At 49.0% G+C, this 72089-nt stretch overlaps 3 protein-coding genes across 3 annotated transcripts in view; all 3 read left to right on the forward strand.

Moving 5' to 3' along the window:
* Window positions 1-2057: 2057 nt before the first annotated feature.
* Window positions 2058-22631, forward strand: LOC142930409 (dual specificity tyrosine-phosphorylation-regulated kinase 2-like). Its single transcript, XM_076072765.1, has 13 exons — window positions 2058-2715; window positions 6246-6299; window positions 7302-7355; window positions 8123-8271; window positions 8947-9083; window positions 10766-10906; window positions 11293-11428; window positions 12810-12891; window positions 15815-15987; window positions 18011-18071; window positions 18635-18752; window positions 19360-19752; window positions 21478-22631. The coding sequence occupies exons 2-13, from the start codon at window positions 6248-6250 to the stop codon at window positions 22136-22138; spliced, it is 2157 nt and encodes a 718-aa protein (XP_075928880.1). The 5' UTR covers window positions 2058-2715; window positions 6246-6247; the 3' UTR covers window positions 22139-22631.
* A 1575-nt stretch (window positions 22632-24206) lies between these two features.
* LOC142930352 (uncharacterized) lies at window positions 24207-44926 on the forward strand (the record flags this gene model as incomplete). The annotated part of the gene is made up of 14 exons (XM_076072475.1): window positions 24207-24397; window positions 26084-26233; window positions 26547-26651; window positions 26957-27126; window positions 27763-27921; window positions 33218-33311; window positions 34059-34139; window positions 37081-37222; window positions 38848-39730; window positions 39999-40012; window positions 40212-40283; window positions 40864-40929; window positions 43275-43357; window positions 44857-44926. Coding segments are annotated over 14 exons (2280 nt in total), but the record flags the coding sequence as incomplete, so codon positions are not given.
* A 25186-nt stretch (window positions 44927-70112) lies between these two features.
* The window catches only part of LOC142930410 (uncharacterized), a 22602-nt gene continuing 20625 nt past the window's right edge, over window positions 70113-72089 (forward strand). Inside the window, exon 1 of the mRNA XM_076072766.1 lies at window positions 70113-70462. The gene's annotated coding sequence lies outside the window, so the exon portion shown is untranslated. The remainder of the gene's footprint in view (window positions 70463-72089) is intronic.

A 72089-nucleotide genomic window follows, 5' to 3' on the forward strand; every position in this document is an offset into this window, starting at 1 on the left:
CTCACCTAGGAGATGTTAACTACCTCACCTAGGAGATGTTAACTACCTCACCCAGGAGATGTTAACCACCTCACCTAGGAGATGTTAACCACCTCACCTAGGAGATGTTAACTACCTCACCTAGGAGATGTTAACTATCTCACCCAGGAGATGTTAACCACCTCACCCAGGAGATGTTAACTATCTCACCTAGGAGATGTTAACTACCTCACCTAGGAGATGTTAACTACCTCACCTAGGAGATGTTAACTATCTCACCCAGGAGATGTTAACCACCTCACCCAGGAGATGTTAACTACCTCACCCAGGAGATGTTAACTACCTCACCTAGGAGATGTTAACTACCTCACCTCGGAGATGTTAACCACCTCACCCAGGAGATGTTAACTACCTCACCCAGGAGATGTTAACTACCTCACCTAGGAGGTGTTAACCACCTCACCTAGGAGATGTTAACCATCTCACCTAGGAGATGTTAACCATCTCACCTAAGAGATTTTAACTACCTCACCTAGGAGATGTTAACTACCTCACCTGGTTTCGATTTAAAGCTTTCGTGACTGCAAGGATTCATCTTCTTTGGTTCTTTCGGTAAAGTCACGTAGAATGAGAATAAAATAATAAATTGATCAAATAAATAACACAATAATATTCTCACGACGTTTCGGCCACAACACAAGCGGCCTTCATCAGGTGAAGGGACGAGACGGTCTGGAGGACAGCACTGGAGTGAAAAAGCCACGCTCAGATCACTTAAAGGTCGTGAGAATATTATTGTGTTATTTTATTTTATCAATTAGGAGGTCGTGGGTTCTATCCCGACTGACGCCTGCTGCTGCTGCTGTATATTTGGAGTTTGCGTCTCTCCCCGTAGTCGCGTGGATTTTTTCCCAGGTCCTCCGATTTACCCTCCACATTTAGAATAAACGTCACCACGCGTTTAGAGTGTTTGGCTGCTGCTATAAATGTCCACGTGATAAGCTACCTCACCTTCGTTGAGCTATAATTTGTGATAGACAAGTCGCTTCAAAAAATTGTTCTCAAGCTCAGTGGGGCCTTATCCGGTAAAATAAAAAGTACTTTAGTATTATAGTTTAAAAAACACTCCTGGAGTGCCACTCTCTACTTCAGTCCTCGTACCAATAGGTCATCTGTTTCACCATTGGGGTCAATAATTTTTAAAATCGTGAATTTGTTTTCCTCAAAAAGCGTGAACTTTGCAAGTCAAAGTTATTGCTTAGAGCGGTGGTTCTTAAACCGGGGGGCTACGGGGACCCCTGCGGGGTACCGTGAGGTGATTTATAAACTTGAGATGATTAATAAACTTGATAATTTATAAACGTGAGGTGATTTATAAACGTTAGGTGATTTATAAACTTGATAATTTATAAACGTGAGGTGATTTATAAACGTGAGGTGATTTATAAACGTGCGAAATTATATCAGATGTGAAAGTCAATGGTGAACAATCGTGTGGTATGAATCTGCCGATATAAAATAACTAGGAATAACATTTACATCCATCTGGTAATCCAGAGTAATGTTGGTTCCCAATGGTAAACACATTTACCTCACGCGTGCACAGCGCGTCCGTTGATTATTTTTAAACTTCTCGTCGCTTTACAGTGGCTAGCCAGTTAGGATATCACCGCACAGACGTGCACAATCGGTTAAAAGTATTGATGTTCATTAATTCGTAACATGTGGGAGGCGGGATTGGAGGCTGTTGGTTAATAGAATTTGCGAGTTATCTGCGAGCTATAATTGTGGTTTGCCTACGTTTTCAACCACTGTACATACGACTTTTCAAGAATAAAATATAAACTTACGCCTATAAAAGATATAATATACTCGTTTACAGAGGCGCTGTACTCACCAGTCGGTTGTTGTGATTTTTTTAACTTTATTGTAGAGAAGCAGTGGCGTCGGTCTACATTACAGTCGACATCGAGTACAAAGATCCCCCGTGTAGCCTTTACAGGCTGTAGGGGCAAGTGGCGTTAGCGAGTAACAGCAGCGCCTATGAAGGTCGCTACAGGAGAGGTGGGTGGCCAGCACCACGCCCGGCCGCCTTTGTCTCCCCAGTGGCGATGTTTACTACACACCGCTACACCAGCTACTCATTTGAGGCCGAGTTAATCTAGCGGAGGCCCAGCACCCGGTTCAGATAATCGTCACTGGTGGTGTTGGTGGCCGTGAGCGGGAATCGAACTCGCGGGTGGCCGGGTTCGTAGCGTGTGCACTGTACAGACTGCCGATAGCGCCACCACTCGGCAGCAGCGTCTCCACGCAACATCACACAAAAACTTTCCTGATCTCACACACACACACCTTTGAATGTCATGACACGTGTGTGTGTGTGCGTAATGAGTCGTAACACGTGTGTGTGTGCCATGAGTGTGTAAACATCGCCACTAGGGAGACAAAGGCGGCCGGACGTGTTGCTGGCCACCCACCCCCTCCTGTAGCGACCTTCATAGGCGCTGCTACTCGCTAAGGCCACTTGACCCAACCGTGTGTCACGGAGATCTTTGCCTCTGTGTACCACGACATCGACGGCGTGTGTGGTGCACGTGGTGCTCAAGCGGCTGAAAGCTATGCGGCGAACATTTCACATCAGAACCCGCGGCCCACGTGGTCCCCCTCTGACGTCACCGAGCGCACAGGCTTCCCGCGTTGCATTCTGGGATTGAATTCGTCGAGAGCAGTCGCACGGTAGGTGGAGCTCCTGCTCCTTAGGTGATGTCTCTTTAATTTGTGTGATATCTCGTCACGAAAGTGGGATTATTTGTCTTTCACATTTCTTAAATAATCCGGGAACATTTTACAAATGTTCAATAAAAGGCGTACACCTTTTGGCGTCATGTGGTCGAGCACCAATTGGGTCGAGGCTCAAAAGAAAGCCGTCCCTTGGTGTGGACCAATCAGTTTCAAGGGCAATGCATCATATATTATCAAAGTATGTTTTTGTTTGCATTTTGACTTCAGGTATTGTGGTTAATGCAGACATGAATCCTTGTTAAAAGGTTTCAGTTTTGTTGCCAGAAAAAAAGGGGAAAAACCCTATTATTACATTTTGGTACTGGCAAAGGTCTAATGATGAAGTGTCCTACTTCTTGGTTATTTCGGTAAAGTCACGTAGAAGGGAAATAATATAATTAAATAATAAAAATAAAACAAAATAAAATTATCACAATATTTTATTTTATAATTTTTATTGTTATTATTTTATTATTTACCTTCTACGTGACTTTACCGAAAGAACCAAGAAGATTAATCCCTGCAGTCGCGAAAGCTTTAAATCGAAAGTTTCCTACTTGTAGGCATGCAGTCACCAAAAAGCTGACATTCATAATAAAGGTTTTTGGGTTAGATCGCGTAAGTAAGTCATGACAAACCACAGGGTCTACTTAGCCATGAATGTGATTTCAAAGTGGACAGTCTGAATAGGATCATTGGTGGGGGTTTTCACATCTACGTTATGGTGTACATGCGTAGATGCGTGCGTTTGGCCGTGTGACGCTGAGTGATGTCCTTATGCTCTAACGGACGCAAACCCAAATCCCAGTTGTAGATTTACTCAGCTCACCATTCCTTTGGTGTTGACAAAATTAGGACCGTTTTTTTTGTTTCCCGTAAATGCAATGTCTATTTAACACGTAGGCTTTCGCGACCAATATTATTCATAATAAAGGTTTTTGGGTTAGATCGCGTTTATTTATAAATGTGTCGTAACCCTCCACCACCCGACACGGCCAATCAGCAAAAAAAGTGTCACGTTGACAAAAGACAAATAATTCACTACTTCAGCCCACCGGTGTCACGTTGACAAAAGACAAATAATTCACTACTTCAGCCCACCGGTGGGCTGAAGTAGTGAATTATTTCACTACTTCAGCCCACCGGTGTCACGTTGACAAAAGACAAATAATTCACTACTTCAGCCCACCGGTGGGCTGAAGTAGTGAATTATTTGTCTTTTGTCAACGTGACACTTTTTTGCTGATTGGCCGTGTCGGGTGGTGGAGGGTTACGACACATTTATAAATAAACGCGATCTAACCCAAAAACCTTTATTATGCAATGTCTATGTATGTTGAACCTCTTTGGCACCGTACGTAGCCAAACGTGCGAATGGGAGGTGCGGGGTGAGGGACAAAAAACTAAACACAACAAGGGGCCATCCATTTAGTAGGCACGCAAAAGTCCGTCAAAACTTGACCCCTCCCCCCCCACCCTGTACGCACGCATACTTTTTACACCCCCCCCGCCCCACCTGCGTACATACGCTTGAAGCACCCCTCCCCCCCCCCCGAATCCTATAGAACGGCTGATATTGAATCCACGCAGAAACGATCAAGGACTATCTAACTATTTTGAAGGCCAATATAGACAAATTATTATCGAGACTTCACCCCCCCCCCCCCCCCCCCGTTTCCTATGCGTACGTACATTGTCAGTCGACCCCCCATACACAAGCATACGCATTTGGGTTAACCGCCCCCTCCTCCCTCCATGCGTACGTACTAAATGGATGGCCCCCAACAAGCAGTTCTAAATAAATTTGCTTTCAATCTAGATGAGTTCAAAGTGCATCATTGAGGTCATCCTGTGCGGAGACAACCTGCCAAGGGACTTCGGGCATTTCCACTAATTTTATTTGGTATTTATTTGGTGCTTATTTCATCAACCCTGAGAGATGATGGGCTGAGGTGATGTTAATACCTAATACATGCTCGCCTGACAGTCCAATGCTACAAACTCACATCACAAAACAGTGACACAAGCTCAATTGACAGCATGGACAACGGCTCATGTGAAAGTATAAGCACAGATATCAGTTCCCCTAACATCAAAAACACTGACGTTTTATTTCACAAGCCCTCTGCACAGTACAGACATGGGTACAATCTCTATTGAGGTCCAGGATAATCGATGCCACATAAACACCTTAAGTGATCACATATCCCTTAGCTAAAACTGATTTATATTAAATGATCCGTTTAACACGTGGGCTTTCGCGACCAATATCATCCATAAGAGGTTTTTTTGGGTTAGATCGCGTAGATATATAAATTTGTCGTTATTTTACGTCGTACTCAGATTGTAAATGTTGTGGCTTGGCTCTCCAACACACCGGTGTGCTGTGCTAGTGACGAATTGGCCACGTTCTGTTTACGTGACAACCCTTACTAATTGGCTGTGTCGGGTGGTGGTGGGTTTTAACGACACATTTATATATTTACGCGATCTAACCCAAAAAAACCTCGATCATGGATTAAATTATCCACTTGTCGTTTTGTTGCATTTGTTTACCCAGGAGGGCCCCACCGTGTGTCTCATGGCTGTTTTTCAAGAGAATGCTGCCAAATTTTCGTCATGGGGCAATCATGTCATAGGGCGATGATGTCATAGGGGCGATGATGTCGTAGGGGTGATGATGTCGTAGGGGTGATGATGACAAAGGGGTAATAATGTCGTAGGGGTGATGATGTCGTAGGGGCGATGATGTCGTAGGGGCGATGATGACAAAGGGGTGATGATGTCGTAGGGGCGATGATGTCGTAGGGGTAATGATGTCGTAGGGGTGATGATGTCATAGGGGCGACGTTTGCCTTTTGGCGTTGTTCTCTGCTCTATATCACTGGTGAGACAAGGCCACAAAGGAAGCTCTCTCTGGTGAGGGCCAGTCAGTTTCTAGCACAATGCTTACGTTATTATCAAAGCGTGTTTCTTTGCATGTTTTACCACAAGTATGTGTGGTTAATGCAGGTTCGATGCCTTGCAATAGGGGTCTATTTGGTGAGTGAACATTTTAACACCTTGTGTTATTCCCAAAAATGGTAAAACCTTTTTTCTTATTTATTTATCAGTCGGGGGCAATGATTGCTTTCTACTTTCCAATTGAGTAATTTACTCAATTTGGATCAAGACGCCGGCACATAATCGGCTACTCTTGCACTTATTTGTGTCACGGGACCTTGAACGTTTGCCGCGAAGCAAACGGCACGTGCGTCCACGTCGCGTTCGCATCATAGATACACACTGCAGCATTATCCAGGGCGGCCGCTGGAGTCTAACCGCGAACCTCTTCTTGCAACGATCGGCGAACGTGCGGCCACGCCGTCAGGTTGCCTTGGCAGCAATCCACTGGCCCACGACGCATGAATGTGTGCGTCGCGTTGTACGTGATGAAGGCGTTACTGATATATCTGTGCGTTTGTGTGTCCGCGCGTGACTAGCAGCAATGGATGAACCTGTCGTCATCGCAGAGGCAGGGATGCACTTCACGCCTGCCGGTACTACTCCATTCACTACAGTATAATCGTAGCGCCCGATCCACTGCTACGTCTCTGCATCTAGCGCACACACGCACAACTCGAGTTCACTGCATTATCAACAGCCACGATCAAAGACAGTGGTCACCGCATCGCGCACTTTCAGATATGCTTTTGCGGCCGTCTGGAACGCTCTTCCTTCCGATATTAGGAAGCCACTGGAGCTATGCACTTTTAAATCATCTAGATTGACAAACTAATTTCTTTAAAACTTATTTTTGTGTTAGTTTTGTGTCTTTCCCCGCACCTCTGATTAGAACATCTCCATAATGGCATGATCCCGCCATACAACAGTCCTAGAACCTGCACACGTTCTTATTTCATTTCTCCGTTTGCGTAATTACATCAAAAACACTGACGTTTTATTTCACAAGCCCTCTGCACAGTACAGACATGGGTACAATCTCTATTGAGGTCCAGGATAATCGATGCCACAAACACCTTAAGTGATCACATATCCCTTAGCTAAAACTGATTTATATTAAATGATCCGTTTAACACGTGGGCTTTCGCAACCAATATCATCCATAAGAGGTTTTTTTGGGTTAGATCGCGTAAATATATAAATTTGTCGTTATTTTACGTCGTACTCAGATTGTAAATGTTGTGGCTTGGCTCTCCAACACACCGGCGTGCTGTACTCGTGACGAATTTGCACGTTCTGTTTACGTGACAGCCCTACTAGTTGGCTGTGTCGGGTGGTGGCGGGTTTTAAGGACACATTTATATATTTACGCGATCTAACCCAAAAAAAACCTCTATCATGGATTAAATTATCCACTTGTCTGTGTCGTTTTGTTGCATTTGTTTACCCAGGAGGGCCCCACCGTGTGTCTCATGGCTATTTTTCAAGAGAATGCTGCTAAATTTTCGTCATGGGGCAATCATGTGTGCGTCGCGTTGTACTTGATGAAGGCGTTACTGATATATCTGTGCGTTTGTGTGTCCGCGCGTGACTAGCAGCAATGGATGAACCTGTCGTCATTGCAGAGGCAGGGATGCACTACACGCCTACCGGTACTACTCCATTCACTACAGTATAATCGAAGCGCCCGATCCACTGCTACGTCTCTGGAGCTATGCACTTTTAAATCATCTAGATTGACAAACTAATTTCTTTAAAACTGATTTTTGTGTTAGTTTTTTGTCCTTCCCCGCACCTCTGATTAGAACACCTCCATAATCGCATGATCCCGCCATACAACAGTCCTAGAACCTGCACACGTTCTCATTTCATTTCTCCGATTGCGTAATTTCTTCTTGGGCGTGTTCCTCCTTTGGCTTCCATTCCATGATTAAGTCTCATCCCTCAACGATGCTATACCCCTCAATAGAAGACACGTAAGAGGTTAGACTGAGCTCTTGTAAGTGATGCTCTCCTTGTTGATGCTTACTCTGCTTTCAATGCACATACACGTTCTTGGTACGTACGTGTATGTGTGCGTGTATGGACAGCGCTAGTGTAGCAGTTAGTTCACCGCGCTACAAACCCGGTTACCCGAGTTCGATTCCCGCTCACGCCCGCCAACACCAGTGACGATTATCTGAAACGGTCTTGGGCCTCCCCTAGGTAGACTCGGTCTCAAATGACTAACAGGTGTGATGTGTGAACGTCGCCACTGGGGAGCCAAAGGCGACCGGGCGTGGTGTTGGCCACCCACCTCCCTTGTGTGCCACAGCGCCGACGTTCATAGGTGCTACTCGCTCACAGCACTTGTTCCAACAGTCCATTAAAGGATATACGGGGGATCTTTGTCTTTGTTTTTGTGTGTGTGTGCATGCAGATATCCTCTGGAAATTCGGAAGTAGAATGACACCGTTTGAGCATGATGAACTCACACGCTACAAGCGCATCTATTATTTCAAGATCCGTCAGCCATCACAGAGTTCTTTCAACGATGTCCATGATTTCACAAGTCACCACTACAATTTGGTACGTACCCTCAACCAAGGTTCATGTGGTTTCCAACCAATTCACATCTCACTGTAAACATAACACCCCTGGTTTAACACATAGGATTTCTCTTCTTGGTTCTTTCGGTAAAGTCACGTAGAATGGAAATAAAATAATAAAAATAAAACATGATAAAATTCTCACGATGTTTCGGCCACAACACAAGTAGCCTTCTTCAGGTGAAGGAACAGAACTGTCGGGACGACAGCGCTTCAATGAACACTGCTAAGCTTGGCAGCGTCTTTTAAGCTGGGTGGGAGGAGCAAAGCGCCTTGACAAAGGAGTTTACATATCAACAGAAGAATTTAGCGTTGAAGTAGCTGTGTTAATGTGTTGGATTAGCAACACACTGCTAATCCAATAGCCTGCTGTATATTTGGAGTTTGCATGTTCTCCCCTTGGTCCCGTGGATTTTGCTCCTGGGTTTTCCCTCAACACTTAGAATCAACGTCACGCATTTAGAGTATTTGGCTGCTATAAATTTCCAAGTGATAAGTCACTTCGTTGAGCGATATCATTTGTGATAGCCAGGTCGCTTCTGAAAAAGAGCTATATAGCTCAGCGGGTCTTACCTGGCAAAATAAAAATAACAGTTTGGTTTGAAAATGTTGTTTTATCTGAGTGTAAATCGAATTCTTTTGTAATGTTTTCCAGGTCCAGGATGAGCATCTGGCATATAGGTACCAGTTCCTGAGTGTGCTCGGAGCGGGAGGATTTGGCCAGGTGATCCGATGCCTGGATCACAAACATAAGCGGGAAGTAGCTGTGAAAATGCTGCAGCACGAATCATAGTGAGTTTATATCTGGAATTGTGAAGAGAAGAGTTTGAAGAGATTGCGTGAATATAAATGTGCCGATTAGCGATTACTTCAGCACGCCGGTGCGATGAAGAGTAAACCCACAGCATTTACAGTTGAATATGACGTTTTCGCTGGTGATTACAACCAGCATCATCAGGCGATTTTCCAGAATTGTGAAGACGTCTTCCTCATTCCGGTCGTTAATTGAGCAAGATGACATCATCACCGTAAGCCTATCAGGCGCAAAGATCAGAGGGGGGTTTATTCTACTGTAATATAAGTCACAATGGAATATGTTAATCTGAAAATATGCAGGACATATTACCAGATGGGTTAATCATAATGAATCAATATATGATGTCTTGAATAGCCAATTGTGAATGTTGTGGGTTTACTCGCCATCACACCGATGTGCTTAAATAATAGATAATTGGCACGTTTTGTTCACGCGACAAACCTTACTGATTGGCTGTGTCGGCTGGTGGTGGGTTAACGATACATTCACATTTATGCGATCCTACCCAAAATCCTTTTATTATTAATAATATTAGTCACGAAATCCTGCGTGTTAAATCAACTCGCATCGGTGTATATTTATAGGAGACAATGCTGAAAAATCTAGATAGTGATCAGCAGTCGATGTTTCCTCTCTGAATAGTATTATAGATAAAACATCATCAGGAAAGAAAATGTTCGAAGTGGAATTCCTTTTATATGAGTGGTCCCTGTAATATTTAGAAATTTCCATCGCTAGCTCAGGTGCAGTTATGGGGAGGAGTGCTTACCCAAATTGCTGGGTTGCACTGTTAAGGCATTCCACCTTCCTGCGATGGGGATGTATATATGTTTAACTTCTTTCGTGCCGTACGTAGCCAACCGTGTTAATCGGAGGTGCGTGGGGGAATCATCAAATAATACATGATTTAAATGCATGCCTATAAAGGGCACCATACTTCAATAGGGATTACCGTTGGTACGGCTATTTTAATACACACAATGGACAGGAAGGACAAGATCAAAGGGCTCGCATAATGTACATGCATCATGTATGTTAACTCAGTAATCCCCCCCCCCCCCACGTGGTGCAAGAGCGCAGAAGCGTGGTCACCACATCTACGCCTCTATATAAGGAACTAAACAGGTGGCCTTCTCCACAAATCTGGCTGTCGCCTGATGAAGCTAGTTGTAATTACTGGCGAAACGTCGTACTCAGATTGTAAATGTTGTGGATTGGCTCTCCAACACACCGGTGTGCTGTACTAGTACACTACACTATACACTACACACTACACTACTATACACTACACTACTATACACTATACTATACACTACACCACTATACACTACACTATACACTACTATACACGTCACTATACACTACACACGACTAAACACTACTATACACTTCACTATACACTACACACTACTATACACTACATTATACACGAGTGCTGTACTAGTGACGAATTGGCCACGTTCTGTTTACGTGACAACCCTTACTAGTTGGCTGTGTCGGGTGGTGGCGGGTTTTAATGACACATTTATATATTTACGCGATCGAACCAGAAAAAACACCTCTATTATTAAAGAAATGTGTTGATGCGGCCACCTTGTTTCTCAACGTGCAGTACTAAGAGCGGGGTAAGACTCGTTCACCACTTTTCTCTCCGCAGCACCAAGCCATACCATTCCGAAAGGGAGGTGCAGATGCTTAAAGCGTTGCAGTCGAAAGAGAAAAACAACAACTACGTCATCAAACTCCTCAACACCTTCACCTTCAGGGGCCATTTCAGTCTGGTCCTTGAGCTTTTGACGTGAGTTGTTGTGGGTGTCGCTCCTCCGCCCTCCCTTGTTGCTGGAGGGTGACTGCCTCCAACTGCCCAGTAGCAGCGTCCATCACGAGCCTCCTCCCCGCAACATGCATACACATAACACAATGCATCTGCTTCATGATTATAAACAGCGATGGGAAACGGGAGCACTTGTCAGCCGTGCACAAGGACACTGTCCCCCACGGGGCCCTACGTCACCGACGTGGGGAATGTTTGTGAGTGACCGGCTACGGTAGAGTCGACATCCGACGGTAGAGTCGACATCCGGCTCTTGCGAGGAGCCTCGTCTCCAATACGCGCCGCATGCGCATTGGTCACGAAGAAGAAGAAGAAGGGAGCGTAACCATGCGTGCCGCTCTGTCTCGCAGGGGAGACCTCAGACAGCAACTCAAGTTGGCTCCCACGGCCTTTACACTGCCCGAGGCCAAGGTGTACGTGAGGTCCATTCTGAAGGCCCTGCAGAAACTCAAGAATAAAAAAATAATTCACGGAGACCTGAAGCCGGTGAGTGAATACAACGGCCTGCAGCGTCATTGACATCCCACCCAGAGTGCCCCACCCACCCACAGCGCCCCACCCACAGCGCTTCGTGCATCTCAGTGACAATGCTCTAAGCCAGTGGTTATACTGGTAGTAGGAGACGTAGTGGACTGGAAGCCCAACCGGGATTTATTCACAGGAGGCAGGGGATTAATTGTGTATGTCTGTGGATGTCTGTTCACGTGTATCCGGACACCCGGATAAAATGGGAGGGGTGGGGCTGGGTGGAGAGGGGAGGGTGGGGAGGGGCTGGGTGGGGAGGGGAGGGTGGGGAGGGGCTGGGGAGGGTGGGGAGGGTGGGGAGGGGCTGGGTGGGGCCTGGTGGGGGGTGGGAGGGGTGGGGCTGGGTGGGGCTGGTCACCTCGTGGTGCCCTTATAAAACTCAACGTTTAACCTACTCACGCCGGCTTGTGCCCGCCCTCACAGTCGGGCATATTTGCGGAATACACCACGTGGTGCCGCCTTTGACCCTGGCCATTGACCGAGCAACCCAACGTTCCCACCAGCTCCCTGAATTTTGTTTCAACCGAGTACCCCCCTTGCCTGACCCAACATGGTCCTGATAAATGAATGTATGAATAATGAACATCAATACTTTAACTAATTGTCCATTTTGCGAAGTATGCTAACTGGCCAGTAACTGCAAGCGAATACAAACAAAAATCAACGGGCGCGCTTTGCACGCGTGACGTCATTTGTTATATCCTTATAGGCTACCATATGGATTTAAATGTTATCGTTATTTTATATCGGTAGATTTATACAACACGGTTGTTCACCAATGACTCTCTCGTCTGATATAATTTCACCTCACGTTTATAAATCACCTCACGTTCATAAATCACTTTACTTTATAAATCACCTCACGGTACCCCCAGGAGGTCTGCGTAGCAATAACTTTGACTTGCAACGTTCACACTTTTTGAGGAAACAAATTCACGATTTAAAAAATAGTTGAACCCTATCGTAAAACAGATGACCCATTAGTATTAGAACTGAAGTAGAGAGTCGCAATCCAGGAGTGTTTTTGAAACTATAACCTAAACTACTTTTTATTTAAGGCCCCACTGAGCTGTGTAGCTTTTTTTAGAAGCAACCTGGCTATCAAAAATGATAGCTGAACGCAGTGGCTAATCATCATGTGGAAACATATATATCAGCCGAATACTCTCAGCGTCTGATGTTGATTCTAAATGTGGAGGGAGAAACCGGAAAAATCCATGCGACTACTGGGGAAACATGTACACTCCAAATATACAGCAGCAGCAGCAGGCATCAGGGTTGGGATCAAATCCACGGCCTCCTGCGTACCAGGCGAGGTATCTAACATCTTTGTCTTCTCCAGGAAAACATCCTCATCAAGGACCAAGACACCAGCGATGTCAGACTCGCAGATTTTGGTCTCAGCTTTCAAGAGTGTCCCAATGGTAAGTGAGCTCACATGAGTGGGTGTGTGTTGGGGAGACTGCCCCCCATCTCCCCGTTCTCCTGTGACCCACCGTTCTCCGACTCTCCCCCCCTCGCGGCTGCCCCTCGTGGCATGATTTAAATGGCTGCACTAACCACCTTGCGAATGCGCCGCTGTGCCCCTCTCGTACACGCCAACCACGAGCTGCCCAGTGGCGAGAGTACCCACGCGGGCAGAATACACGGGACACCACAACGCGCGGGCTCACACGTTAACGTGCACAGCGAGCGTGCACGCGCGGGCAAAATATACGCTCGTGCGAAAACGCAGGAAACCACAACGAACAGGCTCACAACACCAGGCACCCCCCTCCGTACTCACAGAGACAACACGACACGGTTTAATGTCTACTGGCGATTTATTCCTCGATTAATGAAGCCACCCAACCTGTGTCAGTGTGGACCAGCAGGGCAGATCTAACCTATCTCTCTATGGTCTAGGACCCAATTTGTCCCGTCTCTCCCTACTCACTCTCCTTAACGGATATTCCCTCTTAGACTTACCTCCCCTCTCCGTACTTACGATCTGCTCTCGAGGTGTAGGTAGTCGCAGAGAGACGAGGCTGCACGTGGCTTTTGCTGGGGGGCTGGACCTGGCTGCTCTGCCACCCGTCTCACGGACGTTCGAGTAGCAGGGGACGATCACTCCTCGGTCCCTCACTCCAAAAGACCCCGGGCAAAAGAGAGGCCTGCTTCTCATTTTCGACCCTTTTTATTCCCCTACTTCAAAGCCCAGGCGCCGCTGATCCGCTGGTCTCTCATCCAATCAGGAGCCTCGGATTTCCCGCTCTCTGCCAATCAGATCAGCCCTCCTCCCCGACGCCCGCCCTCTATTGTTTAACCAAGTGCACGGCATGCAGGACCTCCTGTACCGCCCCACCCCCCACCTGCCTGCCGATCCGCGTGTGTTTTGGGTGTTTCCTCATTGCGGTTCTCAGTGAGTTCGCCGTGGCCATACAATGTTAGGTTAATCCACGGCGCCGCAGTGTCGTTCGGCCTGGGGGGGGCTGCCAATTCCCTGGCCCTGAGAAACCGTGGAGCACCCCCACGAGGGGGGCTCTCGGGTAAAAACTCAGGGGCAGGTGACCCCCCCCCCCCCCCCACGAGGCCCTACGTGAGTGCAGGTGTGTGTTCACGTGGAGGGTGGCGGGGGAAGCGCCGTGACGGAGGCCGGGTGGCTTCTCCGCTGCAGCACCCCCGTTGCAGGCACGGCTCCCACGGGGCGGCTTCGCTGTCGTGGCACCACGTGTGTGTGTACTGTGTGTACTGTGTGTGTACTGTGTGTGTGTGTACTGTGTGTGTACTGTGTGTGTGTACTGTGTGTACTGTGTGTACTGTGTGTGTGTACTGTGTGTGTACTGTGTGTGCACTGTGTGTGTACTGTGTGTGTACTGTCTGTGTGTACTGTGTGTGTGTACTGTGTGTACTGTGTGTGTGTACTGTGTGTGTGTACTGTGTGTGTACTGTGTGTGTGTACTGTGTGTGTACTGTGTGTGTGTACTGTGTGTGTACTGTGTGTGTGTACTGTGTGTGTGTACTGTGTGTGTACTGTCTGTGTACTGTGTGTGTGTACTGTGTGTACTGTGTGTACTGTGTGTGTGTACTGTGTGTGTGTACTGTGTGTATACTGTATGTGTGTACTGTGTGTGTACTGTGTGTGTACTGTGTGTGTGTACTGTGTGTGTGTACTGTGTGTACTGTGTGTGTACTGTGTGTGTACTGTGTGTGTGTACTGTGTGTACTGTGTGTGTGTACTGTGTGGGTGTACTGTGTGTATACTGTATGTGTGTACTGTGTGTGTACTGTGTGTGTACTGTGTGTGTGTACTATGTGTACTGTGTGTGTGTACTGTGTGTGTACTGTGTGTGTACTGTGTGTGTACTGTATGTGTGTACTGTGTGTGTGTACTGTGTGTGTACTGTGTGTGTACTGTGTGTGTGACCTGTGTGTGTACTGTGTGTGTGTACTGTGTGTGTGTAATGTGTGTGTACTGTGTGTGTGTACTGTGTGTGTGTACTGTGTGTGTGTACTGTGTGTGTGACCTGTGTGTGTACTGTGTGTGTGTACTGTGTGTGTGCACTGTATGTGTACTGTGTGTGTGTACTGTGTGTGTACTGTGTGTGTACTCTGTGTGTGTACTGTGTGTGTGTACTGTGTGTGTACTGTGTGTGTGTACTGTATGTGTGTACTGTGTGTGTACTGTATGTGTGTACTGTGTGTGTACTGTGTGTGTGTACTGTATGTGTGAACTGTGTGTGTACTGTATGTGTGTACTGTGTGTGTGTACTGTGTGTGTGACCTGTGTGTGTACTGTGTGTGTGTACTGTGTGTGTGTGCACTGTGTGTGTACTGTGTGTGTGTACTGTGTGTGTGTGTACTGTGTGTGTGTACTGTGTGTGTACTGTGTGTGTGTACTGTGTGTGTGTACTGTGTGTGTACTGTGTGTGTGTACTCTGTGTGTGTACTGTGTGTGTGTACTGTGTGTGTGTGTAGCGGTTAGTGTAGCGGTTAGTGCGCTGTGTTATAAACCCCGGCGACCCGAGTTCGATTCCCACTCACGGCACACCAACACCGGTGACGATTATCTGAACCGGTCCTGGGCCTCACCTAGATCGACTCGGCCTCAAATCAGTACCTGGTGCGATGTGTAAACATTGCGACTGGGGAGACAAAGGCGGCCGGGCGTGGTGCTGTCCACCCACCCCGCCGTGTGCCGTGCCTGCCTTGAGAATAATCCACGCGACCACAGTGGGCATCAGGGTCGGTATCGAACCCACGACCTCCCTGTGTACCAGGCGACATAGTTAACATCTCTCGCCCCCATGGCAAGAGATGCTAATGCAAGATATATCGACATCTTTTGTTGTCGTTCTTTTTTTGTAGTCTTCAAGAGGTTTGGCACGGAGCAGTACACAGCGCCAGAGATGTACCTCAAGCTGCCCATCACGTGCTCCGTGGACATGTGGTCCCTGGGCTGCGTGGCTGCTGAGCTCGTGACTGGCCATCACCTCTTCAACAGAAAGTTGGAATGTCACCATCTGGAGAGGGTCATCGAGGTATGTTCGAGGTCTTTCTAGGTCAACAACAGCAACAACGATTAGAATCTGAATGTGTTTAATACTGGAGGAATCCGATGAGCCATGAAGCTCTTTGTCACAGGGTTTTTTTTCTACAAGTTACGTGTGGCGAGATGTTAACTACCTCGCCTGGTACGCAGGAGGTCGTGGGTTTGATTCCGACACTGACGCCTGCTGCTGCTGCTGTATATTTAGAGTCTGCGCATTCTCTGTCTCTCTCCCCGTGGTCACTGGGTGGATTTTCCTCCGGGTCCTCGGGTTTTCCCCTCCACATTTAGAACAACAACATCACCACGCGTTTCAGAGTATTTGGCTGCGGCTATACATTTCCACATGACGACAAGCCACACCGTTGAGCTATCAAGTGTGATAGGCCAGGTTGCTTCTGCAAAAGATGCTGCATAACTCAGTGAGGCCGTCACCTGAAAGAAATAACAAGTCAGCTGCATATTCTTAGTTTTTTCGGTAAAGTCACGTTGAAGAGAAACAACAAAATAACAAAATATATATAAAACAATAAAAAATTCTCACGACGTTTCGACCATAACTCAAACGGTCATCATCAGGTGTGTCGGTTTGCATAAATTTATTTTGAAAACGGCATATTTATTTATATATATAAAAATAACGTTTGCAAACGTTATTTTTTGCAAACGTTATTTTTATATATATAAATAAATATGCCGTTATTTTTTGCAAACGTTATTTTTATATATATAAATAAATATGCCGTTTTCAAAATAAATTTATGCAAACCGACACACCTGATGATGACCGTTTGAGTTATGGTCGAAACGTCGTGAGAATTTTTTATTGTTTTATATATATTTTGTTATTTTGTTGTTTCTCTTCAACGTGACTTTACCGAAAAAACTAAGAATATGAATTACTGCAGTCACGAAAGCTTTAAATCAAAATTTAAGTCAGCTGCAGTTAGTTCAATATAAACGCGGTTTCATAACAGACCCACGACATGTCACGAACCGCGAAGCGAGTCACATGTGCGTCGCTCCGTGCGTCTCTCCGTGTGCGCAAACAGAGTATTTGGCTGCGATAAGTTATCACGTGATGGCAAGCCACTTCGTGAAGCTATCCATTGTGATGGCCAGGTTGCTTCTGAAAAAGAGCTACTGTATAGCTAAGTGGGGCATTACCTGGTAAAATAAAAAATAGTTGAGTAGTAATAGGGAATAGTAGTACTGTACTGCACAATGATGGTCGGTGTAGGTTGGTGAAGGGGAGCAGAGCATGGAAGCATATGAAGTACAACAATAGATTTTGTTGCACTGCCCAGTAATGCACACCACGTAATCCCGACAATCTGGTGTGGGCAATGGTCACTCATCCGAGCACTTTGCAGGCCAAAACCTGCTGAGCTTCTGAGATCCGACGAAAGTGGCCGAAGGTAAGTCGACCGGACGGACACACGTAATCGCGTTCATAATAAAGGTTTTTGGGTTAGATCGCGTTTATTTATAAATGTGTCGTAACCCTCCACCACCCGACACGGCCAATCAGCAAAAAAGTGTCACGTTGACAAAAGACAAATAATTCACTACTTCAGCCCACCGGTGTGTTGAAGAGTTAATCCACATTTACAGTTTGAGTACGACGTTTCGCTGGTAAATACATCCAGCATCATCGGGCAATTCGCCAGAATGGTGGCGAATTGCCCGATGATGCTGGATGTATTTACCAGCGAAAAGTCGTACTCAAACTGTAAATGTGGATTAACTCTTCAACACACCGGTGGGCTGAAGTAGTGAATTATTTGTCTTTTGTCAACGTGACACTTTTTTGCTGATTGGCCGTGTCGGGTGGTGGAGGGTTACGACACATTTATAAATAAACGCGATCTAACCCAAAAACCTTTATTATGAATATTGGTCGCGAAAGCCTACGTGTTAAACTGACGTAATCGCGTGTGCATCAACGACTAATCTCTCGACTGATCTCGCCCACGTCAACTCATCGCCGCTGTGGTGTGCGTGCGTGCGTGCAGATCCTGGGGGTGCCGCCAATGACTGTCATCGTAACCTCGAAAGCGAAGCTCATTTCCTTTGGTGAGTGGAGGAGGGGGCGGCGGTCGCTACTTGCGCTGGCACTTCTCCTAGAGCCGTGTGGCAATGCAGCCAGCGATATTGCCCTCTGTTTTAATCTGTTTTCCCTTTATCGGCCATGAGCCGACGGGGAATCTCCACGTGCAAGTGCATCTTTGAGTCTGAGATTTGACGTAGCCAACCGTGCTCATTGAAGGTACAGGGGAAGGACAACAAATTAAACACAAAAAAGCTGTTTCAAGATAAATTAGTTTTTTAATCTCGACGATGATGATTTAAAAGTGCACAGCTCCCAGTGGCTTCCTAATATCGGAAGGAAGAGCGTTCCAGACGGCCGCAGAGGCGCATCTTAAAGCTTCGTGCGATGCGGTGACCTCCGTCTTTGTTCGATGGCGTGGTATAGTGGTTCATTTGCGGCAAGCACTTTGTGTGCAACGAGCACGACCTCATCATGTATTCGTTCGGCAACACTGAAGCGACATTCAAGTCGTGCATAAAGTGCGCACTGCGTTGCAGTCTTCATCCCAGCACTAATTCTCCGTGTCCTTGTTTGTTTCGTAAAACAGGTCACATGGGCGAGATCTTCGTCAAGAACAAGAAAGTAACCCCGGAAAGCTTACCCCTCAACGAAGTGCTTGGGACGGAAAATATCCATTTCCTCAATTTCATCAAAGGATGCCTCACGTAAGTGACACACCACCGCCCACTGCGCATTATCTTCGTCGATAATTCAATTCACATCTGTGATCGACACTCACCTGACAGATGCAATTTCGTTGAGATTGGGCAGCTGCTTGTCCTGTCAGGGGCAAAATGTTTTTGATGACGTCATCTGACGGTCAACCACGTGACGTGATACGGTTGTCGGTAAAACTGCGTGCAGCCTGTTTATCCTATCACGCGATAGTAGCTGTGTTCCTGAAGAACAAAATGTTTAGGAAAAATCGCATTATAATAAGCAATATATAACGTAGGGTAAAGCGCAGTCCGCGATAATGCGTGAGGTGCATACGCAGGCCGAACAAAGACCGAGGCGCGTGGTGGGCATGGTGGGCAGCATCCAGAAGCATCCACCAGCATCCCAATGTCCCTGCGTTACGTTGCGCCGAGGCGGCCGCACGACCGCTTGTCCCTACGCGCGCTGCGACGTAGTTCCGGTCGCTCGATGGTGTCGTGAAAGCACCATGCGGTGCTATTCGGAGAACAGATCGTACAGCTCGCGCCTACTCCATATTTGTAGAGGAGTGGGCCTTCTTGACCGCTTTATTTATTTCCCTTCCCCTCTCTCCAGGTGGGATCCCATGTGGAGGTTCACGCCTGAGGACGCCCTCGAGCACGAGTGGATGGCGGACAGCTCCCTCTACCTGGATGCGGAAGCGTTCCTGACGACGTCTAGCCAGGCCGAGGGAACCTTTTTTACCCCCGGCAATAATTGCGGCACGCTCAGCGAGATTGACGACGACTCCTCTTCCGGTGGATGCGGGTCACCCGATCCGGCGGCTTCCGCCCCGTCGCCGCCGGCGTCCTCCGAGAGTGTGGAGTCGTACGTGACGGCTTGCGAGTGGCTTCGCGAACCGTCGGGCGGGGCGATCCCCTCCGCGTCCGGCGAGAGGGGCACTGAGAAGGGCCTCAGAGAAGACAGCAGCTGGGACGGCGACATTAGCCGGACCATGAGTCAGGGGAAGTGAGTCTTCGTGTGCGAGTGGTGCATTTGGTGAAGTTTTGGGGCTGGCTGGGTTGTTGAGTTAAAGTGCCTCCCCTTTTGGCAACGGGCGTAGAGAATCCATATTCTTTGGGTCTTTCGGTAAAGTCACGTAGATAGGTTCAAATTAAATAACAAAAAAATAACAAAAAACTGCGACGTTTCGATCGCAACGCAAGCGGTCGTCATCAGGAAAAGTGGGTTAGATTCTAAAGGCAAACTGTTTATAAAGGTTTGAAATGGGCGTGGCCCAAATGTCAGCAGCCAATGGTAATGTGAGTGGTGGGCAGCAACCATGACGGTGGTTGGTTTTCCACCAATCAAAGGGCTGCCAGGTGAAAATTGGCATGTTGATAGAAGATCGCAGAGCCACCGCCACCTCCAGGTCGGCACGCGAATTGGCTGTGGTAGTGTGAACCTGTTAATGAACAACGAACATCGGAAGGTGGTAGGATGGGAACATCACAGCCAGTTATGACTTAAACTGGTTGATAACGTCCTTCCAATGATTGCTCAGTTTGTACCCATCTTCTCGGTGGAAATTGTGTCTGTGTCTGTATATATGGATGGCTTCGTGAACGAATCTTTGTTGATAGCCAGTGGGTTTGCAGAGTACCTTCGTCTTAGAGAAATCAATTCCGTGTGAGTTCACCGCATTAAAACAATGATCAGCCACGGCCGAGGTATTGGTCCTACTCACGAACACGGTCCGAGACATGTCGCTTAGTTTCCCCAATGTAACTACTGCCGCAGACACAAAATGTAATGACTGCCGCAGACACAAAACCATCACCTTGCCATACATAGCACGGGTCACCAAAAAGATTCCAAAATCATGAGCAAACACAAGATCCAGGTTCGATTTAACACTGCATAAAATTCGTGATCTGATCCCATCTGTGAAAGATGTGATCCCTGACTTGCAATACCCCGGCGTCTACAAACTAAGCTGTGTCTGCGGCAGTAGTTAAATTGGGGAAACTAAGCAACATGCCTCGGAACGTGTTCGTGAACATAAGGCAGATCTGAAACACGGTAGTTACGTAGTTACTTTATTGTTATTGACAGGGCCAGGGTTGTGTAGCACTATAATGGGTAGGTGTGGGGAGCGGTGGCGCAGCGGTTAGCACGTGGCAGTACGAACCCGGAAACCCGAGTTCCATTCCCGCTCACGGCCACCAACACCCAGTGACGATTATCTGAACCGGTCCTGGGCCTCCCCTAGGTCGACTCAGCCTCAAATTAGTACCTGGTGCGATGTGTAAACATTGCGACTGGGGAGACAAAGGCGGCCGGGCGTGGTGCTGGCCACCCACCCCTCGTGTGCCATGCCGGCCTTCATAGGTGCTCGCTAACAGCACTTGCCCTCACAGGTGATATATACGGGGGATCTATGCTATACGGGGGATCTTGCCCTGTTTCTTCATTTACGGTAGGCGTTACATTTTACATTTTATTCCTATATTTTAAAACTGTACGATAATTTGTACTTCTCATGTTAACGAAAAAAGTTGTTCGAGCGTGGAACATTTTGGGGCTGAAACGTCTCTCAGCTGTTAACACGGGCCAGGAGACCATGGGCGGTGTTTGACGCATCCCGCTCGTCGCCTCGCGAGACGCGCCCCCTGTAGTAAGTGGGTGCTGCCGTGAATGCCTCAAGTACGGATGAGGAGCATATCGATGTTACGGGCATTTTGTCTCTACCAGCTGGGTTCCGGTCCCCTGCACCAGCAAGGAACATCGCCGTCCTGACGACGGGAGGGATGAAGACGCCGCCGCCACCATCGCCGCCGCCACCACGGTCCCCACCATCTCCACCATCTCCACCATCTCCACCGTCACTGCCACCACCGTCCCCACCATCTCCACCATCTCCACCATCGCCACCGCCACCACCGTCCCCACCATCTCCACCATCTCCACCGTCACTGCCACCACCGTCCCCACCATCTCCACCATCTCCACCATCGCCACCGCCACCACCGTCCCCACCATCTCCACCATCTCCACCGTCACTGCCACCACCGTCCCCACCATCTCCACCATCTCCACCATCACTGCCACCACCGTCCCCACCATCTCCACCATCGCCACCGCCACCACCGTCCCCACCATCTCCACCATCTCCACCGTCACTGCCACCACCCCCACCGCCCCCTCCACCACCACCTCCGTCGCCGATGATGATGATGATGTCGGCAGTGGGCCGCCGGAAGCCCGGAGAACTCGGCGAAGATTCGCAGGCACTAGGAGGCGCTTCCGGAAATTTCTCTCTTTCGTTCGGAATCACTGTTGCTGTTGCACGAGCGGAGAGGACGATGATCCTGTCACAGGGCCGGCCATTCACCGCCCTGGGGACAAAGTTTAGTTTTATTTCTGGGGGGGGGGGGGGGGGGGACTTACATGGCTCGTGAGTGTGTCTCTCTATTAGGTGCTGTGTGTCTTACGGAATAAATGCTGGGGGGGATTCACCACGGCCTCGGGGAATCTTCCGCTGCCAGCATCTCGTGCGAAGACTGGGAGAGAACCAAGCGGAGGAGTGGCGGGAGGATGGCTGCCCATCATCACCACCACACCACACGCATGGGACTAGCCCAGATCAACGCTAATTGACATTCGGAGCTGTCACCTTGCATGGTGTCCTCCCAGCCAGCCTAGCTTGTAATCTCAGCCGTTGTCAAGAGGGGAGAGAGATGGAAAGCGATCATGTACTGTGTTCAAATGTTGTAAAATATAATGGGGTTCAATGAAAAAGGGAATCATTGTTAAGTATAAGATATATTGTAGATCTCCATGTATATATACTGTAAGGAACAAATTTAGTTTTGTAAGAAAAGAAAAAAAATCTGTTATTTTTCATATTACTTGTGTCCGGATGCTGTTTGAAGAAGCGCAATGAGTCCCCGCAATTACACACAGACACACACACAGACACAACGACACACAGACACACACAGACACACACACAGACACAACGACACACACAGACACACACAGACACAACGACACATACACAGACACACACACAGACACAACGACACACATAGACACAACGACACAGACAAAACGACACAGACACGACACACACAGACACACGCACAGACACACACACAGACACAACGACACACACAGACACAACGACACACATAGACACGACACAGACAAAACGACACACACACAGACACAACGACACACACAGACACACACAGACACAACGACACATACACACACAGACACACACACAGACACAACGACACACATAGACACAACGACACAGACAAAACGACACACACAGACACAACGACACACAGACACACGCACAGACACAACGACACAGACACACACAGACACAACGACACATAGACACAACGACACAGACAAAACGACACACACACAGACACATACAGACACGACACACACAGACACACACAGACACACACAGACACAACGACACATACACACACAGACACACACACATACACAACGACACACATAGACACAACGACACAGACAAAACGACACACACAGACACAACGACACACAGACACACGCACAGACACAACGACACAGACACAACGACACATATAGACACAACGACACAGACAAAACGACACACACACAGACACATACAGACACGACACACACAGACACAACGACACACACAGACACGACAGACACACATACACGACACACACAGACACAACGACACAGACAAAACGACACACAGACATATACAGACACGACACACACAGACACAACGACACACACACAGACACGACACAGACACAACGACACACACACAGACACGACACAGACACAACGACACACACACGACACACACAGACACAACGACACACACACAGACACAACGACACAGACACACAGACACAACGACACACACAGACACACAGACACACAGACACAACGACACACACAGACACAACGACACAGACACACAGACACAACGACACACACACAGACACACACATACATACAAAGACACAAAGACACACAACAACGATCCCACGTGTAGCGATAACAGACTGTTACAGAAAGTGTTGTTCGTGAGCACCTATGAAGGCAGTCACAACGCCCGGCCGCCTTTGTCTCCCCAGTGGCGATGTTTACACATCGCACCAGGTACTCATTTGAGGCTGAGTCGACCTAGGGGAGGCCCTGAACCCATTCCAATAATTGTGACTGGCGTTGGTCGTGAGTGGTAATTGAACTTGGATCTCCGGGTTGGTCTCGCCGTCGTTAACCACTAATCACAAACAACAACAACCGCCAATCGCCACTAAGTGATGGTGACGTCACCACAGGCGCTTGTGCCAGGCCAGGTGCACTTTAAGGCCACGTAAAGTGTCGAGAGTCCGCTGGCAGGAGGTCACGGGACAGACCCAGCAGGTGCCACGGGTCGACTTAGATGACTACTGGTAGATACACCTGTGGGGCCCGACGTCCACCCCACCGCCCTCGCTAGGCAGGTGGGGCACGATGTCCGCCCGGTCCGCTCCACCGTGTCGGTTGGCTCCCGCCGAGCCCTCGCCGACCGAGTGACGGGGCCCTCCGCGCTAGCGCCCTCTCCGAGGGACATCCTCGTGCTGCTGGCTCGTAGCCGCAAGAGGTTAGACCACACACCCGTGCACTCCGCACGTGCACGGCGACCAGTCCGCCCGGCACGCCGCGCCGCACAGCTCCCCACTCTTCAACGGAACCACGGGGGCCGAGGCCTATACGTTGAGTTTTCTCGTGCGCACGGTGGGCGCGTGCAATTCCTCGTCGGTACCGCCCTCCGCACGCGTTGCCGTCGTCCGTTACGCGTGGCACCTTCCCACGGGGGCAGGGACGGCTCGTGCGCGCCCCCGTCGCCTGATTACCCCGCCCTCTACCCACAATACCTCTTGTGTTTGTTTTTGTCACTTGCTCTGCACCCCGACGGGTGCCACTGATGGGAAGGAATGGAGGCGATCGCTGCTCACTTTTGGCAGAAAAATTGCCACAATGTTATGAACTCCCTTTGCTTTGAAGGCAATCTGAGGCAGCTCTGTAGTGTCCGCTTCCGTGGGCCGTTCCCTCCGCGCACGACGGATTGCGTTGCCGCACGAGACATGCGAAGAAGCGATTCTTTGTTACGTTCCGCAGTGCTGCCGGCGTGAAAGTAGGATGCCACGGTGGCTAGGAGATGTTAACTCCCCCACCTGGTATGCAGGAGGTCATGGGTTCGATCCCGACCCTGACGCCTGCTGCTGCTGTATATTTGGAGTTTGCGTCTCTCTCTCTCTCTGCCTGTGGTCGCGTGGATTTTTCTCCGTGTCCTCCGGATTTTCGCTCCCCATTTATAATCAACATCGCCACGCATTTCAGAGTATTTGGCTGCTGCTATAAATGTCCACATGACGACAAGCCACATCGTTGAGCTATCATTTGTGATAGGCCAGGTTACTTCTGCCAAAGACGCTATATAGTTCAGTGGGCCTGGTACAATAAAAAAGTCAGTTGTAGTTCAATATGAATGCTTATTTATAATAAACAAACCCACACATGTCACGAAACTTTCCGTAACGACACCGGCACGCGGACTCAGCCCCGTGTGCATCTCTCGGCGTCTTCGTGCGTCTCTCTGTCTCTCTGTGTGTCTCTCTGTCTCTCTGTGTGTCTCTCTGTCTCTCTGTGCGTCTCTCTGTCTCTCTGTGTGTCTCTCTGTCTCTCTGTGAGTCTCTCTGTCTCTCTGTGTGTCTCTCTGTGTGTCTCTCTGTCTCTCTGTGCGTCTCTCTGTCTCTCTGTGTGTCTCTCTGTCTCTCTGTGAGTCTCTCTGTCTCTCTGTGTGTCTCTGTGTCTCGCTGTCTCTCTGTGCGTCTCTCTGTCTGTGTGTCTCTCTGTCTCTCTGTGTGTCTCTCTGTCTCTCCGTGCGTGTCTCTGTCTCTCTGTGCGTCTCTCTGTCTCTGTGTGTCTCTCTGTGTGTCTCTCTGTCTCTCTGTGCGTCTCTCTGTGTGTCTGTCTCTCTGTGTCTCTGTGTGTCTCTCTGTGCGTCTCTCTGTCTGTGTGTCTCTGTGTCTCTCTGTGCGTCTCTTTGTGTGTCTCTCTGTCGCTCTGTGCGTCTCTCTGTCTGTGTGTCTCTCTGTCTCTCTGTGTGTCTCTCTGTGTGTCTCTCTGTGCGTCTCTGTCTCTCTGTGTGTCTCTCTGTCTCTCTGTGTCTATGTGTGTCTCTCTGTCTCTCTTAGCGTCTCTCTGTCTCTCTGTGCGTCTCTCTGTCTCTCCATGCGCATCTCTGTCTCTCCATGCGTCTGCGCGTGTCTCTCCAATCCCCCAGGGCGCCTCGGGTTGGGCAATCAGGAGCTCCACCTGTGCCCGCAGCCGGTGGCCGTCCCTCCGCCCTACGAGCCGTGCACCGCGCACTGCGGCATCGACTGCTCCATGACGTCACCTTCAGTGGCAGGCTCCTGGCCTGCGGCAGCAGCCGGTACGAGCTGGGTTCAAAGTCTCATTTCTCTACCACTGCTCCTCTGTGGTTTGTTTATCGTCCTTCCCCCGCACCTCCGATTAGCGCGATTGGCTACGTACGGTGCGAAAGAAGTTCAACGGACGAAACTAAAACTATTAAACCAAACAATTTTTTTATTTTACCAGGTAAGGCCCACTGAGCGATGTAGCTCTTCGTCAGAAGTGACCTGGCCACAAATGATAGCGTAACAAAATGGCTTAATACGATGTAGAAATGTATGGAGCCAAATACTCTAAACGCGTTTTTCTAAATGTGGAGGGAAAACCCGCAGGAACCGGAGAAAAATCCACGCGACCGCGGTGAGAGAAAGACGCGCAAATATACAGCAGCAGCAGACATCAGGAATCGAACCCAAGGCTCCTGCATGCCAGGCGAGGTAGTTAACATCTCCTAGCCACCGCCTACATACAAAGACAAATGATCTCCCCCCCTTCCCGTCACGTGTAGCCTTAACAGACTTGGGGCAAGAGCTGTTAGCAAGCACCTATGAAGGCCGGCACTGTGGCACACGAGGGGGTGGGTGGCCAGCGCCACGCCCGGCCGCCTTTGTCTCCCCAGTGACGATGGTTTACGCACCATGCCAGGTACTCATTTGAGGCCGAGTTGACAACTGCACCGGGACGTATGCCCCCCTGGCCCCCCCCCCCCGCCCCCTCTACGTCTGCCCGACGCGAACCGCAGGTACAACAAACTGGGCCTGGATAAGATCTCGCACGACGGCGACGACGCCGCGTGCCCCGCGGAGCAGACGGAGGAGTCGCTGGTGCTCTCGCCGGTGCAGTCCAGCCCGCTGGACGGTGCCCGGGTGGTCCACGTGGCGCTGGGCACCGCTCACTCTGCCGCCGTCACAGGTGGGGCGCGAGTTGTGTTCAGATGCTTGAACAGCAAATATAAACCTTTTGCAAGGAATCAAGTTCCCGCATTAATCACACACGGTACTTGTTGTGAACGTGCAAACAAAAACATGCGCTGATAATTATACGTGGCGTTGTCTTTGAAACTGATTTGGCCGACACCAGAGACGGCCTTCGTTAGGGCATAGTCTCACCAGTGTCAGACGGAGGAACGACGCCAAAAGGCGAACATGATGTATGTCGACATTCTTTCGCACTGTACGTAGCCAACCGTGCTGATCAGATACTTAAATCTCCGTCTGCCTTGTCTTCGTCGCTCTCCTTCACCTCCGTCGTGTGCATCGTCCTCAAAATACCGAGCTGAGCAATTCTGCACGTAGCGCTCGTGCCATTGTGACGGACTCGGTCGTCAGTCCTGACGCGGTCAGTCGTGGCACGTTTGTAATCCACCAGGACGCACTCTCTCTGGTGTGTCCGTCTGTCCCGTCTCTCTTTGCCTCGTGTGTAGGGCGTCTCACTCCGCCTCCATCTCCCCCGTCTATCTCGTCCTGTCCCTGAACCCCCCCGCCTTCCTCTCTTCGGTCACCAGCCCTGGCAAATTCTTTGCCGATCTCGCCGCGTCTCGTCGTGCAGACACGGGCACGTGCTACACGTTTGGAAGCAACCAGCACGGGCAGCTTGGCGGGGGAGCTCGCACGAGCAGCCGGGCGCCGCAGCCGGTGGACGGGCTCGGCGGGGTGAAGGTGGTGCAGGTCACGTGCGGCGACGCCTTCACCGTGGCCGTCGCCGAAGGTGACGACGACGGTGCCGCTGCTGACGCCGCCGTGTGCACGTGTGAACGTGCGTGTGTGTGAACACGCGCGCGTGTGAACACGCGCGTGTGTGCGTGTGTGAATGTCCGTGTGTGAACGTGCGCGTGTGAACGTGCGTGCGTAGGGAGCAGTAGTGTAGCAGTTGTGTAGTGAGCGCGTTGCGTTACGAACCCAGAGACCCAAGTTCATTTTCAGCTCAGGCCACCAACACCGGTGACGATTATCTCAACCGGTCCTGGGCCTCTCCTAGGTCGCCATGAGGTGGTGCTGGCCACCCACCACCTCGTCTGCCGTGCCGGCCTAATATGGGGGATCTCTGTTATCTTTGTGTGTGTCTGTGCACTCCCCGCCTTCACCAACACGCACTGACCAGTGCGAAATAACCCTCACGGTGTGGGGGAGGCTCTCATCCAGCAGCTGAATGGTGAAAGGTCTGTAACCATGACCACCTTATGCTAGGGAGGTGGGGGCCTCTTTGCTCAGAGCACTTGGCTCAGACGCCCCACCATCAATATTGTCACTCCCGTGGTGATAAATTAAGTAACACTTTGTGTGGAGTCAGAGGTTGTTGTTTTTTGCACAGACTGGGCCCACCGCTGTAGGAATGGGGAATTTCCACCACCGGCAATGGAGATGAGCACTCAAGCAATGCTCCCTTGTCTCGCTGAAACATCCCCCGCTCGTGCGTGTGTGCGTCTCTCCGGTTTAGTTTCACGCAAGCCGCGCCAACGCGCGTTCACGCACGATGACTCGCGTTTGTGTCTTAAAAACCACGAGTTAACTTCGTTGCACAATGATAACCTGTGCAGATCCGTGCTCACGCGCGTGCGTGATTCTCTCGTGTGCTCGTGCCAGGAGGGCAAGTGTTCACGTGGGGGAAGGCCGCGCGGGGGAGGCTGGGCCGGACCGACGGCGAGGCCTGCGTCCCTGGGCCCGTGCAGCTCCAAGAGACGTTCCCCTACGCGGTCACCTCCGTGTCCAGCCGGCACGGCAACACGCTGCTCTCCATGCACTGCGCCTCACAGTGCCGATGACAACGCCGGCACGGCGTCGGCGTGACCGACGGTCCTGCGTCAACGCCCAAATTCCTCGCGGCGGCGGCGCCGGTGGCTTGCCCAAGCCCCACTCACAATGTTGAACATTGTGATGCCTCTGGATCGACCATCCACCCATTGTTGATGTTACTGGGTGATTTTACTAATTTTGACCTTTGTTCTTAACTGCCAAACTGCTTGCCTCAATGTCACTAACATTACCAAGTTTGGTTATACCTACAACTCCTCCTGGAAGGCCTCCCCATTGATGTTTGAGGGTTGTTTGACCATACCTCCCCACACTGGTCAATGTGGGTTAGTGAAGCGTGGGGCAGGACCACGTGGTGAGATATCCCTCGCCACGGATATCAGCCTGCGGCCAGGAATCGAACTCCGCTCACCCAACTCAGCGTGCCGACCGCTGCACCGCCGCTCCTCCCCAGGTTGGGCTAGGATGGTCAAATGTGTGCTGGGATATATGTCGCGGGATGTGATACAAAATCACGAACAGTTCACTGTGCCACTGAACAAAACGTTCCGATTTTTTATTGTCAATACATTTGTATTTATATTTACGTGCGTGGAGCATTACTTACATACTCCACGGGTGGCACATTGGTTTACTCCTCCCCCCCCACACAGCCCCCCCCCCTCCTGCTCCCCCACACAGCCCCCCCCTCCTGCTCCCGCACACAGCCCCCCCCCCCCCTCCTGCTCTCCCACACAGCCCCCCCTCCTCCTACTCCCCATAGCCCCCCACATTTCTCCCCACGGGAACAGATGCCCCAAATTGAATCGTTTTTTCTCATGTCGCGCGAATCCCCCTTCTTGACGTCGTCACTGCGCCTTCTGGTGGCACTGGTGCCACTGTGCCCGCCACTCGTCGGCCTGCAGGAGGCTTGCCGAGATGGCACAGCCGGCGCTCCGCAGCCTGGCGAGCACCTCCGGGAAGAGGCGCGTCGCGAAATCTTGAGACGCCGACACGCAGGGGTCGCCGGCGGTTATTTCTGCGCAAACGAAACGAGAGCCAAAGTAAACATCGAGATTCTTAAGGTTAAAATTTAGCAGCCGCCCGATGGGTTAGGTAAAAAAAACTGGTTGCCAATTTTTTCACGCATCATCATCATCATCAAGAACCATGGGGCAGATAGCCCCGCGGGTGTCCACTGCACGTTTCGTCATTTGTTCCCATTTTCCTCTCTGTCATGTAGTGCTAGTATGGTCAAGCAGGGCCACACCTATCTGGCACCAATCTCTTATTTTGTGGTCATGAGATTCGCTCTGTTAGGTCTTCCTCTCTTTCCGGTTCCTTCCATTCTTCCCGAACAACACCATTTTTTATTACTTCTCTTTTTGCCATACCTCTCAGGTTCATTGCCATTTACCCAGAGAATCCCTCTCACCGAGCGAGTCTTCGGAATTTCGGGACTTACTGCCAAGTATGGAAATTTAAATGGAAAAAAATTTAATTGGCAACCTTCTGATTGCGAGCGGCACGCTGGAGCTCGGAGACAACGCCACTGACACGAGGCCCCAAGGAGCCTGCGTCTCTCCCCGCGGTCACTGCGTGGATTTATCTCCGGGTCCCTCCGGTTTTCCCCTCCACATTTAGAATCAACGTCACCACGCATTTAGAGTAGTTGGCTGCGAGAAATCTCCACATGATGATCATGATGATAAGCCCACATATCATTTGTGGCCAGGTCACTTGTGAAAAAACAGCTAGACAGCTCAGTGGGGCCTTGCCTGGAATAAAGTGCCCCCACTGTCACGTGCTATGCAGAAGGGCCGCTACGACTCGCCTCTCTGCAGCTGCAGGAAGCCGTCCCGGTGCTCCGCGGCCACCTCCACGGTGGCCCCACGCGGCAGAGCGAGGCTCAACAGCTGTGCGTGGAAGCAAGCCCCGACGATGTCGCTCGCGCCGGACGAGTAGTGCAGGACGATCGAGACCGCTCCTGTACGACGCCCGCCCGAGAATCAGAGGCAGCCTCCACCCGTCTTGGCGAAGGTCGGGGCAAGGTGGCGTCTGTCGAGCGGCACCCGCCAAGGTCATCGACGAGGACGCGTGCGGCAGGAGGCCGCCCTGCCACGGGCCCCTGTTCTGGGTTAAGGGCTCCACGTCGAAACTCGCGAGGACCGTTTCCACCACGCCGCTCAGCGCGGGCTCACGAAGGTGCGGTGGTGGGTGGGGGTTCAGGTGTTGTACCGCGCGTACGTTGGAACTTCTTTCACACCTCATGTAGCCGACCGTGCTAATCGGAGGTGCAGGGGCAAGGACGACAAACTGAACACTGCAACACTCTAACAAGGTCAACGCTAATTAAAATTGCGAAGCGGTGAGAACGTTGACACGTGCTCCGTTCCTGGACACCGCTGAATCGACGGTCGGCACGGAGAACCGAGGTCTCCCTGGGCCGCCCCGTCCCGTGGGCTCCGGTGCAGTTACACCGCCTGCACACTCGACAGCCAAGCCACTGAGTTGCCTGTGGCACGGTCTGGCACGCAGCCGAACAAAGTCCCGGTCCCATGCAACCTGCCGCACTCACCGCACGCTTTGTTTAGTCGGAGGAGGTACTTCCTGTTGCTTGCATCCTTCGGTAGTTCACTTGCCCTGCAACGCAACAAACGTAGTTCATTAGCCCTGCAACGCAACAAACGTAGTTCATTAGCCCTGCAACGCAACAAACGTAGTTCATTAGCCCTGCAACGCAACAAACGTAGTTCACTTGCCCTGCAATGCAACAAAAGTAGTTCATTAGCCCTGCAACGCCACAAAGGCCACACTGGCAAAGCGGACCGAACATGGAAACGGTCTCCAGCCAAGCGGAAACTGGGCTTTGTAAATGTTGGAAAGGGCCACGGTCAAGTCAAGTGTGGGAGCACATGCCCGGACGGCAGCATCCACTCTGGGTCGCTCAACCCCCAGGGGTCCCTTCCGGCAAAGCCCCCATAGCAAGCCCCCTTCCCCAGGGGTCCCTTCTGGCAAAGCCCCTCAAGCAAGCCCCCTTCCCCAGGGGTCCCTTCTGGCAAAGCCCCTCAAGCAAGCCCCCTTCCCCAGGGGTCCCTTCCGGCAAAGCTCCTCAAGCAAGCCCCCTTCCTATCCCCGAGTCTCGATCTGATGCAGCCTCGCGAGACCATGAGGCCATCCTCCTCGGCCTCTCCTCCAGCCCACGAGTTTCTCGAGCGCAGAGAATCCGGTGGGCAAGGGGTCAACGCGAAGGGGCAACTTCAACGCGAAGGGGCAGCGTCAATACGGAGGGGCAGCTTCAACACGGGGGGCAGCTTCAACACGGGGGGCAGCTTCAACACGGGGGGCAGCTTCAACACGGAGGGGCAGCGTCAACACGGGGGGCAGCTTCAACACGGGGGGCAGCGTCAACTGGGAGGGGCAAGCGAGGAGCCACGTGCTCAAGGTGTGGAGAAGCCTCACGTGGTGATGACGTCGGCGAAGGGAACGCCAACGTTGACCGTGAGGGATTTGCCGAAGGCTGTGGGAATCACAAAGCAGGTGGTTGCCGTCCGAGCGTCTCGCGTGTGGCATCTCTCAAACATTCCATTTTGTCTCTTTCACCGTTTTATTGCACTTACGCTGCCGGTGTCGTGTACGTTTGTATGTGTAGAGGAGTAAAATGGGGACGTGACGTCATGTGTGCCGTCCAGTGCGATGATGTCACGGAACGTGGCATCATGCACGCTGGGGGGCTCGATGACGTCATGTCTCGTCTAGTATTTAAGGGGGACCCCGTGACGAAAGCGGGGTCACTGCGGGAACGGGTAGAGTGAGAAGGGTGGAGAGGGAACCAGGGGTAGAGAGGGATCGACGAGAGTCAGGAGTGAAGCCGGTGGTAGCCGTAGGAGGTGCTGCTCTTCCCGGTCGGTGGGGTTGGCTAGTGCCCCCATCCGACTCGAGGGAGAGAGACCGGAGCTAGCCGGGCTGGACCAGGACTTAGTGTAGGACCCCTAACCCCTGGGAAGTTGTCCCACCCTTTGTGCTATTGTAATACACTTAATAAACCTTTGGCGAAAGCCCTTACCTTCAAGCCGTCTCCGAGTCGTCGTCGGGAACTCCTCAACACATGTATTAATTTACGTGACTTCCGCACAGCTGTGATCGACGTAGCACTCAGAAATCTCTCCGGATTCGGTGTGCAGTGAAAGCGGTGGCCACCCTCTCCACACACCTGTTCACGCTCACACCTGTTCACACAGACAGCCGCTCACCTGTCCTCCTCTGCCTGCCAGGTATAAGGACCGGTCGCTGTGTTCCTTACAGCCCGGGCATACGCACCTGTGAGATCTCAGCCTGGTGCCCTGTGGAGAAGGCCACGGCCCCACGGTGAGGGGCACCTCACACACACACACCTGCGTGAACACCTGTATGAGCACCTGTATGGAGAGCTGCATGGACACCTTTACACACAGCAAGGATCCCCCGTTAGTAGCGAGTCGCAGCACCTGTGAAGGCCGCCGGCACGACGCACGAGCGGGGTGGTGGGCAGTAACCACGCCCGGTTTGTCTCTCTCCCCGGCAGGTTGGTGATGTTTACACTCCGCACCGGGTAGACATTTAAGGCTGAGTAGACCTAGGGGAAGGCCCAGGATGGGTTGAGACGCCCGTCACCTGGCGTTGGCTGCGAGAGAGAACTGAACTCGGGGGGGGGGGGGTTTGGTGGTTCGGAGCGCGGCGAGAAAGCCGCCACACAAAATAACCACGCGGCTCGGCAGAGGGGTCAGGCAGGAAGCTTCGCTGCTGCCAGCGGGATTACAGAGAGGATCCCTCGTGGGTTTTCACTGCCGTTCGCTTCGGGGACACAGTGAGGCGTAAGCGTAGATTGAGGAAAGTATTTAACGGGGTCGGCTGGTTAAACTAAACTTTTTACGTGGTCTAACCCAAAAAAAACGCATTATGGATTAAACTAAATTATCAAAAAAAATTTTCAGAAGCGACCTGGCCACCCACAAATGATAGCTCATCGAAGTGTCGTCTCGTGTGGAGGAGATGCGTAGCCCCAGCGAGGAGGTTCTGTGAACTCGTGTGTGGTTACGAGCAAGCGTCGTCCCCGCTCTCTCCGCGTCTGTCCAGGAGGCCGGTGCTCGCCGGGGCTGAGAATTTCACAGTCTTCATCAAGAACACAATCAGGTTCCCCAAGTTTGACTTCAGCAAGTGAGACATTCGACACACGCATATATACACGCACGTATATATGCACAAAGACAAAGCTGCCCCAAATAGCCTTAACAGACTGTAGGGGCAAGTGCTGTTAGCGAGTCGCACCTGTGAAGGCCGGAACGGCGCACGAGGGGGTGAGTGGCCAGCACCACGCCCGACCGCCTTTGTCTCCCCAGTGGCGATGTTTACACACCGCACCAGGTATTCACCTGGGGCTGAGTCGTCCTACGTGTGATTGTACGTGCGGTCACTGCATTGCACGCTTTCAGATACGCTTCTGCGGCTATCTGGAACGCTCTTCACTCCCCTACCAGGAAGCCACTGGAGCGGTGCACTTTTAAATCATCATCGAGATTGACAAACTCATTTATTTAGAACTGATTTGTGTTCAATTTTGATTTAAAGCTTTCGTGACTGCAGTAATTAATATTCTTAGTTCTTTCGGTAAAGTCACGTTGAAGGGAAACAACAAAATAATACTATATATAATTATTTTTATATTGCTTTATATATATTTTATTATTTTGTTGCTTCCCTTCAACGTGACTTTACCGAAAGAACTAAGAATATGATTTGTGTTCAGTTTGTTGTCCTTCCCCCGCAACTCCCGATTAGCACAGTTGGCTACGTACAGTGCGAAGGAAGTTTAACACACACACATATACACATACATGCACATATACATACATACATGGTTTTTTTGTTTTTTTCAGTTTATTTATTTTGGTATAGCCCTGTGAGCCATTCGGCTATTGAATCGGGTGCAACCACAACAAAAAAAACCTAAAACACGAACAAGAAAACATCTTAAAGTGACCATGTGACTGTGCAAACAGAAAATCCATGACAAAAACGGCAAAATATTCCTGAAAAAAAGCACCGTACACCAACGCTGTGCAAAAAAAATCCCAGTGGGATGCAAGTCAAACAACAACAACAGCCACAATAAAACTTAGATTAAGGCCATCAGTCTAACTCCGTACTACAACAAAACAAACATGTCCAACCCAAAAAAACGTTTTCGAAAATCACCAAAAAATAAAGCCATAATTGCAACGTAACAGTGATCATAGGGACTGTGACCGAATTTTTACAATAAACTACGTAAATAACATGTAACACCAAATCCTAGAGCCATAGCTGGCTGCATGAGTTACTCCACAACAACAGAAGCATCAGTCGGAGTATCAAATTTTGCAATGCACCTTTAAGATCAGCACGCTAAATCAAAATACAGATAATACTTTGCAGCGTCATCCGGAGCGAAACATTTTATTTTATTTTACGCCAATGAATAGCAGTGGCAGCAAGGGGTGTACAACTCCTCTAGAGCAGTTTTGAGAGAAGATCTCATTGGTAGCGATTCAAGTTGCAGTTTTTGTACGCCAATAGGGAATGTGAAGCTGGTAAATGAGCGAAGACCTGAGGTCAAATTTGTTCTTTGAAACAGAGAGGAGATCCAGTAGGTAGTCTGCGGATTTTTTTGTAAGTACATCGTGAATAAATAAGATCTGGTGCACAAGCCGTCGAACATTACGAGATGTTAAGTTTGACCCAATGTAGAAATCATAGTGGTGAGTCCTATATGGGCATTTCAATGTAAATCTTAAGGCCGAGTGATAGATGGAATCAAGCTTCTTCAGTACAGTACTTGAGGCTGATTTATACACGATGTCACAGTAGTCAAGTAGAGGCAGTATGGTAGCTTTTATCAATTCCAAACGGAACATTGGGGGGAAGCAGTGCTTGTGTCGATACAGAAAACCAATTTTTATTTTTGTCTTTTTACCAATATAGTCAATGTGATCTTCAAAATTCAGTAGTAGAATGCAAGCGATGGTAAGCGAGCACCTATTAAGGCCTCCATCACACACACACAGACCTACATCGCACACACCTACATCACACACACACCCCTCCATCACACACACCTACATCACACACACCTACATCACACACACCTGTACTGCACATACACACCCACCTGCATTTTGCACACACACACCTCCATCAGACACACACACACCTTTACTGCACACACACACACTGCACACACACCTGTACTGCACGCACACACACCTGTACTGCACGCACACACACCTGTACTCCACGCACGCACACACACCTGTACTCCACACGCACACACACACACCTGTACTGCACGCACACACACACACACCTGTACTGCACGCACACACACACCTGTACTGCACACACACACACACCTGTACTGCACACACACACACACCTGTACTCCACACGCACACACCTGTACTGCACACACACCTGTACTGCACACACACACACCTGTACTGCACACACACACACACCTGTACTGCACACACACACACCTGTACTACACACACACACCTGTACTGCACACACACCTGTACTGCACACACACACACCTGTACTGCACACACACCTGTACTGCACACACACACACACCTGTACTACACACACACCTGTACTGCACACACACACCTGTACTGCACACACACACACTGCACACACACACACCTGTACTGCACACACACACACACCTGTACTATACACACACACACACCTGTACTACACACACACACACACCTGTACTGCACGGCACAGTGGTGCGGTACAGCAACTGCTCCGTCACTGTCACTGCCACCTCCACGTGACTCGAGGGAGCGCCAGAGGAGCCTCTTGTCTGGTGATATATAACAAAGGCAAAGATCCCCCGTGTAGCCTTCACGGACTGTTGGGGGCAAGTGCTGCTAGCGACGGCCGGCATGGCACCCTCGATGAGGCGTGGCCAGCACCACGCCCGGCCGCCTTTGTCTCCCCCAGTGTTAATGGTTACACTCCGCACCAGGCACTCACGGTACACCCTCACCCTGCCCTCGTCTCCGTGTGCCCCCGTGTCCACCCGTGTCCACCCGTGTGTCCGGCGTGCCAGGCGTAACGTGCTGGAGCGCGCCGAGGCGGACTACCTGAAGCGCTGCCGCTACAGCGCCACGGCCGCCCCCTACTGCCCGATCTTCCGCCTGGGCCAGCTGGTGCGCGCAGCCGGGGAGGACTTCCACAGCCTCGCCGTGGAGGTGGCGCCCTGCCTGGCAACACGCCGCGGACATGACTCACTACGTGTACACGGCGTGTACACCACGTACACACAGGGTGCATACTCCACCCCCTCCACTCCCAATGAGTGATGGGGCAGTTGTGGAGAGAATGGAGAGGTTTCTGTACCTGGGCAGTGTGCTTATGACCAGCTCCAGTTTGGCAGTCGATGTCTCACTTCGAATCAGTCCAGCGGCGTTATCTTTTCACTCAGCAGCTACAACACATTCCTGCGGAGGGAGCTGGTAGGAACGTTGGGTTGCTCGGTCAATGGCCAGGGTCAACGGCGGCACCACGTGGTGTATTCCGCAAATATGCCCGACTGTGAGGGCGGGCACAAGACGGCGTGAGTAGGTTAAACGTTGAGTTTTATAAGGGCACCACGGGGTGACCAGCCCCTCCCCACCCAGCCACACCCCTACCACCACCCACCCACCCAGCCCCACCCTCCCCACCCAGCCCCTCCCCACCCTCCACTCCCCACTCAGCCCCTCCCTCCCCACCCAGCCCCTCCCCACCCTCCCCTCTCTACCCAGCCCCACACCTCCCATTTTTGTATGCACGACGGACGGACGGACACAATAATCCCCTGTGGGCTGGTGTAACCAGGAGGTTCCTACCAGTATAATGCTGCTGTGTGGAAGCTGCCTGGCTTGTTGCTCCGCAAGAATCTTTGGATCTTCGTGCCCACAGTGATATCCTTCCTTCTCTATGCTTACAAAACATGGAGCCCTGTAAAGAAACATCTTGGCTGGTTTGAAACATTCAGGCAAGCCTGTCCACGATCAATCCTGGGTTTAACCAGGCTGGATTGTGTGATGAGCTCACAGATCCTTTACTGATCTGGACAAAGTCCCATTGGTGAGATCCTCCATTGGCTGGGTCATGTAGCCCACATGCCAAACCACAGCATGCCCAAACAGCTTTTGTTCGGCCGGATAGAGAGGGCTAAACGAGCGTGGCATGGGCTAGAGAAGAGATGGCATTATGTGGTAACAGAGGATATGGAGCTGAGTGGACTTGAAACTTGAATTTGGAGTGGAGTTGCCAATGACTGGTACGAGCAGTGTCAAGATCGGCCTTTATGGAGACTTGTGAAGGACGCTGCTACTGGGCAGTTGGAGGCAGTCGCCCTCCAACACCACCGGAGGGCGGAGGAGCGACGCTCACAAAAACAAGTGTAACGTCGGGTGGCTAAAACAGTGAGTTGGCACAGTGGGGGGCACAGCTGGTGCATCAACCAGTCGTCTCGGTCAGTCAAAACATGGCACCTGCTGGGTCTGTCCCGTGACCTCCCGTCAGCGAGCCTTCGACACTTCACGTGGCCGCAAAGTGCACCTGGCCTGGCACAGGTGCCGTGGTGACGTCACCTTCACTTAGTGGCGTATGGCGGGTATTGGTAATGCTGTGTTAATGCTGTGTGTGTGTAATGCTGTGTGTGTGTAATGCTGTGTGTGTGTAATGCTGTGTCTGTGTAATGCTGTGTAATGCTGTGTAATGCTGTGTCTGTGTAATGCTGCGTGTGTGTAATGCTGTGTGTGTGTAATGCTGCGTGTGTGTAATGCTGTGTGTGTGTAATGCTGTGTGTGTAATGCTGCGTGTACAGGGTGGCGTTATCGGGGTTCAGATCGAGTGGAGCTGTAACCTGGACCGCCCAGCGAGTGAGTGCCACCCCGTCGACTCCTTCAACCGCCTCGACGCAGCGCGACCCCACCTCAATGCCTCCTCCTCGGGGTACAACTTCAGGTGGGCCCCTTCACTCTCACCATCTTCCTTAACCCCTCACCGTAACATTAACCCTCACCGTAACTCTCACCATAGCATTAACCCTCACAGTAACATTAACCCTCACAGTAACATTAACCCTCACCGTAACATTAACCCTCACCGTAACTCTCACCGTAGCATTAACCCTCACAGTAACATTAACCCTCACCCTAACATTAACCCTCACCGTAACATTAACCCTCACCCTAACATGAACCCTCACCCTAACATTAACCCTCACCGTAACATTAACCCTCACCCTAACATTAACCCTCACCGTAACATTAACCCTCACCCTAACATGAACCCTCACCCTAACATTAACCCTCACCGTAACATTAACCCTCACCCTAACATTAACCCTCACCGTAACATTAACCCTCACCGTAACATTAACCCTCACCGTAGCATTAACCCTCACCGTAACATTAACCCTCACCGTAACATTAACCCTCACCATAGCATTAACCCTCACCGTAACATTAACCCTCACCCTAACATTAACCCTCACCGTAGCATTAACCCTCACCGTAACATTAACTCTCACCGTAACATTAACCCTCACTGTAACATTAACCCTCACCGTAACATTAACCCTAACATTAACCCTCACCGTAACATTAACCCTCACCGTAACATTAACCCTCACCGTAGCATTAACTCTCACCCTAACATTAACCCTCACCCTAACATTAACCCTCACCGTTACATTAACCCTCACCGTAGCATTAACCCTCACTGTAGCATTAACCCTCACCATAGCATTAACCCTCACCGTAACATTAACCCTAACATTAACCCTCACCGTAACATTAACCCTCACACTAACATTAACCCTCACCCTAACATTAACCCTCACCCTAACATTAACCCTCACCCTAACATTAACCCTCACCCTAACATTAACTCTCACCCTAACATTAACCCTCACCCTAACATTAACCCTCACCGTTACATTAACCCTCACCGTAACATTAACCCTCACCGTAGAATTAACCTCTACCGTAACATTAACCCTCACCTTAACATTAACCCTAACTGTAACATTAACCTTAACATCAATCCCGAACTGCAACATTCACCCTAACCCTACCGTTAAAAAAACAAGAACCCCAACCAACGAACGTTACGCGCTGACCAACACCGCAACCCTTCAACCCGCACCCTTTCGGCCCATGCAGATTCGCCAAATACTACCGGTAGGCGGACGGCGGTGAGCAGCGGAAGCTCTTCAAGGTCTACGGCATCCGCTTTGACGTCCTGGTGTTCGGCAAGGTGAGCGCCACACGGGACATGCGACCTATTTTATTCACGTTTCCCTTTTATCTTAACTTTGCGTGAAGTGGCCTTGAACGTTGTGGTACGAAATGCGCTCTGCTCTTTAAATAAAGATCGTTATTAGTTTCTTATTATTGTTTGGCCAGGTGACATCGTGGTAATTCAGGCACGAGTTCACGAGAATGAGACTTGGCCAGTTGCCAAATCTCAGCCTCACTCACAGACCCTTCTGGGACAGTCAAAAAAAGAAACAGTGACTCACTGCGAGACATCGTTAATAGTTATCCTAGTGATGAACTCGTGGTTTCTCTCATAGAAATGTGGAATTTACAGCTCTGATTGAGATGGGAGTGCAGCAAAAGCCAGTGTTGCACTGTACTTACTATGCTGCCCGTAAGTATGCTCTAAAACTTAATCAACTCTGCTCTGACCAGCATGGTGAAGTATGGTCAAATAACCCCCCCCCCCTCAAGACCCACATGGTGTGTGGCGTGGGAATATCCTCATCCAGAAGTGGATTGACCCTGAGCTGCAAACGAACATATACATAATGAACTAACCATGACCCTTGACCCAGGCGGGCAGGTTCAGCATCGTTCCCACGGCCGTGAACGTGGGATCAGGCCTGGCCCTGCTCGGAGCGGTGAGACACATCTCCCCCTTGCTCTCCCTTTCTCTCTCCTCACTCTCACAGCCCCCACACTCTCCCACTTGCTCCCCGTCTCACTCATTCCCCCTCACTCACTCACTCATTCTCTCTCGCGTTTTGCAATGATTCAATCTGTGCATCATCCATTGTCCTAACCGCTCAGTCACAGGTAACAGCGTTCGCTAAATAGCACTCTTCCCCTCGCTTCCCCTCCCGCTCTTCCCATCTCATCTCCGCCCTCACATTTTCCTCTCCCTTCCCTCACTCTGCAGCTCCTTGCCAGCCTCACCCTCTCCTTGTCTCTCTCGCCCTCTCACCCCCATCTATTACGTCCTCCTTATCACACATCCTGACTGTACGTGTGAACAGTGGAACGTGTGTGCTACCCACGTGATCCGTATGTGTGTGACTGCATGGGCTACATGGTATATGTTAAGTTCAAGTTTATTTTGTTTCACCAGGTGTGAGCTCAAGAGGCAAGGACAAAGTCGCACTCGCAAGATTGTGTGAATGAGTGGGTGAGAGGAGATGGTGTGTGTGTGTGAACGAGTGGATGAGTGATCAGTTGAGTGAATGAATGAGTGGGTGACTGAGTGTTGATGAGTGGGTGAATGAGTGGGTAAATGAGTGGGTGAGATGGTGGGTGGGTGAATGAGTGGGTGATTGAGATGGTGGGTGGATGAATGAGTGGGTGCTTGAGATGGTACATGAGTGGGTTGGTGGGTGGGTGAGTGAGATGGTGGATGGGTGAATGAGTAATGGTGATTGAGATGGTACATGAGTGGGTGAGTGACTAGGTTGGCGAATGAGTGGTTCAGTGAGACTGTGAGTGAACGGGTAGTGAGTGAGTGAGATGATAAGCGAGCGAGCTAGTTTAAGTTAAAAGTTTTTTTTTCACCAGATGAACTCAAGAAACCAGGATGAGTCTCAATTGCCAGTGATGGGTTGCAGATATTACAAAATAAAAACAAAGTACTGCAATGAAGCACACAGAAATCAGTAGAAACACAACATGAGCAATAACAAAATATTGGACAGCGTAAAGCAATATTAAGTCTTTTTTTTACTGTTCGCAGTACCCATAATAGAGGTTTTTGTGTTAGATTTTCGCCATCTAACCCAAAAACCTCTTAGAGTTAATATTGGTTGCGAATTCCTCCGTGTTAAACTGATCGCAGTACATTTACAATTAAGATACAGAGATGTGGAACAAATATAATACGTAAACAAACAAGGATATATGATGTCAAGTGCAATTGCAAATGAAGTTAAATCTCTACAACATGTATCTATGTGTTTGTTACAGGGCGTCGGGAGTTAAGTGTGGTTAGCGCACTGCGCTACGAACCCCGTGACCCGAATTCGATCCCAGCTCATGGCCAACATTGGTGACGAAAATCTGAACCGATCCTGGGCTTCCCCTAGGTCGACTCAGCCTTAACTTAGTATGTAAACATCGGCACATGGGAAACAAAGGCGGCTGGGCATAGTGCTGGCCACCCACCTCCTCGTGTTGCCACCAGCCTTACTAGGTGCTCGCTAAAAGCACTTGCCCTGGCAGTCAATTAAAATGCTATATGGGGGATCTTTGTCTTTTTTTTCGGATATGGTAACGGTAGTAAGTAGGCGACCTCCGTTCGATTCCTGGCCACGGTTAACATCAGTGGTGAGTGATATCAGAAGCGGTTCTGGGCATCCCCAAGGTCGACTAAGCCTTCAAATGTAAAGGTTGACACCTGTCCTGCAGGTAGCAGTGATTGATTTGTACCACCGCTGCTGATGGACCACAGTGCTGACTGAAGAACGGCGTCTGGGTTTGGTCCACGGTGGAAAAAGGGTGGCGACCCCCTACTCATATGACTAGTAATAATGTAAATGTATAAAGCGCCCTTAAACAATCGCTGTCAGGGCGCTATGCATGGCAAGGCGGAAAATAGTTAACGACAACCAGGAGAAGAAGAAGTGAGAAGGACGTTTTAAACATAGATGTTTTTAGTCGAGATTTGAAGATTTGTCGTCTGTCTCGGAAGTCCGGACCTCGAACGGCAACGAGAGTTCCAGAGTTTAGGTGCCGCAATTGCTAAGACGCCGTCACCACCCTCCAAGTGTGAAGCCTGGAGCCCGTGGGGCAGTGAGCAATGCCGAATCTGAAGACCTTAACCATCTTGTCGCGGTGTGCAAAATATCAGCACTGGGGAGACAAAGGTGGTGGGCGGGGCACGGCGCTAGCCGCACCACCCGCTGGTGCGCCGGCCTCAACGGCAGCGCTTCGCCCAACGGTCCGCGTGCGCTGTGGAGGGGGGGGGGGTGATCTTTGTCGTTGTGACTGTGCCACACAGGGGGCGTTTTTCTGTGACCTGGTGCTGCTGTACCTGAGCAAGCGGAGCCCCTTCTATCGGGAAAAGAAATACGAGGAAGCCAGGTGAGAGTGTGTGTGTGTGGTCTCTGCGTGCGGAGAACTATAAACTGAAACTGTTTATTTTACCAGGTTAAGTGCCCGCTGAGCTGTGTAGCTCTTTTTCAGAAGTGACTTGGCTATCGCAAATTATAGTTCAACAAAGTGGCTTGTCGCGTGCAAATTTATAGTGGCCAAATACTCTCGGCGCACGTTGATTGTAAATGTGGAGGGAAAAACGGGAGAACCCAGAGAAAAATCCACGCGGCCACGGGGAGAGCATGCAATCTCCAAATATATTGGCGTCAGGCTTGGGATCAAACCCACGACCTCCTGCATACCAGGCGAGAAAGATAACATTCCACCAGTCTCATTTGCAAGAGTGACATGGGGGGGGGGGGCGGCATCAGTCCGCTGCCAGTAGTGGGTAAAGATTGCTTCTGCTCCCGTGTGTTTATGTGTAATTGTGTTGAGCGGTGGTGTAGCGGTTAGTGCGCTGCAGTATGTATGTTGAACTTTTTTCGCACCGTATGTAGCCAACCACGCTCATCGGAGGTGCTGGAGGACAAGCTGGTGACCCGAGTTCGATTCTCACTCACAATCCATACCAGTGACGACAATCTGAACCGGTCCTGGGCCTCCCCTAGGTCGACCAGCCTCAAATGTGTACCTGGTGCGGTGTGTAGTAAACATCGCCACTGGGGAGACTAAGGCGACCGGACGTGGTGGTGGCCACCCACCCCCTTGTGTGCCGTGCCAGCTTCCATAGGCGCTCGCGAACAGCACTTGCTCCTCCAGTCTGTTAAAGGCTATAAGGGGGAACTTTGTCTAATTCCAATGGAGTACTTTTCAGCGTCATTTTCGAATTTGCACCCTGACGTGGGCGGCACACAATGGCCTAACTCTTGTGAATAACGTCATGGGGATCGTCCACCGAGAGGCAGATGGCGGCGTACTATTATGGCCGACACATACCTCAAGTAATAACCAGGGTGGCCGCTGGGTTCAAACCGTGAAATACCACCGTGCCAAGATGTTAACTACCTCGCCTGGTATGCAGGAGGTCGTGGATTCGATCCCGACCTTGACGCCTGCTGTATATTTGTAGTTTGCGTGTCTCTCTCTCTCCCCGTCGTAGCGTGAAATTTTCTCCAGATCCTGCGGTTTTTCCCTTCACATTTAGAATCAACATCACACGTATTGAGTATTTGGTTGCTATACATTTCCACACGATAAGCCACTTCGTTGAACTATCATTTGTGGCCAGGTCCCTTCTGAAAAAGAGCTGCATAGATAGCTCAGTGGGCCTTACCTGGTAAAAAAAAATAGTTTAAGATGGTAAATAGAACCTCTGCAACGAGCGGCAAACACGCTACCTCTGGTCCACATCACGAACCGATGTAGCACCGGTGCGGTATGGTCTCATAACCCGCACGGCGCGGGGAAGGCCCTCATCCAACAGTGGATTGACAAAAAGGGCTGCACGTGTCCTCAAGACACATCTCTTGTTTTTCTCCGGTGCACAGGTTTCAGAGAGGAGAGAGCGTGCAGATGGGGATGAAGCGAGACTCTGTCACCATCGCTACCATCATCTGACGGCAGGAGCGCGCGCTCACACACACACGGCTGCCGTTCGCCGCCGAGTGACGGTGCCATCATCCGCGCCACGTGGGCCAGGCTAGGTGCACTTTGAGGCCGTCACGTGAATGCAAAAGTGTGGAAGGCTAGCTGCAGGCAAGAAGGTCGTGGGACAGACCCAGGTGTTGTTGTGAGTTAACCAACATAAACGTCTGGCAGGTGCATCACCCGTGCTCCCCACTGCGCCAACTTGCTGCGATTTAGGCGCCCGGCATTCCACTCGTTATTGTGAGGGTCGCTGCTCTGCCCTGTGTTGTGGGTGGAGGGCAATTGCGTTGCAGCTGCCCAGTAGTGTCCTTCATGAGCCTCCTCCACAGAGGCCGATCTTGACAACGCTGGTACCAGTTATCTACAAATCGAATCAGCTCCACATCCTCCTGTACCGCATCAATCCATCTCTTCTCCAGCTCATGCCACCGCGGTTATTTTGCCCCCTCCATCTGGCCAAACAGCTGCTGCTTGGCCATGTGGTGGCTGGGCATGCGGGCTACATGACCGTGCAAACGCAGCCTCGCCTGTCAGAGGAGCTCACTGATGATGGGGACTGTGACCGGATCTTTCAAAGATCTGAGTTCCTCACACAATTCAGTCTGGTTAATCTAGGATGGATCGTAGGCAGGCCAGCCTAATTGTTTAAAACCAGCCCAAATGCTCCTCTAAAGGGCTCCACGTTTCGCAAGCATAGCGAAGAGAGGGCATAATGCTCATACACACACGCACACATGCATTTATAAAGATACACAAAATATCATACAGAAACAAAACATTGTACATGTACACACAAATGATTCCGTGTGCAGCCTTATAGACTGTGCAGACAAGTGTTAGTGAGCACCTATTAAGACCAGCGTGACATGCAAGGAGGGTGGTGAGGCCAGCACCATGCCTGGCCGCCTTTGTCTCTCCAGTGTTGTTGTTTACACACCTCACCAGTTAATCACTCGAGGCCAAGCCAATCTAGGAGGAGACCCAGGACCGGTTCAGATAATTGTCATCATTATTGATCATGAGCTGGACTCGAACTCGGGTCGCCGGGTTCGTAGCGCAGCATGTTAACCACTGCACTACCGTTCCCCAAACAAAGATCCCCGTATAGCCTTAACAGACTATTGGGGCAAGTGCTGTTAGCGAGTAGCAGCGCCTATGAAGCCCGGCACGGCACACGAGGGGGTGGGCGACCAGCACCACGCCCGGCCGCCTTTGTCAAGACCGGTTCAGATGATCGTCACCGGTGTTGGCCGTGAGCGGGAATCGAACTCACGCATTGCCGGGTTCAGATTCAACTTGCTACCGCAGATGTCTGCGACGAGTAATTGAACTCGGGTTTACTGGGTTTGGGCTCGAGTGCAAAAAGTGCTATGACACAATACACATGGACGACCCCTTTTTAAATTCACCCTCTCATCTCACGCAGTAACTTATAGCGATAATATATACACACGTGTGCAGCCTTTGAAAACAACTAATCCGTACTCGCAAGCAGGATAAAGATGCATCTGTTTTTGTATGTTCACGAATACATGTGTTTTAGAGTTACCATGACCGTATTCTCAGGAATATTAGACACTCCCACAAATGTAAGCCGCACCCCAAAACTTGTCCACTGTCAATAGAGTTCTAAAGATCTGGAAGTACGCACGTTTAAAAACGCGCAACTCTTAAAACCCAGGTTATCACGAGTAGGAACACAGCTACTGGATTATGAGAGGCACCACCAAACTCTTCCTTTAAAAATTCGGGCGAACAAAACGGTGTCTTATTATCCGGAGAATACGGCAAAACTTTAATTCATATCGCGCCTACGTGCCACTGCATCTCAAGGCACGCTGCGCAAGAAACGGAGAACAGGGGCAGGGAGTCGACAGCACGGTCGGCCAGGGGTGGTCGGAGATCATTTCCAAACTGGGGGCGGCAGAGGAGAGAGCGAGTGACGTTTCACCGAGCGACTGGGAGAATGCGACCCTCTCTAGGACATTGACAAGCAAGGGGATGTGAGATGATAGGGATATTTCAGGGACACTGCAGGTGGGGGGGGTCCAGCATTTGTTTATTTCAGGACAGGATAAAAAGCTATGCGCGCGTGACATTCCATACCATTAGCTGTCACACGAAGGCCGGAAACGTATAAAGGGCAAGCAGTTAACGGGTTTTTTTTAATCGTGAAATATCAACATCAATTATCTTTGCGGTGGTGCGAAGGTTTACTCTGTTGGACACTGAAGTTACTTATGCTTCTGTATTATGTTTTTCTCTGGCTTAAGCGGTGGGCTGCCACACCTTGGATTTGAGTAAGCGGGCTCACAGCAAATGCTGTCGACAATTTACTTGTTCACGTTATTGTCGTGTTGCACGTGCGCACAAGAACACGCGTGATTGGCCGAATGAGGTCACACGGCGTTGACAAGGTTGCCCAGGTAACGCAAAGAAAACAACACGGTGGAAAGTTGCTGTGTTTTTATTAATGTGTTGAGGTGTACAGATGTTAAATAATAATAATCAGGTGACTTTACCACGGTACATATATACAAACAGTTGAACCTATTGCCATTCCACTTTGGTTCGGGTTAACCCAAAACCGAAATAAATATTTAAGGTTTCAGTAGGTTCAAGATAGGCTCATAGGTCTGCACAGATATGTTTCATGAACCCATGCACTTGTAGTACTGCAATCTCTTGGCCAACTTGCATCACAGTGGCATCATGGAGATTCAACAAATACTCTTTGGTTCTATTCGGTAAAGTCACGTAGGTAAAAAAATAAAACAAAAATCACGACGTTTCGGCCACAACACAAGCGGCCTTCATCAGGTGAAGGGACCAGCCTGTCTCGAAGACTGCGCTGGAGTGAAACGGAGCCAAGCTCAGACTGCGACCTTTAAGCTGTGTGAAGGCCGCTTGTGTTGTGGCCGAAACGTCGTGATTTTATTTTTATTTATTTTTTACCTACGTGACTTTACCGAATAGAACCAAAGAGTATGGATCCTTGCAGTCACGAAAGCTTCAAATCTAGAATAGATTGAACAAATCTCTGCTTTATTCACCAACCCTTTCCTCTATATATCTACTTCTGAGGAAGCTCAAGCCTCCCGTAAATCATGTGACTTCTGTGTGGCCACCCTCACTCTGAATCCCTCTCCTCACCGCCCCCTGTGGCAACGGATACCTCTCCGTGCAACGACATCGAGGCCCTTGTCGCCTCTGCTTCCTAACCACGTTGCTAGACATCTGCGGAAAAATACTGGAAATTTGTAAAAAAAAAAAAATAGCTTCACAGCTTTCTCCAGGATAAATAAAGATTCTGATTATGTTTCCTGACCCTTTGCTCCCGTTTTTTCCATTTCTTCTCCAACCTTTTCCTCTTATTTCCCATTATTTACCTTTCCCATTCTCTTTGCCATTCCGTTTTAACTTATTACACATTACACAGTCCTTGACTCTACTTCTTTCCCGTGGTTGTGCCCCACTGGTCAAGAGACGCGTGTCTTTGGCGTGCTAATTTTATGATCACCTCATTTTATGATCACCTCATTCTCAAGCGAGAGGCGTTTGTGGTTTTATACGCCAGAAAAACCGCCAGGTGGCAATCGCCTTCTTGGGTGCCCCTTGACCACTTGGTGGAAACTCCACATTCCCCTGGCAGTGTCCACGCGTATTTACATTGACGGGAAAATGGCTATGTTGTGAGTGGACGGGAGTGCGGTGATATCTATTGTTGTGCAGTACATCTATGCTCCCGCGTCTTTGCTCCCTCACCTTCACCAGTGCCACCTGTGATGGTGTAATGGGTTAGCACACGGAGACCGGACTTGCAATCACCGAAGGCCGCTGGTTCAATTCGACCTCCTGGCGGCGGGAGTTGGAACAATGGTGGAGGTTTATTAAATCCCCTCCACCTACACCACCCAGCAGTGGTGAAAGGGTTCTGTACCACAGTTCGGTGAGTCGAATCGGCAGGTCTGGGTGTGGTGGATGCAGGTGAAAGTGTGGTGGATACTCCTACCTCTGTCAAGATGTCTGGATACTCCCACCTCTTCCGAGACGTCTGGCACAGCGTGGAAGAGCCGGACAAAATCGCCTCCTCATGATGGTGTATGAGCTCTGCAGTAGCCACCCGCAATCCGCTCTCGTTGGAGGCCCTGCCTTCCGCCAGCAGGCATGTGAACCAGTGATTGCAGGGGTCTGCGCCTTCACAAGGGGGTTCGAGTTCAGAGGAGGGCATTTCAGGAGCTATCCGGGCTCCTGTGGTGACCACTGATTTTTTTCTCTCCTCATGTTGCCTATATTTACATGCAATTGAAGTATAAGATAATAGGTTTTCCCATTTTTTTCTGGCAACAAAACAGGTGTTAAGATGTTTTAACATTGTTAAGATGCCAGAAAAAAGGGGAAAACCTATTATCATATTTTGGTACTGGCAAAGGAGGTCCCATGATGTAATTGAAGTATCATTTCCCATTGTTTTTAAAGTATTGTAACATGCCAACTTTAAAATGACATTTATACGTAATGCGTACTTTGGTTACACAGAAACTCGTACTTGAAGCTGTCTAAAAGTTGTGTCGTGATGATAATCCTAATAATAAACGCATTTGATGAAAAGGTTGATATCGATTGCACCTTTGTGAACCATCTTAAATGCTTCGTACTATCTTTGGTACTCTTTGGTTAAATTTCGATTTAAAGCTTTCGTGACTGCAAGGATTAATCTTCTTTGATGAAGGCCGCTTGTGTTGTGGCCGAAACGTCATGAGAATGTTATTGTGTTATTTTATCAATTTATTATTTTATTCTCATTCTACGTGACTTTACCGAAAAGAAGACTCTTTGGTTCTTTCAGTAAAGTCACGTAGGTATAAAATAAAAATAAATTACAACGTTTCGGGCGCAACACAAGCGTCCATCATCAGGTGGGAAAGCTTCAAATCAAGATTATTATCTTTAGTATTGGAAAAGCCCTTGATCCAGCAGTGTATAGATGATGGAAGCCGATGATGCATTGCGTATACAAAACTCAACAAAGAATTAACATCATTGAGAACATGTCATCAAATACAAGTAGGTAGCAAGCAAGACAGTATGGCTCCCTCATAGCTATCTGTCCCTTATGTGTAATAAAAACTCTATAACAAATGGTATTCTACTCCACAGTAGTTCTCAGCCGGGAGTATGCGGACTCCTGGGGGTACGTGGTGAATGTGGGTGGCCAGCACCATGTCGCCTCTGTCTCCCCAGTGGTGTTAACTACCTCACCCAGGAGATGTTAACTACCTCACCCAGGAGATGTTAACTACCTCACCCAGGAGATGTTAACCACCTGAACGAGGAGATGTTAACTACCTCACCGAGGAGATGTTAACTAACTCACCTAGGAGATGTTAACTACCTCACCCAGGAGATGTTAACTACCTCACCTAGGAGATGTTAACTACCTCACCTAGGAGATGTTAACTACCTCACCCAGGAGATGTTAACCACCTCACCTAGGAGATGTTAACTACCTCACCTAGGAGATGTTAACTACCTCACCTAGGAGATGTTAACTATCTCACCCAGGAGATGTTAACCACCTCACCCAGGAGATGTTAACTATCTCACCTAGGAGATGTTAACTACCTCACCTAGGAGATGTTAACTACCTCACCTAGGAGATGTTAACTATCTCACCCAGGAGATGTTAACCACCTCACCCAGGAGATGTTAACTACCTCACCCAGGAGATGTTAACTACCTCACCTAGGAGATGTTAACTACCTCACCTAGGAGATGTTAACCACCTCACCCAGGAGATGTTAACTACCTCACCCAGGAGATGTTAACTACCTCACCTAGGAGATGTTAACCACCTCACCTAGGAGATGTTAACCACCTCACCTAGGAGATGTTAACCATCTCACCTAAGAGATTTTAACTACCTCACCTAGGAGATGTTAACTACCTCACCTGGTTTCGATTTAAAGCTTTCGTGACTGCAAGGATTCATCTTCTTTGATGAAGGCCGCTTGTGTTGTGGCCGAAACGTCGTGAGAATATTATTGCGTTATTTTATCAATTTATTATTTTATTCTCATTCTACGTGACTTTACCGAAAGAACCAAAGAAGACTCTTTGAACCAAAGAAGACTCTTTGGTTCTTTCAGTAAAGTCACGTAGGTATAAAATAAAAATAAATTACAACGTTTCGGGCGCAACACAAGCGTCCATCATCAGGTGGGAAAGCTTCAAATCAAGATTATTATCTTTGGTATTGGGAAAGCCCTTGATCCAGCAGTGTATAGATGATGGAAGCCGATGATGCATTGCATATACAAAACTCAACAAAGAATTAACATCATTGAGAACATGTCATCAAATACAAGTAGGTAGCAAGCAAGACAGTATGGCTCCCTCATAGCTATCTGTCCCTTATGTGTAATAAAAACTCTATAACAAATGGTATTCTACTCCACAGTAGTTCTCAGCCGGGAGTATGCGGACTCCTGGGGGTACGTGGTGAATGTGGGTGGCCAGCACCATGTCGCCTCTGTCTCCCCAGTGGTGTTAACTACCTCACCCAGGAGATGTTAACTACCTCACCCAGGAGATGTTAACTACCTCACCCAGGAGATGGTAACTACCTCACCCAGGAGATGTTAACCACCTCAACGAGGAGACGTTAACTACCTCACCGAGGAGATGTTAACTACCTCACCTAGGAGATGTTAACTACCTCACCCAGGAGATGTTAACCACCTCACCTAGGAGATGTTAACTACCTCACCTAGGAGATGTTAACTACCTCACCTAGGAGATGTTAACTACCTCACCTAGGAGATGTTAACTACCTCACCTAGGAGATGTTAACTATCTCACCCAGGAGATGTTAACCACCTCACCCAGGAGATGTTAACTATCTCACCTAGGAGATGTTAACTACCTCACCTAGGAGATGTTAACTACCTCACCTAGGAGATGTTAACTATCTCACCCAGGAGATGTTAACCACCTCACCCAGGAGATGTTAACTACCTCACCCAGGAGATGTTAACTACCTCACCCAGGAGATGTTAACTACCTCACCTAGGAGATGTTAACTACCTCACCTAGGAGATGTTAACCACCTCACCCAGGAGATGTTAACTACCTCACCCAGGAGATGTTAACTACCTCACCTAGGAGATGTTAACCACCTCACCTATCAGAATCAGAATCAGAAAGGGTTTTATTCGCCATGTAAGTTCACACCGACACGGAATTTACTTTGGCAGGATGGTGCATACATTCAACATATAGGAATCTAAAATCTTAAATAAGTTTTAAACAAGTCTTACTATAATAAGGGTTAAAAGTCTAACACTAAGGGGCTGAAGTATATAAAATTAAATAAATATCGAATATAAAATAGCTTTAAGATATAATTTAAAAATACAAATAGGGAAACATAGTTAATATCAGCAACGCGTCGTTATGTAGATCAAATGTTAAAAACAGTGTTAGCCCTTGGCCTTGTTTAACAGGCCAGCAGCAGATGGGAAGAAACTGTTTTTATGGCGTGAGGTTTTGGTCCTGATGGACCGAAGCCTTCTGCCGGAGGGGAGTAGCTGAAACAGAGAGTGTCCAGGGTGGGAGAAATCGGCCATAATCTTCCTCGCTCGCCTCATAGACCTTGTCGTGTGCAGGTCCTCGAGGGTCGGTAGATTGCAGGCAATTACCTTCTCAGCAGTGTGGATGATACGCTGCAGTCTGCTCTTGTCCTTGGCAGTGGCAGCAGCGTACCAGACGGTTATGGAGGAGGTGAGGATGGATTCAATGATCGCTGTATAGAATTGCACCATCATTGTCTTTGGCAGGTTGAATTTCTTCAGCTGCCGTAGAAAGTACATCCTCTGTTGAGCTTTCTTGGTGAGGGAGCTGATGTTCAATTCCCACTTGAGGTCCCGGGAGAGAATAGTGCCCAGGAAGCGGAAGGACTCTACAATTTTTACTGGGGAGTCTAACAGGGTGATGGGGGTGAGTGGTGCTGTATTCTTCCTGAAGTCCACAACCATCTCAACTGTCTTTAGAGCATTTAGCTCTAAGTTGTTCTGGCTACACCAGGTCACCAGATTGTCAGCTTCCCACCTATAGTCAGACTCATCCCCACCAGAGATCAGCCCAATGAGGGTGGTGTCATACGCAAACTTCAATAGTTTGACGGACAGATGATTGGAGGTGCAGCTGTTGGTATACAGGGAGAAGAGCAGAGGGGAAAGGACGCAGCCCTGAGGAGTTCCGGTGCTGATGGACCTGGAGCCAGAGACTTGTGTTCCCAGCTTAACGCACTGCTTCCTGTCAGACAGGAAGTCTGTGATCCATTTACAGGTGGTGTATGGCACGTTCAGCTGGAAGAGCTTGTCCTGAAGCAGGGCAGGGATGATGGTGTTGAAGGCAGAGCTGAAGTCCACAAACAGGATCCTGGCGTAGGATGCTGAGGCGTCCAGATGCTGTAGGGTGAAGTGGAGGGCCATGTTAACTGCATCGTCCACAGACCTGTTGGCTCTGTAGGCAAACTGAAGGGGGTCCAGGAGAGGGTCTGTGATGGCTTTGAGGTGTGCCAGGACCAGGCGCTCAAAAGACTTCATTACCACAGATGTAAGGGCGACCGGTCTGTAATCATTTAGTCCTGTTGGCCTTAGCTTTTTGGGCACAGGGATGATGGTGGAGGACTTGAGACAGGCTGGTACATGGCATGTCTCCAGGGAGGTGTTAAAGATGTTGGTGAACACCGGAGACAGCTGGTCAGCGCAGTGCCTGAGGGTGGCTGGAGAGACAGAGTCCGGCCCGGCTGCTTTGCGTGGATTCTGCCTCTTGAAAAGTCTATTAACTTCTCCCTCCTGAAAGGAGATAGTCGTCTCTGTAGTATTGGTGGGGGATGGGGCCTCTTGGGTTGGAAGGGGTGGTTCAGGACAGTCCAATTGTCTTTCAAATCTACAGTAGAACTCGTTCAGGTCGTTGGCTAGGCGGGAGTCGTTAGTGGTGTGGGGGGCTCTGGGTTTGTAGTTGGTGATCTGCCTGAGCCCTCTCCAGACAGAAGCAGCGTCGTTTGTAGAGAACTGGTGTTCTAGTCTCTCTGAGTACAGTCGTTTAGCCTCTCTCACCGCTTTGCTAAACCTGTTCTTCGACTCCTTGAATCTGTCTCTATCTCCACTCCTAAACGCTTCCTCCTTCTCCAACCTCAACCTTCTGAGCTTTGCTGAGAACCAGGGCTTATTGTTGTTAAAGTTCACCCTGGTACGTGTTGGGATACAGCAGTCCTCACAGAAGCTGATGTAGGACGTCACAGCCTCTGTGAGTTCATCCAGACTATTGGTAGCAGTCGTGAACATATCCCAGTCAGTACAGTCTAAGCACGCCCGCAAATCTTCCACAGCCTCACTGGTCCACTGTTTAGATGTCCTCACAGCAGGTTTACAGAGTTTTAGTTTCTGCCTGTATGCAGGAATCAGGTGGACCATGGCATGGTCAGAGTGTCCTAGTGCTGCTCGGGGGACGGCGTGGTAGGCTCTACTGACTGTAGTGTAACAGTGATCCAGAGTGTTCCCTTCTCTGGTTGGGCATTTAATGAATTGTATGTATTTGGGGAGTTCGTGGCTGAGATTACCTTTGTTAAAGTCGCCAAGTACGATAACCAACGAATCTGGATTTGCTCGCTCCACACTCAGAATCTGATCGGCGAGCATGCGTTGGGCCTCTTTAACCTGAGGACAAGGCGGCAAATAAACTCCGACCAAAATGAGCGACGCGAACTCGCGAGGCGAGTAAAACGGTTTACAGGTTATAAAAATTGATTCAAGGAGTGGAGAACAATGTTGCAGAATCACTGTGACATCTACACACCAGCCACTGTTAATGTAAAAACAAATACCACCGCCTTTCGTCTTGCCGGAGAGTGCTATGTCACGATCCGATCTTACAAGATGGAATCCTGCTAGTTGTAGCGAAGTGTCCGGAATCAAATCACACAGCCATGTTTCCGTGAAGCACAATGCAGAAGCTGAAAGAAAGTCTTTGTTTTTTACCATCAGTAGCTGAAGTTCATCCATTTTGTTGTACAGTGAACGTACGTTGGAGAGGAAAAAGCTCGGAAGCACTGTTCGGATCCCGCGTCTGCGTAGCCGTACGAGAGCCCCCGACCGTTTACCCCTTGGGCGGCGTTTCGTTGCTTGAGCAAAGCCTAGCGCGGCATTGACTAGAATGCCTACTAATTCTGCCGCTGGAAGCAGAAAAGTAGGAATTAAATCCACAGGAGTTGTTTCCCTGATATTTAAAAGTTCGTCTCTTGTTAGAGAACTCCGAAAATCTTGGCAAAACACTGAATTGACAGACAAAACAAGACAAAACAGGGCGCACCGACCGGCTGAGGCTACCATCATCAGCGCCATCTTCGCACCAGCACGGGTGTGCTGAACAGCAGGACTCTCTCACCAGCACTGGTGTGTTGAACAGTAGGCCTCTCTCACCAGCATGGAAGTGAACAGCAGGCCCCTCTCACCAACACGGGGGTGATGAACAGCACGCCCCTCACACCAGCACGGGTGTGATGAATAGTAGGCCTCTCTCACCAGCACGGGTGTGATGAACAGCAGGCCCCTCTCACCAGCACGGGTGTGTTGAACAGCAGGCCCCTCTCACCAGCACGGGTGTGTTGAACAGCAGGCCCCTCTCACCAGCACGGGTGTGTTGAACAGCAGGCCCCTCTCACCAGCACGGGTGTGCTGAACAGTAGGCCCCTCTCACCAGCACGGGTCTGTTGAACAGCAGGCCCCTCTCACCAGCACGGGTGTGCTGAACAGTAGGCCCCTCAACACGGGTGTGCTGAACAGCAGGCCTCTCTGACCAACACGGGTGTGCTGAACAGTAGGTCCCTCAACAGCAGGCCCCTCTCACCAGCACGGGTGTGCTGAACAGCAGGCCCCTCAACACGGGTGTGCTGAACAGCAGGCCTCTCTCACCAGCACCGGTGTGCTGAACAGCAGGCCCCTCTCACCAACACGGATGTGATGAACAGCAGGCCCCTCTCAGCAGCACGGGTGTGCTGAACAGCAGGCCCCTCAACACGTGTGAGCTGAACAGCAGGCCTCTCTCACCAGCACGGGTGTGCTGAACAGCAGGCCCCTCTCACCAGCACGGGTGTGCTGAAAAGCAGGCCCCTCTCACCAGCACGGGTGTGTTGAACAGCAGGCCTCTCTCACCAGCACGGGTGTGCTGAAAAGCAGGCCCCTCTCACCAGCACGGGTGTGTTGAACAGCAGGCCTCTCTCACCAGCAAGGGTGTGCTGAACAGCAGGCCCCTCAACACGGGTGTACTGAACAGCAGGCCTCTCTCACCAGCACGGGTGTGATGAACAGCAGGCCCCAAAACAGCAGGCCTCTCTCACCAGCACGGGTGTGATGAACAGCAGGCCTCTCTCACCAGCACGAGTGTGTTGAACAGCAAGCCCCTCTCAAGACAAAACAAGACAAAACTGGACAAAACAGGGCGCACCAACCGGCCGAGGCTGCCATCATCGGCGCCATATGAGATGTTAACCACCTCACCTAGGAGATGTTAACCATCTCACCTAAGAGATTTTAACTACCTCACCTAGGAGATGTTAACTACCTCACCTGATTTCGATTTAAAGCTTTCGTGACTGCAAGGATTCATCTTCTTTGATGAAGGCCGCTTGTGTTGTGGCCGAAACGTCGTGAGAATATTATTGCGTTATTTTATCAATTTATTATTTTATTCTCATTCTACGTGACTTTACCCAAAGAACCAAAGAAGACTCAAAGAAGACTCTTTGGTTCTTTCAGTAAAGTCACGTAGGTATAAAATAAAAATAAATTACAACGTTTCGGGCGCAACACAAGCGTCCATCATCAGGTGGGAAAGCTTCAAATCAAGATTATTATCTTTGGTATTGGGAAAGCCCTTGATCCAGCAGTGTATAGATGATGGAAGCCGATGATGCATTGCGTATACAAAACTCAACAAAGAATTAACATCATTGAGAACATGTCATCAAATACAAGTAGGTAGCAAGCAAGACAGTATGGCTCCCTCATAGCTATCTGTCCCTTATGTGTAATAAAAACTCTATAACAAATGGTATTCTACTCCACAGTAGTTCTCAGCCGGGAGTATGCGGACTCCTGGGGGTACGTGGTGAATGTGGGTGGCCAGCACCATGTCGCCTCTGTCTCCCCAGTGGTGTTAACTACCTCACCCAGGAGATGTTAACTACCTCACCCAGGAGATGTTAACTACCTCACCCAGGAGATGTTAACTACCTCACCCAGGAGATGTTAACCACCTCAACAAGGAGATGTTAACTACCTCACCGAGGAGATGTTAACTAACTCACCTAGGAGATGTTAACTACCTCACCTAGGAGATGTTAACTACCTCACCCAGGAGATGTTAACCACCTCACCTAGGAGATGTTAACTACCTCACCTAGGAGATGTTAACTACCTCACCTAGTAGATGTTAACTACCTCACCTAGGAGATGTTAACTATCTCACCCAGGAGATGTTAACCACCTCACCCAGGAGATGTTAACTACCTCACCCAGGAGATGTTAACTACCTCACCCAGGAGATGTTAACTACCTCACCTAGGAGATGTTAACTACCTCACCTAGGAGATGTTAACCACCTCACCCAGGAGATGTTAACTACCTCACCCAGGAGATGTTAACTACCTCACCTAGGAGATGTTAACCACCTCACCTATCAGAATCAGAATCAGAAAGGGTTTTATTCGCCATGTAAGTTCACACCGACACGGAATTTACTTTGGCAGGATGGTGCATACATTCAACATATAGGAATCTAAAATCTTAAATAAGTTTTAAACAAGTCTTACTATAATAAGGGTTAAAAGTCTAACACTAAGGGGCTGAAGTATATAAAATTAAATAAATATCGAATATAAAATAGCTTTAAGATATAATTTAAAAATACAAATAGGGAAACATAGTTAATATCAGCAACGTGTCGTTATGTAGATCAAATGTTAAAAACAGTGTTAGCCCTTGGCCTTGTTTAACAGGCCAGCAGCAGATGGGAAGAAACTGTTTTTATGGCGTGAGGTTTTGGTCCTGATGGACCGAAGCCTTCTGCCGGAGGGGAGTAGCTGAAACAGAGAGTGTCCAGGGTGGGAGAAATCGGCCATAATCTTCCTCGCTCGCCTCATAGACCTTGTCGTGTGCAGGTCCTCGAGGGTCGGTAGATTGCAGGCAATTACCTTCTCAGCAGTGTGGATGATACGCTGCAGTCTGCTCTTGTCCTTGGCAGTGGCAGCAGCGTACCAGACGGTTATGGAGGAGGTGAGGATGGATTCAATGATCGCTGTATAGAATTGCACCATCATTGTCTTTGGCAGGTTGAATTTCTTCAGCTGCCGTAGAAAGTACATCCTCTGTTGAGCTTTCTTGGTGAGGGAGCTGATGTTCAATTCCCACTTGAGGTCCCGGGAGAGAATAGTGCCCAGGAAGCGGAAGGACTCTACAATTTTTACTGGGGAGTCTAACAGGGTGATGGGGGTGAGTGGTGCTGTATTCTTCCTGAAGTCCACAACCATCTCAACTGTCTTTAGAGCATTTAGCTCTAAGTTGTTCTGGCTACACCAGGTCACCAGATTGTCAGCTTCCCACCTATAGTCAGACTCATCCCCACCAGAGATCAGCCCAATGAGGGTGGTGTCATCCGCAAACTTCAATAGTTTGACGGACAGATGATTGGAGGTGCAGCTGTTGGTATACAGGGAGAAGAGCAGAGGGGAAAGGACGCAGCCCTGAGGAGTTCCGGTGCTGATGGACCTGGAGCCAGAGACTTGTGTTCCCAGCTTAACGCACTGCTTCCTGTCAGACAGGAAGTCTGTGATCCATTTACAGGTGGTGTATGGCACGTTCAGCTGGAAGAGCTTGTCCTGAAGCAGGGCAGGGATGATGGTGTTGAAGGCAGAGCTGAAGTCCACAAACAGGATCCTGGCGTAGGATGCTGAGGCGTCCAGATGCTGTAGGGTGAAGTGGAGGGCCATGTTAACTGCATCGTCCACAGACCTGTTGGCTCTGTAGGCAAACTGAAGGGGGTCCAGGAGAGGGTCTGTGATGGCTTTGAGGTGTGCCAGGACCAGGCGCTCAAAAGACTTCATTACCACAGATGTAAGGGCGACCGGTCTGTAATCATTTAGTCCTGTTGGCCTTAGCTTTTTGGGCACAGGGATGATGGTGGAGGACTTGAGACAGGCTGGTACATGGCATGTCTCCAGGGAGGTGTTAAAGATGTTGGTGAACACCGGAGACAGCTGGTCAGCGCAGTGCCTGAGGGTGGCTGGAGAGACAGAGTCCGGCCCGGCTGCTTTGCGTGGATTCTGCCTCTTGAAAAGTCTATTAACTTCTCCCTCCTGAAAGGAGATAGTCGTCTCTGTAGTATTGGTGGGGGATGGGGCCTCTTGGGTTGGAAGGGGTGGTTCAGGACAGTCCAATTGTCTTTCAAATCTACAGTAGAACTCGTTCAGGTCGTTGGCTAGGCGGGAGTCGTTAGTGGTGTGGGGGGCTCTGGGTTTGTAGTTGGTGATCTGCCTGAGCCCTCTCCAGACAGAAGCAGCGTCGTTTGTAGAGAACTGGTGTTCTAGTCTCTCTGAGTACAGTCGTTTAGCCTCTCTCACCGCTTTGCTAAACCTGTTCTTCGACTCCTTGAATCTGTCTCTATCTCCACTCCTAAACGCTTCCTCCTTCTCCAACCTCAACCTTCTGAGCTTTGCTGAGAACCAGGGCTTATTGTTGTTAAAGTTCACCCTGGTACGTGTTGGGATACAGCAGTCCTCACAGAAGCTGATGTAGGACGTCACAGCCTCTGTGAGTTCATCCAGACTATTGGTAGCAGTCGTGAACATATCCCAGTCAGTACAGTCTAAGCACGCCCGCAAATCTTCCACAGCCTCACTGGTCCACTGTTTAGATGTCCTCACAGCAGGTTTACAGAGTTTTAGTTTCTGCCTGTATGCAGGAATCAGGTGGACCATGGCATGGTCAGAGTGTCCTAGTGCTGCTCGGGGGACGGCGTGGTAGGCTCTACTGACTGTAGTGTAACAGTGATCCAGAGTGTTCCCTTCTCTGGTTGGGCATTTAATGAATTGTATGTATTTGGGGAGTTCGTGGCTGAGATTACCTTTGTTAAAGTCGCCAAGTACGATAACCAACGAATCTGGATTTGCTCGCTCCACACTCAGAATCTGATCGGCGAGCATGCGTTGGGCCTCTTTAACCTGAGGACAAGGCGGCAAATAAACTCCGACCAAAATGAGCGACGCGAACTCGCGAGGCGAGTAAAACGGTTTACAGGTTATAAAAATTGATTCAAGGAGTGGAGAACAATGTTGCAGAATCACTGTGACATCTACACACCAGCCACTGTTAATGTAAAAACAAATACCACCGCCTTTCGTCTTGCCGGAGAGTGCTATGTCACGATCCGATCTTACAAGATGGAATCCTGCTAGTTGTAGCGAAGTGTCCGGAATCAAATCACACAGCCATGTTTCCGTGAAGCACAATGCAGAAGCTGAAAGAAAGTCTTTGTTTTTTACCATCAGTAGCTGAAGTTCATCCATTTTGTTGTACAGTGAACGTACGTTGGAGAGGAAAAAGCTCGGAAGCACTGTTCGGATCCCGCGTCTGCGTAGCCGTACGAGAGCCCCCGACCGTTTACCCCTTGGGCGGCGTTTCGTTGCTTGAGCAAAGCCTAGCGCGGCATTGACTAGAATGCCTACTAATTCTGCCGCTGGAAGCAGAAAAGTAGGAATTAAATCCACAGGAGTTGTTTCCCTGATATTTAAAAGTTCGTCTCTTGTTAGAGAACTCCGAAAATCTTGGCAAAACACTGAATTGACAGACAAAACAAGACAAAACAGGGCGCACCGACCGGCTGAGGCTACCATCATCAGCGCCATCTTCGCACCAGCACGGGTGTGCTGAACAGCAGGACTCTCTCACCAGCACTGGTGTGTTGAACAGTAGGCCTCTCTCACCAGCATGGAAGTGAACAGCAGGCCCCTCTCACCAACACGGGGGTGATGAACAGCACGCCCCTCACACCAGCACGGGTGTGATGAATAGTAGGCCTCTCTCACCAGCACGGGTGTGATGAACAGCAGGCCCCTCTCACCAGCACGGGTGTGTTGAACAGCAGGCCCCTCTCACCAGCACGGGTGTGTTGAACAGCAGGCCCCTCTCACCAGCACGGGTGTGTTGAACAGCAGGCCCCTCTCACCAGCACGGGTGTGCTGAACAGTAGGCCCCTCTCACCAGCACGGGTCTGTTGAACAGCAGGCCCCTCTCACCAGCACGGGTGTGCTGAACAGTAGGCCCCTCAACACGGGTGTGCTGAACAGCAGGCCTCTCTGACCAACACGGGTGTGCTGAACAGTAGGTCCCTCAACAGCAGGCCCCTCTCACCAGCACGGGTGTGCTGAACAGCAGGCCCCTCAACACGGGTGTGCTGAACAGCAGGCCTCTCTCACCAGCACCGGTGTGCTGAACAGCAGGCCCCTCTCACCAACACGGATGTGATGAACAGCAGGCCCCTCTCAGCAGCACGGGTGTGCTGAACAGCAGGCCCCTCAACACGTGTGAGCTGAACAGCAGGCCTCTCTCACCAGCACGGGTGTGCTGAACAGCAGGCCCCTCTCACCAGCACGGGTGTGCTGAAAAGCAGGCCCCTCTCACCAGCACGGGTGTGTTGAACAGCAGGCCTCTCTCACCAGCACGGGTGTGCTGAAAAGCAGGCCCCTCTCACCAGCACGGGTGTGTTGAACAGCAGGCCTCTCTCACCAGCAAGGGTGTGCTGAACAGCAGGCCCCTCAACACGGGTGTACTGAACAGCAGGCCTCTCTCACCAGCACGGGTGTGATGAACAGCAGGCCCCAAAACAGCAGGCCTCTCTCACCAGCACGGGTGTGATGAACAGCAGGCCTCTCTCACCAGCACGAGTGTGTTGAACAGCAAGCCCCTCTCAAGACAAAACAAGACAAAACTGGACAAAACAGGGCGCACCAACCGGCCGAGGCTGCCATCATCGGCGCCATATGAGATGTTAACCACCTCACCTAGGAGATGTTAACCATCTCACCTAAGAGATTTTAACTACCTCACCTAGGAGATGTTAACTACCTCACCTGATTTCGATTTAAAGCTTTCGTGACTGCAAGGATTCATCTTCTTTGATGAAGGCCGCTTGTGTTGTGGCCGAAACGTCGTGAGAATATTATTGCGTTATTTTATCAATTTATTATTTTATTCTCATTCTACGTGACTTTACCCAAAGAACCAAAGAAGACTCAAAGAAGACTCTTTGGTTCTTTCAGTAAAGTCACGTAGGTATAAAATAAAAATAAATTACAACGTTTCGGGCGCAACACAAGCGTCCATCATCAGGTGGGAAAGCTTCAAATCAAGATTATTATCTTTGGTATTGGGAAAGCCCTTGATCCAGCAGTGTATAGATGATGGAAGCCGATGATGCATTGCGTATACAAAACTCAACAAAGAATTAACATCATTGAGAACATGTCATCAAATACAAGTAGGTAGCAAGCAAGACAGTATGGCTCCCTCATAGCTATCTGTCCCTTATGTGTAATAAAAACTCTATAACAAATGGTATTCTACTCCACAGTAGTTCTCAGCCGGGAGTATGCGGACTCCTGGGGGTACGTGGTGAATGTGGGTGGCCAGCACCATGTCGCCTCTGTCTCCCCAGTGGTGTTAACTACCTCACCCAGGAGATGTTAACTACCTCACCCAGGAGATGTTAACTACCTCACCCAGGAGATGTTAACTACCTCACCCAGGAGATGTTAACCACCTCAACAAGGAGATGTTAACTACCTCACCGAGGAGATGTTAACTAACTCACCTAGGAGATGTTAACTACCTCACCTAGGAGATGTTAACTACCTCACCCAGGAGATGTTAACCACCTCACCTAGGAGATGTTAACTACCTCACCTAGGAGATGTTAACTACCTCACCTAGTAGATGTTAACTACCTCACCTAGGAGATGTTAACTATCTCACCCAGGAGATGTTAACCACCTCACCCAGGAGATGTTAACTATCTCACCTAGGAGATGTTAACTACCTCACCTAGGAGATGTTAACTATCTCACCCAGGAGATGTTAACCACCTCACCCAGGAGATGTTAACTATCTCACCTAGGAGATGTTAACTACCTCACCTAGGAGATGTTAACTACCTCACCTAGGAGATGTTAACTATCTCACCCAGGAGATGTTAACCACCTCACCCAGGAGATGTTAACTACCTCACCCAGGAGATGTTAACTACCTCACCTAGGAGATGTTAACTACCTCACCTAGGAGATGTTAACCACCTCACCCAGGAGATGTTAATTACCTCACCAAGGAGATGTTAACCACCTCACCTAGGAGATGTTAACCACCTCACCTAGGAGATGTTAACCATCTCACCTAAGAGATTTTAACTACCTCACCTAGGAGATGTTAACTACCTCACCTGGTTTCGATTTAAAGCTTTCGTGACTGCAAGGATTCATCTTCTTTGATGAAGGCCGCTTGTGTTTTGGCCGAAACGTCGTGAGAATATTATTGCGTTATTTTATCAATTCATTATTTTATTCTCATTCTACATGACTTTACCGAAAGAACCAAAGAAGACTCTTTGGTTCTTTCGGTAAAGTCACGTAGGTATAAAATAAAAATAAATCACAACGTTTCGGGCGCAACACAAGCGTCCATCATCAGGTGGGAAAGCTTCAAATCAAGATTATTATCTTTGGTATTGGGAAAGCCCTTGATCCAGCAGTGTATAGATGATGGAAGCCGATGATGCATTGCGTATACAAAACTCAACAAAGAATTAACATCATTGAGAACATGTCATCAAATACAAGTAGGTAGCAAGCAAGACAGTATGGCTCCCTCATAGCTATCTGTCCCTTATGTGTAATAAAAACTCTATAACAAATGGTATTCTACTCCACAGTAGTTCTCAGCCGGGAGTATGCGGACTCCTGGGGGTACGTGGTGAATGTGGGTGGCCAGCACCATGTCGCCTCTGTCTCCCCAGTGGTGTTAACTACCTCACCCAGGAGATGTTAACTACCTCACCCAGGAGATGTTAACTACCTCACCCAGGAGATGTTAACTACCTCACCCAGGAGATGTTAACCACCTCAACGAGGAGATGTTAACTACCTCACCGAGGAGATGTTAACTAACTCACCTAGGAGATGTTAACTACCTCACCTAGGAGATGTTAACTACCTCACCTAGGAGATGTTAACCACCTCACCTAGGAGATGTTAACTACCTCACCTAGGAGATGTTAACTACCTCACCCAGGAGATGTTAACTACCTCACCCAGGAGATGTTAACTACCTCACCCAGGAGATGGTAACTACCTCACCCAGGAGATGTTAACCACCTCAACGAGGAGATGTTAACTACCTCACCGAGGAGATGTTAACTAACTCACATAGGAGATGTTAACTACCTCACCCAGGAGATGTTAACTACCTCACCTAGGAGATGTTAACTACCTCACCTAGGAGATGTTAACTAACTCACCCAGGAGATGTTAACTACCTCACCTAGGAGATGTTAACCACCTCACCCAGGAGATGTTAACTACCTCACCTAGGAGATGTTAACTACTTCACCTAGGAGATGTTAACCACCTCACCTAGGAGATGTTAACCATCTCACCTAGGAGATGTTAACCATCTCACCTAAAAGATTTTAACTACCTCACCTAGGAGATGTTAAATACCTCACCTAGGAGATGTTAACTACCTCACCTAGGAGATGTTAACTATCTCACCCAGGAGATGTTAACCACCTCACCCAGGAGATGTTAACTATCTCACCTAGGAGATGTTAACTACCTCACCTAGGAGATGTTAACTACCTCACCTAGGAGATGTTAACTATCTCACCCAGGAGATGTTAACCACCTCACCCAGGAGATGTTAACTATCTCACCTAGGAGATGTTAACTACCTCACCTAGGAGATGTTAACTACCTCACCTAGGAGATGTTAACTATCTCACCCAGGAGATGTTAACCACCTCACCCAGGAGATGTTAACTACCTCACCCAGGAGATGTTAACTACCTCACCTAGGAGATGTTAACTACCTCACCTAGGAGATGTTAACCACCTCACCCAGGAGATGTTAACTACCTCACCCAGGAGATGTTAACTACCTCACCTAGGAGATGTTAACCACCTCACCTAGGAGATGTTAACCACCTCACCTAGGAGATGTTAACCATCTCACCTAAGAGATTTTAACTACCTCACCTAGGAGATGTTAACTACCTCACCTGGTTTCGATTTAAAGCTTTCGTGACTGCAAGGATTCATCTTCTTTGATGAAGGCCGCTTGTGTTGTGGCCGAAACGTCGTGAGAATATTATTGCGTTATTTTATCAATTTATTATTTTATTCTCATGCTACGTGACTTTACCGAAAGAACCAAAGAAGACTCTTTGGTTCTTTCAGTAAAGTCACGTAGGTATAAAATAAAAATAAATCACAACGTTTCGGGCGCAACACAAGCGTCCATCATCAGGTGGGAAAGCTTCAAATCAAGATTATTATCTTTGGTATTGGGAAAGCCCTTGATCCAGCAGTGTATAGATGATGGAAGCCGATGATGCATTACGTATACAAAACTCAACAAAGAATTAACATCATTGAGAACATGTCATCAAATACAAGTAGGTAGCAAGCAAGACAGTATGGCTCCCTCATAGCTATCTGTCCCTTATGTGTAATAAAAACTCTATAACAAATGGTATTCTACTCCACAGTAGTTCTCAGCCGGGAGTATGCGGACTCCTGGGGGTACGTGGTGAATGTGGGTGGCCAGCACCATGTCGCCTCTGTCTCCCCAGTGGTGTTAACTACCTCACCCAGGAGATGTTAACTACCTCGCCCAGGAGATGTTAACTACCTCACCCAGGAGATGTTAACTACCTCACCCAGGAGATGTTAACCACCTCAACGAGGAGATGTTAACCACCTCAACGAGGAGATGTTAACTACCTCACCGAGGAGATGTTAACTAACTCACCTAGGAGATGTTAACTACCTCACCTAGGAGATGTTAACTACCTCACCCAGGAGATGTTAACCACCTCACCTAGGAGATGTTAACTACCTCACCTAGGAGATGTTAACTACCTCACCTAGTAGATGTTAACTACCTCACCTAGGAGATGTTAACTATCTCACCCAGGAGATGTTAACCACCTCACCCAGGAGATGTTAACTATCTCACCTAGGAGATGTTAACCACCTCACCCAGGAGATGTTAACTACCTCACCCAGGAGATGTTAACTACCTCGCCTAGGAGATGTTAACCACCTCACCTAGGAGATGTTAACCATCTCACCTAGGAGATGTTAACCATCTCACCTAAGAGATTTTAACTACCTCACCTAGGAGATGTTAACTACCTCACCTAGGAGATGTTAACTACCTCACCTAGGAGATGTTTACTATCTCACCCAGGAGATGTTAACCACCTCACCCAGGAGATGTTAACTATCTCACCTAGGAGATGTTAACTACCTCACCTAGGAGATGTTAACTACCTCACCTAGGAGATGTTAACTATCTCACCCAGGAGATGTTAACCACCTCACCCAGGAGATGTTAACTACCTCACCCAGGAGATGTTAACTACCTCACCTAGGAGATGTTAACTACCTCATCTAGGAGATGTTAACCACCTCACCCAGGAGATGTTAACTACCTCACCCAGGAGATGTTAACTACCTCACCAAGGAGATGTTAACCACCTCACCTAGGAGATGTTAACCACCTCACCTAGGAGATGTTAACCATCTCACCTAAGAGATTTTAACTACCTCACCTAGGAGATGTTAACTACCTCACCTGGTTTCGATTTAAAGCTTTCGTGACTGCAAGGATTCATCTTCTTTGATGAAGGCCGCTTGTGTTGTGGCCGAAACGTCGTGAGAATATTATTGCGTTATTTTATCAATTTATTATTTTATTCTCATTCTACGTGACTTTACCGAAAGAACCAAAGAAGACTCTTTGGTTCTTTCAGTAAAGTCACGTAGGTATAAAATAAAAATATATCACAACGTTTCGGGCGCAACACAAGCGTCCATCATCAGGTGGGAAAGCTTCAAATCAAGATTATTATCTTGGTATTGGGAAAGCCCTTGATCCAGCAGTGTATAGATGATGGAAGCCGATGATGCATTGCGTATACAAAACTCAACAAAGAATTAACATCATTGAGAACATGTCATCAAATACAAGTAGGTAGCAAGCAAGACAGTATGGCTCCCTCATAGCTATCTGTCCCTTATGTGTAATAAAAACTCTATAACAAATGGTATTCTACTCCACAGTAGTTCTCAGCCGGGAGTATGCGGACTCCTGGGGGTACGTGGTGAATGTGGGTGGCCAGCACCATGTCGCCTCTGTCTCCCCAGTGGTGTTAACTACCTCACCCAGGAGATGTTAACTACCTCACCCAGGAGATGTTAACTACCTCACCCAGGAGATGTTAACTACCTCACCCAGGAGATGTTAACCACCTCAACGAGGAGATGTTAACTACCTCACCGAGGAGATGTTAACTAACTCACCTAGGAGATGTTAACTACCTCACCCAGAAGATGTTAACTACCTCACCTAGGAGATGTTAACTACCTCACCTAGGAGATGTTAACTACCTCACCCAGGAGATGTTAACCACCTCACCTAGGAGATGTTAACTAACTCACCTAGGAAATGTTAACTACCTCACCCAGAAGATGTTAACCACCTCACCTAGGAGATGTTAACCACCTCACCTAGGAGATGTTAACTACCTCACCTAGGAGATGTTAACTATCTCACCCAGGAGATGTTAACCACCTCACCCAAGAGATGTTAACTATCTCACCTAGGAGATGTTAACTACCTCACCTAGGAGATGTTAACTACCTCACCTAGGAGATGTTAACTATCTCACCCAGGAGATGTTAACCACCTCACCCAGGAGATGTTAACTACCTCACCCAGGAGATGTTAACTACCTCACCTAGGAGATGTTAACTACCTCACCTAGGAGATGTTAACCACCTCACCCAGGAGATGTTAACTACCTCACCCAGAAGATGTTAACTACCTCACCTAGGAGATGTTAACCACCTCACCTAGGAGATGTTAACCATCTCACCTAGGAGATGTTAACCATCTCACCTAAGAGATTTTAACTACCTCACCTAGGAGATGTTAACTACCTCACCCGGTTTCGATTTAAAGCTTTCGTGACTGCAAGGATTCATCTTCTTTGGTTCTTTCGGTAAAGTCACGTAGAATGAGAATAAAATAATAAATTGATAAAATAAATAACACAATAATATTCTCACGACGTTTCGGCCACAACACAAGCGGCCTTCATCAGGTGAAGGGACGAGACGGTCTGGAGGACAGCACTGGAGTGAAAAAGCCACGCTCAGATCACTTAAAGGTCGTGAGAATATTATTGTGTTATTTTATTTTATCAATTAGGAGGTCGTGGGTTCTATCCCGACTGACGCCTGCTGCTGCTGCTGTATATTTGGAGTTTGCGTCTCTCCCCGTAGTCGCGTGGATTTTTCCCAGGTCCTCCGATTTACCCTCCACATTTAGAATAAACGTCACCACGCGTTTAGAGTGTTTGGCTGCTGCTATAAATGTCCACGTGATAAGCTACCTCACCTTCGTTGAGCTATAATTTGTGATAGACAAGTCGCTTCAAAAAATTGTTCTCAAGCTCAGTGGGGCCTTATCCGGTAAAATAAAAAGTACTTTAGTATTATAGTTTAAAAAACACTCCTGGAGTGCCACTCTCTACTTCAGTCCTCGTACCAATAGGTCATCTGTTTCACCATTGGGGGCAATAATTTTTAAAATCGTGAATTTGTTTTCCTCAAAAAGCGTGAACTTTGCAAGTCAAAGTTATTGCTTAGAGCGGTGGTTCTTAAACCGGGGGGCTACGGGGACCCCTGCGGGGTACCGTGAGGTGATTTATAAACTTGAGATGATTAATAAACTTGATAATTTATAAACGTGAGGTGATTTATAAACGTTAGGTGATTTATAAACTTGATAATTTATAAACGTGAGGTGATTTATAAACGTGAGGTGATTTATAAACGTGCGAAATTATATCAGATGTGAAAGTCATTGGTGAACAATCGTGTGGTATGAATCTGCCGATATAAAATAACTAGGAATAACATTTACATCCATCTGGTAATCCAGAGTAATGTTGGTTCCCAATGGTAAACACATTTACCTCACGCATGCACAGCGCGTCCGTTGATTATTTTTAAACTTCTCGTCGCTTTACAGTGGCTAGCCAGTTAGGATATCACCGCACAGACGTGGACAATCGGTTAAAAGTATTGATGTTCATTAATTCGTAACATGTGGGAGGCGGGATTGGAGGCTGTTGGTTAATAGAATTTGCGAGTTATCTGCGAGCTGTAATTGTGGTTTGCCTACGTTTTCAACCACTGTACATACGACTTTTCAAGAATAAAATATAAACTTACGCCTATAAAAGATATAATATACTCGTTTACAGAGGCGCTGTACTCACCAGTCGGTTGTTGTGATTTTTTAAACTTTATTGTAGAGAAGCAGTGGCGTCGGTCTACATTACAGTAGACATCGAGTACAAAGATCCCCCGTGTAGCCTTTACAGGCTGTAGGGGCAAGTGCCTACAGGAGAGGTGGGTGGCCAGCACCACGCCCGGCCGCCTTTGTCTCCCCAGTGGCGATGTTTACTACACACCGCTACACCAGCTACTCATTTGAGGCCGAGTTAATCTAGCGGAGGCCCAGCACCCGGTTCAGATAATCGTCACTGGTGGTGTTGGTGGCCGTGAGCGGGAATCGAACTCGCGGGTGGCCGGGTTCGTAGCGTGTGCACTGTACAGACTGCCGATAGCGCCACCACTCGGCAGCAGCGTCTCCACGCAACATCACACAAAAACTTTCCTGATCACACACACACACCTTTGAATGTCATGACACGTGTGTGTGTGTCATGAGTCGTGACACGTGTGTGTGTCATGAGTCGTGACACGTGTGTGTGTGTGTGCCATCAGTGTGTAAACATCGCCACTAGGGAGACAAAGGCGGCCGGACGTGTTGCTGGCCACCCACCCCCTCCTGTAGCGACCTTCATAGGCGCTGCTACTCGCTAACGCCACTTGACCCAACCGTGTGTCACGGAGATCTTTGCCTCTGTGTACCACGACATCGACGGCGTGTGTGGTGCACGTGGTGCTCAAGCGGCTGAAAGCTATGCGGCGAACATTTCACATCAGAACCCGCGGCCCACGTGGTCCCCCTCTGACGTCACCGAGCGCACAGGCTTCCCGCGTTGCATTCTGGGATTGAATTCGTCGAGAGCAGTCGCACGGTAGGTGGAGCTCCTGCTCCTTAGGTGATGTCTCTTTAATTTGTGTGATATCTCGTCACGAAAGTGGGATTATTTGTCTTTCACATTTCTTAAATAATCCGGGAACATTTTACAAATGTTCAATAAAAGGCGTACACCTTTTGGCGTCATGTGGTCGAGCACCAATTGGGTCGAGGCTCAAAAGAAAGCCGTCCCTTGGTGTGGACCAATCAGTTTCAAGGGCAATGCATCATATATTATCAAAGTATGTTTTTGTTTGCATTTTGACTTCAGGTATTGTGGTTAATGCAGACATGAATCCTTGTTAAAAGGTTTCAGTTTTGTTGCCAGAAAAAAAGGGGAAAAACCCTATTATTACATTTTGGTACTGGCAAAGGTCTAATGATGAAGTGTCCTACTTCTTGGTTATTTCGGTAAAGTCACGTAGAAGGGAAATAATATAATTAAATAATAAAAATAAAACAAAATAAAATTATCACAATATTTTATTTTATAATTTTTATTGTTATTATTTTATTATTTACCTTCTACGTGACTTTACCGAAAGAACCAAGAAGATTAATCCCTGCAGTCGCGAAAGCTTTAAATCGAAAGTTTCCTACTTGTAGGCATGCAGTCACCAAAAAGCTGACATTCATAATAAAGGTTTTTGGGTTAGATCGCGTAAGTAAGTCATGACAAACCACAGGGTCTACTTAGCCATGAATGTGATTTCAAAGTGGACAGTCTGAATAGGATCATTGGTGGGGGTTTTCACATCTACGTTATGGTGTACATGCGTAGATGCGTGCGTTTGGCCGTGTGACGCTGAGTGATGTCCTTATGCTCTAACGGACGCAAACCCAAATCCCAGTTGTAGATTTACTCAGCTCACCATTCCTTTGGTGTTGACAAAATTAGGACCGTTTTTTTTGTTTCCCGTAAATGCAATGTCTATTTAACACGTAGGCTTTCGCGACCAATATTATTCATAATAAAGGTTTTTGGGTTAGATCGCGTTTATTTATAAATGTGTCGTAACCCTCCACCACCCGACACGGCCAATCAGCAAAAAAGTGTCACGTTGACAAAAGACAAATAATTCACTACTTCAGCCCACCGGTGTCACGTTGACAAAAGACAAATAATTCACTACTTCAGCCCACCGGTGGGCTGAAGTAGTGAATTATTTGTCTTTTGTCAACGTGACACTTTTTTTGCTGATTGGCCGTGTCGGGTGGTGGAGGGTTACGACACATTTATAAATAAACGCGATCTAACCCAAAAACCTTTATTATGCAATGTCTATGTATGTTGAACCTCTTTGGCACCGTACGTAGCCAAACGTGCGAATAGGAGGTGCGGGGTGAGGGACAAAAAACTAAACACAACAAGGGGCCATCCATTTAGTAGGCACGCAAAAGTCTGTCAAAACTTGACCCCTCCCCCCACCCTGTACGCACGCATACTTTTTACCCCCCCCCGCCCCACCTGCGTACATACGCTTGAAGCACCCCTCCCCCCCCCCCCGAATCCTATAGAACGGCTGATATTGAATCCACACAGAAACGATCAAGGACTATCTAACTATTTTGAAGGCCAATATAGACAAATTATTATCGAGGCTTCACCCCCCCCCCCCCCCGTT

The sequence above is a fragment of the Petromyzon marinus genome, chromosome 38 (assembly GCF_048934315.1).
Source record: "Petromyzon marinus isolate PM22_M1 ecotype Great Lakes invasive population chromosome 38, UKy_Petmar_22M1.pri1.0, whole genome shotgun sequence".
Classification (NCBI taxonomy): domain Eukaryota; kingdom Metazoa; phylum Chordata; class Hyperoartia; order Petromyzontiformes; family Petromyzontidae; genus Petromyzon; species Petromyzon marinus.

Bases quoted from the DNA above. Each gene is read 5' to 3' on its own strand.
- LOC142930409 (XM_076072765.1), top strand. From the start codon at position 6,248: ATGGATGAACCTGTCGTCATCGCAGAGGCAGGGATGCACTTCACGCCT. The intron at 9,084-10,765 runs GTGAGTTTATAT...TTCTCTCCGCAG, and splicing joins ATGCTGCAGCACGAATCATA to CACCAAGCCATACCATTCCG. The intron at 19,753-21,477 runs GTGAGTCTTCGT...TGTCTCTACCAG, and splicing joins CGGACCATGAGTCAGGGGAA to CTGGGTTCCGGTCCCCTGCA.